Source organism: Eschrichtius robustus, chromosome 7, assembly GCF_028021215.1.
Source record: "Eschrichtius robustus isolate mEscRob2 chromosome 7, mEscRob2.pri, whole genome shotgun sequence".
Classification (NCBI taxonomy): Eukaryota; Metazoa; Chordata; class Mammalia; order Artiodactyla; family Eschrichtiidae; genus Eschrichtius; species Eschrichtius robustus.
This window is the reverse complement of record NC_090830.1, coordinates 31,568,820-31,640,908: the sequence shown is the minus strand read 5'-3', so window position 1 is coordinate 31,640,908 and position 72,089 is coordinate 31,568,820.

Sequence of the window (72,089 nt, the reverse complement as noted above, 5' to 3'; positions counted from 1 at the left end):
CTGTGTAACATTTTACATGGGAAGAGGATCTGTACTTGAATAGACATATATAATCTACAAATGAACCAGATTGTGTACATCTAGGACAAACAATATTCTAAGCTTTACTCCAATTTAAAAAAAATTTTTATACCAAGAAGAAATAATGAGACATAAACTTAGGGGCGTTTCTCCATGCACATTCCAACGTAATTTACAACCTAGGAACACGACTTCCAGAAAGGCTCTGCTGCCCTAGTACCCAGATTTGGGAATGGAGAAATGCTGCCTGCTTGAGGCCACTTCCCACAAATCAGCTTTAAACCCATTGCTAAAGGTCACTAAATATTCACCAAACTTGCAGTTCGGTAAATGACACCTGCTCTCTAAAAAAATTCTGGGGTGGAAAATTGACCAAAAAATTCAAAAGAGGGCAACCTTCCAAGAAGACCATATCAAGAGTTATATTGTACTCCCAATTGTTTCCTTTTTTTAACAGAAAAGAAAACGGCGGAGAAAAATGATGAGTTTTACGAATTTTCAGAGACATGCAAACCCAAATTACAAAAACCTATCAGCTCACAGCAGACAGAAGGGCCATTAGCATAAATGCTGCAAACAATAAATGCTAAAACGATTGTGGAGAAATGTGTACCCTCGATTCTAAAGGGGACGTGGTAAGTGCCACTAATGAAAACACAAAGAAGGTGCATTGAAAAGGGAAATACGGTGCTACCAGTCAGTCAATCACACCCACTGCTGGGCCTATCACCAGAGAAAATGAGAATCAAAAAGTCACAGGCTGGCAATCCTGCACTAAAACAATATTTACCATAGCCAACACTTGGAAGCAATGAAAATGTCCATCAACCGAGGAATGCACTAAGTAGAAGTGGTCCACGCACACAGTCGAAAATTACTCCAATAAAAAATAAAAATTACATTTAAAAATCCAACAAAAATAAGGAGACATCAGCTTGTGTGGGTTTGTCCAGGCACACTCCACTCTAATTTATAACCGAGAAACCCCACCGGCCGTAAGGGCTTTTCCCTAGTTACCAGGGTGGGGAAAATAGAAAGGCTGCTGCCCTCTGGCAGTTACCTGCAAAAGCAGCTTTAAAGCCTGAGCTAATGGTCATTTCATAGGAACAAATACTGCAGAACTGTAAATGAAAACTGCCCTCAAAATGTCTTGAGGGAGGTAATGGCCAAAACATTTCAAAATGTGACACATACTTTAAGAGAACACTTTGAAGAACTAAGGGGTAATCACAGCTTGAAAAATAAAAAGGACATGCCTTAAAGCTCAGTTTCAACGGATTTTGAGGCACATGCGAATTCAACCACAAAGAGGTATCAGCTCACAATTGCAAGAGTAACCATCAGCAAGAAAACTACAAACAATAAGTGCTGAAGGTGTTGTGGAGAAGTGTATACCCTCAACTTCAAGTGGGACGTAAGTTGGAAAGGGCCACAGATGAGAGCAGAAAGGAGGTGCCTTAAAAAGGTAAACATTGAGCTACCATATGACCTAACAGGCCCACTCCTCGACCTATAATCTAAGAAGTCAGAATTGGAAAGACACAGGCAGGCAAATCTGCATTGCACAGTATCACAATAGCCAAGATATGGAAGTAACCAAAAAGTCCACCAACAGATGGGTGGACACAGAAGAACTCCTCCATGTACAGATGGAATATTCGCTACTGAAAAAAATGAAACGATGCCATTTGCAGCACCATAGATGAGTCTAGACGTAATCACGCCACCTGTAGTTAGTAAGAAAGCAAAAGACACATATCCTATCATATCACTTTTAGGAGTTACTTAAAAATTGATACCAATGAAGATATTTCCACAGAGAAAGGCAATCACAGATTCATTAAAAAAACTTAGGTTCACCAAATAGAAAGGGATGAGGATTGGATACATTACCATATTGGGGTTAACAGAGATATACAAACCATGTGAAATATATAATCACCAAAGGCGTACGGAAGACCAGGAGAAGACTACTCAACATTCTGTCATAACCTAAATGGGAAAAGGATGCGAGGAAGAATAGATACACATATATGTGTGAAAGAACCACATCTTGCACACCAAGAAGAAACAAACCATTGTAATCAAATTTGCTGGGATAAAAAATAAAAAGTAAATTACAAATATGAACAAGAAGTAATGAGACATAAACTTAAAGGGCTTTTTCCTGGCACATTCCATTTTAATTTACAACCTAGAACACCACTTCCATTAAGGCTCTGTTTCCCTAGTAACCAAATTTGGTAAAGGAGAAATGCTGCCACCTTGTGGCCGTTTCCTGAAAGAGCAGCTTTAAAGTCACAGCTAATGGTCACTTAACATTCACAAGGACTCAGGGCTGTAAGGACACCTGCCCTAAAAAATTGTGCTGAAGTAGGGAATGGACAAAAAATTTCAAAACAGGCAAATGTTTCAAGAAGAGAATATGAAGAGTTACGTTTTACTGACGCTCTTTAAAAAAAAAAGGAAAATGGATAAAAGCTCAACCTCAGGGAGTGTTAGACCCATGCAATCTAATCTACAAAAAGTTTTCAACTTACACCAATCGACTGACCATCAGCAAAAAGTCTACGAACAATAAATGCTGAAGGGGTTTTAGAGAACTGTGAACCCTCTACCTGCTGTTGAGACGTAAAAGGGTAACAGCCAATAATGAGAATAGAAAGGAGCTGTGTTTAAAAGTAAAAATGGAGGTACCATTCAATCCAGCAGGCACACCATTGGACCTCTCACCTGAGAAGACAAGAATCGAGAAGACACAGGCCGAAAAAGCTGCAGTGCAGCCTTATTCACAATAGCCAAGACCGTGAAGCAATCAAAATATCCAACAAGAGGTGAATGGATAAAGAAGAAGTGGTCCACGTACACAATGGAATATTAGCCATGGAAAACAATGAACCATTGCTCTCTGAGGCACCACAAATGAGTCTGGAGATAATCACGAAACATGAGGTAAGTCCAAAAGCAAAAGACCTATATTCTATGATATCACTTATAGGCGTTATCTAATAACTGACACAAATGAACATATTTCCACAGAGAAAGACACTCACAGACTTAGAAAACAAACTATGCTCATCTAAAAGGAAAGGTGGAGTGAATGGATAAATTAAGATTAGTGTTACTATATGTATACAAACACATATTATATACATATCTCAAAAAGACCGACCATATAGCAAGGGAGGTCTGCGGAACATTCTGTAACATTTTACATGGGAAGAGGATCTGTACTTGAATAGACATATATAATCTACAAATGAACCAGATTGTGTACACCTAGGACAAACAATATTCTAAGCTTTACCACAATTAAAAAAATTTTTAAAACCAAGAAGAAATAATGAGACATAAACTTATGGGGGTTTCTCCATGCACATTCCAATGTAATTTACAACCTAGGAACACGACTTCCAGAAAGGCTCTGCTGCCCTAGAAACCAGATTTGGGAATGGAGAAATGCTGCCTGCTTGAGGCCACTTCCCACAACAGCAGCTTTAAACCCATTTCTAAAGGTCAATAAATATTCACCAAACTTGCAGTTCGGGAAATGACACCTGCTCTCTAAAAAAACTCTGGGGTGGAAAATCGACCAAAAAATTCAAAAGAGGGCAACCTTCTAAGAAGACACTTTCAAGAGTTATAATGTACTCCCATTTGTTTCCTTTTTGTAACAGAAAAGAAAACGGCGGAGAAAAATGATGAGTTTTACGAATTTTCAAAGACATGCAAACCCAAATTACAAAAACCTATCAGCTCACAGCAGCCAGTAGGGCCATTAGCATAAATGCTGCAAACAATAAATGCTGAAGCGATTGTGGAGAAATGCGTACCCTCGATTCTAAGGGGGACGTGGTAAGAGCCACTAATGAAAACACAAAGGAGGTGCTTTGAAAAGGGAAACACGGTGCTACCAGTCAATGAATCACACCCACTGCTGGGCCTATCACCTGAGAAAATGAGAATCAAAAAGTCACAGGCTGGCAATCCTGCACTCCAACAATATTTACCATAGCCAACACTTGGAAGAAATGAAAATGTCCATCAACCGAGGAATGCACAAAGTAGAAGTGGTCCACGTACACAGTGGAAAATTACTCCAATAAAAAATAAAAATTACATTTAAAAATCCAACAAAAGTAAGGAGACATCAGCTTGTGTGGGTTTCTCCAGGCACACTCCACTCTAATTTTTAACCGAGAAACACCACAGGCCGCAAGGGCTTTTCCCTAGTTACCAGGGTGGGGAACATAGAAAGGCTGCTGCCCTCTGGCAGTTACCTGCAAAAGCAGCTTTAAAGCCCGTGCTAATGGTCATTTCATAGGAACAAGTACTGCAGAACTGTAAATGAAACTTGCCCTCAAAATGTCTTGAGGGAGGTAATGGCCAAAATATTTCAAATGGTGACACATACTTTAAGAAAACACTTTGAAGAAATAAGCTCTAATCATAGCTGGAAAAATAAAAAGGACATGTCTAAAAGCTCAATTTCAACGCATTATGAGACACATGCAAATTGAACCACAAAGAGGTATCAGCTCACACCACTCAGAATAACCATCAGCAAAAACTGCAAAGAATAAATGCTGAAGGTGCTGGGAAGAAATGCATACCCTCAACTTTATGTGGGACGTAACCTGGAAAGAGCCACTAAAGAGAACAGAATAGAGGTGCCTTTAAAAGGTAAACATTGAGCTACCATAGGATCCAGCAGACCTATTCCTGGACCTATAAACTAAGAAGACAGAATTGGAAGGACACAGGTATGCAAATCTGCATTGCATAGTATTACAATAGCCAAGATACGGAAGTAACCAAAAAGTCCACCGACAGATGGGCGGACAAAGAAGAACTGCTACCTGTACAGATGGAATATGAGCTAGTGAAAAAATGAAACAATGCCATTTGCAGCACCATAGATGAGTCTAGACGTAATCACGCCACCTGTAGTAAGTGAGAAAGCAAAAGACACATATCCTATGATATCACTTTTAGGAGTTACTTAAAAATCGATACCAATGAAGATATTTCCACAGAGAGGGGCAATCGCAGATTCATTAAAAAACTTATGGTTCACCAAATAGAAAGGGATGAGGATTGGATACATTACCATATTGGGGTTAACAGAGATATACAAACCATGTGAAATATATAATCACCAAAGACGTACGGAAGACCAGGAGAAGACTACTCAACATTCTGTCATAACGTACATGAGAAAAGGATGTGAGGAAGAATAGATACCTGTATATGTGTGAAAGAACCACATCTTGCACACCTAGAGCAAACAAACCATTGTAATCAAATTTGCTGGGATAAAAAATATAAACTAAATTACAAATATGAACAAGAAGTAATGAGACATAAACTTAAACGGCTTTTTCCTGGCATATTCCATTCTAATATACAACCTAGAACACCACTTCCATTAAGGCTCTGTTTCCCTCGTAACCAAATTTGGTAAAGGAGAAATGCTGCCACCTTGTGGCCGTTTCCTGCAAGAGCAGCTTTAAACTCACAGCTAGTGGTCACTTAACATTCACAAAGACTCAGGGTTGTAAAGGACACCTGCCCTAAAAAATTGTGCTGAAGTAGGGAATGAACAAAAAAATTCAAAACAGGCAAATGTTTCAAGAAGAGATTATGAAGAGTTAAGTTTTACTCACACTCTTTTTAAAAAAAAGGTAAATGGATAAAAGCTCAACCTCAGGGAGTGTTAGACACCTGCAATCTAATCTACAAAAAGTTTCAACTTACACCAGTCGACTGACCATCAGCAAAAAGTCTACGAACAATAAAAGCTGAAGGGGTTTTACAGAACTGTGTACCCTCTACCTGCTGGTGAGACGTAAAAGGGTAACAGCCAATAATGAGAATAGAAAGGAGCTGTGTTTAAAAGTAAAAATGGTGGTACCATTCAATCCAGCAGGCGCACCATTGGACCTCTCACCTGAGAAGACAAGAATCGAGAAGACACAGGCCGCAAAAGCTGCAGTGCAGCCTTATTCACAATAGCCAAGACAGTGAAGCAATCAAAATATCCAACAAGAGGTGAATGGATAAAGAAGAAGTGGTCCATGTACACAATGGAATATTAGCCATGGAAAACAATGAACCATTGCTCTCTGAGGCACCACAAATGAGTCTGGAGATAATCATGAAACATGAGGTAAGTCGGAAAGCAAAAGACCTATATTCTATGATATCACTTATAGGCGTTATCTAATAACTGACACAAATGAACATATTTCCACAGAGAAAGACACTCACAGACTTAGAAAACAAACTATGCTCATCTAAAAGGAACGGTGGGGGGAATGGATAAATTAAGATTAGTGTTACTATATGTATACAAACACATATTATATACATATCTCAAAACTACCGACCATAAAGCAAGGGAGGTCTGCGGAACCCTGTGTAACATTTTACATGGGAAGAGGATCTGTACTTGAATAGACATATATAATCTACAAATGAACCAGATTGTGTACATCTAGGACAAACAATATTCTAAGCTTTACTCCAATTTAAAAAAAATTTTTATACCAAGAAGAAATAATGAGACATAAACTTAGGGGCGTTTCTCCATGCACATTCCAACGTAATTTACAACCTAGGAACACGACTTCCAGAAAGGCTCTGCTGCCCTAGTACCCAGATTTGGGAATGGAGAAATGCTGCCTGCTTGAGGCCACTTCCCACAAATCAGCTTTAAACCCATTGCTAAAGGTCACTAAATATTCACCAAACTTGCAGTTCGGTAAATGACACCTGCTCTCTAAAAAAATTCTGGGGTGGAAAATTGACCAAAAAATTCAAAAGAGGGCAACCTTCCAAGAAGACCATATCAAGAGTTATATTGTACTCCCAATTGTTTCCTTTTTTTAACAGAAAAGAAAACGGCGGAGAAAAATGATGAGTTTTACGAATTTTCAGAGACATGCAAACCCAAATTACAAAAACCTATCAGCTCACAGCAGACAGAAGGGCCATTAGCATAAATGCTGCAAACAATAAATGCTAAAACGATTGTGGAGAAATGTGTACCCTCGATTCTAAAGGGGACGTGGTAAGTGCCACTAATGAAAACACAAAGAAGGTGCATTGAAAAGGGAAATACGGTGCTACCAGTCAGTCAATCACACCCACTGCTGGGCCTATCACCAGAGAAAATGAGAATCAAAAAGTCACAGGCTGGCAATCCTGCACTAAAACAATATTTACCATAGCCGACACTTGGAAGCAATGAAAATGTCCATCAACCGAGGAATGCACTAAGTAGAAGTGGTCCACGCACACAGTCGAAAATTACTCCAATAAAAAATAAAAATTACATTTAAAAATCCAACAAAAATAAGGAGACATCAGCTTGTGTGGGTTTGTCCAGGCACACTCCACTCTAATTTATAACCGAGAAACCCCACCGGCCGTAAGGGCTTTTCCCTAGTTACCAGGGTGGGGAAAATAGAAAGGCTGCTGCCCTCTGGCAGTTACCTGCAAAAGCAGCTTTAAAGCCTGAGCTAATGGTCATTTCATAGGAACAAATACTGCAGAACTGTAAATGAAAACTGCCCTCAAAATGTCTTGAGGGAGGTAATGGCCAAAACATTTCAAAATGTGACACATACTTTAAGAGAACACTTTGAAGAACTAAGGGGTAATCACAGCTTGAAAAATAAAAAGGACATGCCTTAAAGCTCAGTTTCAACGGATTTTGAGGCACATGCGAATTCAACCACAAAGAGGTATCAGCTCACAATTGCAAGAGTAACCATCAGCAAGAAAACTACAAACAATAAGTGCTGAAGGTGTTGTGGAGAAGTGTATACCCTCAACTTCAAGTGGGACGTAAGTTGGAAAGGGCCACAGATGAGAGCAGAAAGGAGGTGCCTTAAAAAGGTAAACATTGAGCTACCATATGACCTAACAGGCCCACTCCTCGACCTATAATCTAAGAAGTCAGAATTGGAAAGACACAGGCAGGCAAATCTGCATTGCACAGTATCACAATAGCCAAGATATGGAAGTAACCAAAAAGTCCACCAACAGATGGGTGGACACAGAAGAACTCCTCCATGTACAGATGGAATATTCGCTACTGAAAAAAATGAAACGATGCCATTTGCAGCACCATAGATGAGTCTAGACGTAATCACGCCACCTGTAGTTAGTAAGAAAGCAAAAGACACATATCCTATCATATCACTTTTAGGAGTTACTTAAAAATTGATACCAATGAAGATATTTCCACAGAGAAAGGCAATCACAGATTCATTAAAAAAACTTAGGTTCACCAAATAGAAAGGGATGAGGATTGGATACATTACCATATTGGGGTTAACAGAGATATACAAACCATGTGAAATATATAATCACCAAAGGCGTACGGAAGACCAGGAGAAGACTACTCAACATTCTGTCATAACCTAAATGGGAAAAGGATGCGAGGAAGAATAGATACACATATATGTGTGAAAGAACCACATCTTGCACACCAAGAAGAAACAAACCATTGTAATCAAATTTGCTGGGATAAAAAATAAAAAGTAAATTACAAATATGAACAAGAAGTAATGAGACATAAACTTAAAGGGCTTTTTCCTGGCACATTCCATTTTAATTTACAACCTAGAACACCACTTCCATTAAGGCTCTGTTTCCCTAGTAACCAAATTTGGTAAAGGAGAAATGCTGCCACCTTGTGGCCGTTTCCTGAAAGAGCAGCTTTAAAGTCACAGCTAATGGTCACTTAACATTCACAAGGACTCAGGGCTGTAAGGACACCTGCCCTAAAAAATTGTGCTGAAGTAGGGAATGGACAAAAAATTTCAAAACAGGCAAATGTTTCAAGAAGAGAATATGAAGAGTTACGTTTTACTGACGCTCTTTAAAAAAAAAAGGAAAATGGATAAAAGCTCAACCTCAGGGAGTGTTAGACCCATGCAATCTAATCTACAAAAAGTTTTCAACTTACACCAATCGACTGACCATCAGCAAAAAGTCTACGAACAATAAATGCTGAAGGGGTTTTAGAGAACTGTGAACCCTCTACCTGCTGTTGAGACGTAAAAGGGTAACAGCCAATAATGAGAATAGAAAGGAGCTGTGTTTAAAAGTAAAAATGGAGGTACCATTCAATCCAGCAGGCACACCATTGGACCTCTCACCTGAGAAGACAAGAATCGAGAAGACACAGGCCGAAAAAGCTGCAGTGCAGCCTTATTCACAATAGCCAAGACCGTGAAGCAATCAAAATATCCAACAAGAGGTGAATGGATAAAGAAGAAGTGGTCCACGTACACAATGGAATATTAGCCATGGAAAACAATGAACCATTGCTCTCTGAGGCACCACAAATGAGTCTGGAGATAATCACGAAACATGAGGTAAGTCCAAAAGCAAAAGACCTATATTCTATGATATCACTTATAGGCGTTATCTAATAACTGACACAAATGAACATATTTCCACAGAGAAAGACACTCACAGACTTAGAAAACAAACTATGCTCATCTAAAAGGAAAGGTGGAGTGAATGGATAAATTAAGATTAGTGTTACTATATGTATACAAACACATATTATATACATATCTCAAAAAGACCGACCATATAGCAAGGGAGGTCTGCGGAACATTCTGTAACATTTTACATGGGAAGAGGATCTGTACTTGAATAGACATATATAATCTACAAATGAACCAGATTGTGTACACCTAGGACAAACAATATTCTAAGCTTTACCACAATTAAAAAAATTTTTAAAACCAAGAAGAAATAATGAGACATAAACTTATGGGGGTTTCTCCATGCACATTCCAATGTAATTTACAACCTAGGAACACGACTTCCAGAAAGGCTCTGCTGCCCTAGAAACCAGATTTGGGAATGGAGAAATGCTGCCTGCTTGAGGCCACTTCCCACAACAGCAGCTTTAAACCCATTTCTAAAGGTCAATAAATATTCACCAAACTTGCAGTTCGGGAAATGACACCTGCTCTCTAAAAAAACTCTGGGGTGGAAAATCGACCAAAAAATTCAAAAGAGGGCAACCTTCTAAGAAGACACTTTCAAGAGTTATAATGTACTCCCATTTGTTTCCTTTTTGTAACAGAAAAGAAAACGGCGGAGAAAAATGATGAGTTTTACGAATTTTCAAAGACATGCAAACCCAAATTACAAAAACCTATCAGCTCACAGCAGCCAGTAGGGCCATTAGCATAAATGCTGCAAACAATAAATGCTGAAGCGATTGTGGAGAAATGCGTACCCTCGATTCTAAGGGGGACGTGGTAAGAGCCACTAATGAAAACACAAAGGAGGTGCTTTGAAAAGGGAAACACGGTGCTACCAGTCAATGAATCACACCCACTGCTGGGCCTATCACCTGAGAAAATGAGAATCAAAAAGTCACAGGCTGGCAATCCTGCACTCCAACAATATTTACCATAGCCAACACTTGGAAGAAATGAAAATGTCCATCAACCGAGGAATGCACAAAGTAGAAGTGGTCCAAGTACACAGTGGAAAATTACTCCAATAAAAAATAAAAATTACATTTAAAAATCCAACAAAAGTAAGGAGACATCAGCTTGTGTGGGTTTCTCCAGGCACACTCCACTCTAATTTTTAACCGAGAAACACCACAGGCCGCAAGGGCTTTTCCCTAGTTACCAGGGTGGGGAACATAGAAAGGCTGCTGCCCTCTGACAGTTACCTGCAAAAGCAGCTTTAAAGCCCGTGCTAATGGTCATTTCATAGGAACAAGTACTGCAGAACTGTAAATGAAACTTGCCCTCAAAATGTCTTGAGGGAGGTAATGGCCAAAATATTTCAAATGGTTACACATACTTTAAGAAAACACTTTGAAGAAATAAGCTCTAATCATAGCTGGAAAAATAAAAAGGACATGTCTAAAAGCTCAATTTCAACGCATTATGAGACACATGCAAATTGAACCACAAAGAGGTATCAGCTCACACCACTCAGAATAACCATCAGCAAAAACTGCAAAGAATAAATGCTGAAGGTGCTGGGAAGAAATGCATACCCTCAACTTTATGTGGGACGTAACCTGGAAAGAGCCACTAAAGAGAACAGAATAGAGGTGCCTTTAAAAGGTAAACATTGAGCTACCATAGGATCCAGCCGACCTATTCCTGGACCTATAAACTAAAAAGACAGAATTGGAAGGACACAGGTATGCAATTCTGCATTGCATAGTATTACAATAGCCAAGATACGGAAGTAACCAAAAAGTCCACCGACAGATGGGAGGACAAAGAAGAACTGCTACCTGTACAGATGGAATATGAGCTAGTGAAAAAATGAAACAATGCCATTTGCAGCACCATAGATGAGTCTAGACGTAATCACGCCACCTGTATTAAGTGAGAAAGCAAAAGACACATATCCTATCATATCACTTTTAGGAGTTACTTAAAAATCGATACCAATGAAGATATTTCCACAGAGAGAGGCAATCGCAGATTCATTAAAAAACTTATGGTCACCAAATAGAAAGGGATGAGGATTGGATACATTACCATATTGGGGTTAACAGAGATATACAAACCATGTGAAATATATAATCACCAAAGACGTACGGAAGACCAGGAGAAGACTACTCAACATTCTGTCATAACGTACATGAGAAAAGGATGTGAGGAAGAATAGATACCTGTATATGTGTGAAAGAACCACATCTTGCACACCTAGAGCAAACAAACCATTGTAATCAAATTTGCTGGGATAAAAAATAAAACGTAAATTACAAATATGAACAAGAAGTAATGAGACATAAACTTAAACGGCTTTTTCCTGGCATATTCCATTCTAATATACAACCTAGAACACCACTTCCATTAAGGCTCTGTTTCCCTCGTAACCAAATTTGGTAAAGGAGAAATGCTGCCACCTTGTGGCCGTTTCCTGCAAGAGCAGCTTTAAACTCACAGCTAATGGTCACTTAACATTCACAAAGACTCAGGGTTGTAAAGGACACCTGCCCTAAAAAATTGTGCTGAAGTAGGGAATGAACAAAAAAATTCAAAACAGGCAACTGTTTCAAGAAGAGATTATGAAGAGTTAAGTTTTACTCACACTCTTTTTAAAAAAAAGGTAAATGGATAAAAGCTCAACCTCAGGGAGTGTTAGACACCTGCAATCTAATCTACAAAAAGTTTCAACTTACACCAGTCGACTGACCATCAGCAAAAAGTCTACGAACAATAAAATCTGAAGGGGTTTTACAGAACTGTGTACCCTCTACCTGCTGGTGAGACGTAAAAGGGTAACAGCCAATAATGAGAATAGAAAGGAGCTGTGTTTAAAAGTAAAAATGGAGGTACCATTCAATCCAGCAGGCGCACCATTGGACCTCTCACCTGAGAAGACAAGAATCGAGAAGACACAGGCCGCAAAAGCTGCAGTGCAGCCTTATTCACAATAGCCAAGACAGTGAAGCAATCAAAATATCCAACAAGAGGTGAATGGATAAAGAAGAAGTGGTCCATGTACACAACGGAATATTAGCCATGGAAAACAATGAACCATTGCTCTCTGAGGCACCACAAATGAGTCTGGAGATAATCACGAAACATGAGGTAAGTCCAAAAGCAAAAGACCTATATTCTATGATATCACTTATAGGCGTTATCTAATAACTGACACAAATGAACATATTTCCACAGAGAAAGACACTCACAGACTTAGAAAACAAACTATGCTCATCTAAAAGGAACGGTGGGGGGAATGGATAAATTAAGATTAGTGTTACTATATGTATACAAACACATATTATATACATATCTCAAAACTACCGACCATAAAGCAAGGGAGGTCTGCGGAACCCTGTGTAACATTTTACATGGGAAGAGGATCTGTACTTGAATAGACATATATAATCTACAAATGAACCAGATTGTGTACACCTAGGACAAACAATATTCTAAGCTTTACTCCAATTTAAAAAAAATTTTTATACCAAGAAGAAATAATGAGACATAAACTTAGGGGCGTTTCTCCATGCACATTCCAACGTAATTTACAACCTAGGAACACGACTTCCAGAAAGGCTCTGCTGCCCTAGTACCCAGATTTGGGAATGGAGAAATGCTGCCTGCTTGAGGCCACTTCCCACAAATCAGCTTTAAACCCATTGCTAAAGGTCACTAAATATTCACCAAACTTGCAGTTCGGTAAATGACACCTGCTCTCTAAAAAAATTCTGGGGTGGAAAATTGACCAAAAAATTCAAAAGAGGGCAACCTTCCAAGAAGACCATATCAAGAGTTATATTGTACTCCCAATTGTTTCCTTTTTTTAACAGAAAAGAAAACGGCGGAGAAAAATGATGAGTTTTACGAATTTTCAGAGACATGCAAACCCAAATTACAAAAACCTATCAGCTCACAGCAGACAGAAGGGCCATTAGCATAAATGCTGCAAACAATAAATGCTAAAACGATTGTGGAGAAATGTGTACCCTCGATTCTAAAGGGGACGTGGTAAGTGCCACTAATGAAAACACAAAGAAGGTGCATTGAAAAGGGAAATACGGTGCTACCAGTCAGTCAATCACACCCACTGCTGGGCCTATCACCAGAGAAAATGAGAATCAAAAAGTCACAGGCTGGCAATCCTGCACTAAAACAATATTTACCATAGCCAACACTTGGAAGCAATGAAAATGTCCATCAACCGAGGAATGCACTAAGTAGAAGTGGTCCACGCACACAGTCGAAAATTACTCCAATAAAAAATAAAAATTACATTTAAAAATCCAACAAAAATAAGGAGACATCAGCTTGTGTGGGTTTGTCCAGGCACACTCCACTCTAATTTATAACCGAGAAACCCCACCGGCCGTAAGGGCTTTTCCCTAGTTACCAGGGTGGGGAAAATAGAAAGGCTGCTGCCCTCTGGCAGTTACCTGCAAAAGCAGCTTTAAAGCCTGAGCTAATGGTCATTTCATAGGAACAAATACTGCAGAACTGTAAATGAAAACTGCCCTCAAAATGTCTTGAGGGAGGTAATGGCCAAAACATTTCAAAATGTGACACATACTTTAAGAGAACACTTTGAAGAACTAAGGGGTAATCACAGCTTGAAAAATAAAAAGGACATGCCTTAAAGCTCAGTTTCAACGGATTTTGAGGCACATGCGAATTCAACCACAAAGAGGTATCAGCTCACAATTGCAAGAGTAACCATCAGCAAGAAAACTACAAACAATAAGTGCTGAAGGTGTTGTGGAGAAGTGTATACCCTCAACTTCAAGTGGGACGTAAGTTGGAAAGGGCCACAGATGAGAGCAGAAAGGAGGTGCCTTAAAAAGGTAAACATTGAGCTACCATATGACCTAACAGGCCCACTCCTCGACCTATAATCTAAGAAGTCAGAATTGGAAAGACACAGGCAGGCAAATCTGCATTGCACAGTATCACAATAGCCAAGATATGGAAGTAACCAAAAAGTCCACCAACAGATGGGTGGACACAGAAGAACTCCTCCATGTACAGATGGAATATTCGCTACTGAAAAAAATGAAACGATGCCATTTGCAGCACCATAGATGAGTCTAGACGTAATCACGCCACCTGTAGTTAGTAAGAAAGCAAAAGACACATATCCTATCATATCACTTTTAGGAGTTACTTAAAAATTGATACCAATGAAGATATTTCCACAGAGAAAGGCAATCACAGATTCATTAAAAAAACTTAGGTTCACCAAATAGAAAGGGATGAGGATTGGATACATTACCATATTGGGGTTAACAGAGATATACAAACCATGTGAAATATATAATCACCAAAGGCGTACGGAAGACCAGGAGAAGACTACTCAACATTCTGTCATAACCTAAATGGGAAAAGGATGCGAGGAAGAATAGATACACATATATGTGTGAAAGAACCACATCTTGCACACCAAGAAGAAACAAACCATTGTAATCAAATTTGCTGGGATAAAAAATAAAAAGTAAATTACAAATATGAACAAGAAGTAATGAGACATAAACTTAAAGGGCTTTTTCCTGGCACATTCCATTTTAATTTACAACCTAGAACACCACTTCCATTAAGGCTCTGTTTCCCTAGTAACCAAATTTGGTAAAGGAGAAATGCTGCCACCTTGTGGCCGTTTCCTGCAAGAGCAGCTTTAAAGTCACAGCTAATGGTCACTTAACATTCACAAGGACTCAGGGCTGTAAGGACACCTGCCCTAAAAAATTGTGCTGAAGTAGGGAATGGACAAAAAATTTCAAAACAGGCAAATGTTTCAAGAAGAGAATATGAAGAGTTACGTTTTACTGACGCTCTTTAAAAAAAAAAGGAAAATGGATAAAAGCTCAACCACAGGGAGTGTTAGACCCATGCAATCTAATCTACAAAAAGTTTTCAACTTACACCAATCGACTGACCATCAGCAAAAAGTCTACGAACAATAAATGCTGAAGGGGTTTTAGAGAACTGTGAACCCTCTACCTGCTGTTGAGACGTAAAAGGGTAACAGCCAATAATGAGAATAGAAAGGAGCTGTGTTTAAAAGTAAAAATGGAGGTACCATTCAATCCAGCAGGCACACCATTGGACCTCTCACCTGAGAAGACAAGAATCGAGAAGACACAGGCCGCAAAAGCTGCAGTGCAGCCTAATTCACAATAGCCAAGACCGTGAAGCAATCAAAATATCCAACAAGAGGTGAATGGATAAAGAAGAAGTGGTCCACGTACACAATGGAATATTAGCCATGGAAAACAATGAACCATTGCTCTCTGAGGCACCACAAATGAGTCTGGAGATAATCACGAAACATGAGGTAAGTCCAAAAGCAAAAGACCTATATTCTATGATATCACTTATAGGCGTTATCTAATAACTGACACAAATGAACATATTTCCACAGAGAAAGACACTCACAGACTTAGAAAACAAACTATGCTCATCTAAAAGGAAAGGTGGAGTGAATGGATAAATTAAGATTAGTGTTACTATATGTATACAAACACATATTATATACATATCTCAAAAAGACCGACCATATAGCAAGGGAGGTCTGCGGAACATTCTGTAACATTTTACATGGGAAGAGGATCTGTACTTGAATAGACATATATAATCTACAAATGAACCAGATTGTGTACACCTAGGACAAACAATATTCTAAGCTTTACCACAATTAAAAAAAAATTTTAAAACCAAGAAGAAATAATGAGACATAAACTTATGGGGGTTTCTCCATGCACATTCCAATGTAATTTACAACCTAGGAACACGACTTCCAGAAAGGCTCTGCTGCCCTAGAAACCAGATTTGGGAATGGAGAAATGCTGCCTGCTTGAGGCCACTTCCCACAACAGCAGCTTTAAACCCATTTCTAAAGGTCAATAAATATTCACCAAACTTGCAGTTCGGGAAATGACACCTGCTCTCTAAAAAAACTCTGGGGTGGAAAATCGACCAAAAAATTCAAAAGAGGGCAACCTTCTAAGAAGACACTTTCAAGAGTTATAATGTACTCCCATTTGTTTCCTTTTTGTAACAGAAAAGAAAACGGCGGAGAAAAATGATGAGTTTTACGAATTTTCAAAGACATGCAAACCCAAATTACAAAAACCTATCAGCTCACAGCAGCCAGTAGGGCCATTAGCATAAATGCTGCAAACAATAAATGCTGAAGCGATTGTGGAGAAATGCGTACCCTCGATTCTAAGGGGGACGTGGTAAGAGCCACTAATGAAAACACAAAGGAGGTGCTTTGAAAAGGGAAACACGGTGCTACCAGTCAATGTATCACACCCACTGCTGGGCCTATCACCTGAGAAAATGAGAATCAAAAAGTCACAGGCTGGCAATCCTGCACTCCAACAATATTTACCATAGCCAACACTTGGAAGAAATGAAAATGTCCATCAACCGAGGAATGCACAAAGTAGAAGTGGTCCAAGTACACAGTGGAAAATTACTGCAATAAAAAATAAAAATTACATTTAAAAATCCAACAAAAGTAAGGAGACATCAGCTTGTGTGGGTTTCTCCAGGCACACTCCACTCTAATTTTTAACCGAGAAACACCACAGGCCGCAAGGGCTTTTCCCTAGTTACCAGGGTGGGGAACATAGAAAGGCTGCTGCCCTCTGACAGTTACCTGCAAAAGCAGCTTTAAAGCCCGTGCTAATGGTCATTTCATAGGAACAAGTACTGCAGAACTGTAAATGAAACTTGCCCTCAAAATGTCTTGAGGGAGGTAATGGCCAAAATATTTCAAATGGTGACACATACTTTAAGAAAACACTTTGAAGAAATAAGCTCTAATCATAGCTGGAAAAATAAAAAGGACATGTCTAAAAGCTCAATTTCAACGCATTATGAGACACATGCAAATTGAACCACAAAGAGGTATCAGCTCACACCACTCAGAATAACCATCAGCAAAAACTGCAAAGAATAAATGCTGAAGGTGCTGGGAAGAAATGCATACCCTCAACTTTATGTGGGACGTAACCTGGAAAGAGCCACTAAAGAGAACAGAATAGAGGTGCCTTTAAAAGGTAAACATTGAGCTACCATAGGATCCAGCAGACCTATTCCTGGACCTATAAACTAAAAAGACAGAATTGGAAGGACACAGGTATGCAAATCTGCATTGCATAGTATTACAATAGCCAAGATACGGAAGTAACCAAAAAGTCCACCGACAGATGGGAGGACAAAGAAGAACTGCTACCTGTACAGATGGAATATGAGCTAGTGAAAAAACGAAACAATGCCATTTGCAGCACCATAGATGAGTCTAGACGTAATCACGCCACCTGTAGTAAGTGAGAAAGCAAAAGACACATATCCTATCATATCACTTTTAGGAGTTACTTAAAAATCGATACCAATGAAGATATTTCCACAGAGAGAGGCAATCGCAGATTCATTAAAAAACTTATGGTCACCAAATAGAAAGGGATGAGGATTGGATACATTACCATATTGGGGTTAACAGAGATATACAAACCATGTGAAATATATAATCACCAAAGACGTACGGAAGACCAGGAGAAGACTACTCAACATTCTGTCATAACGTACATGAGAAAAGGATGTGAGGAAGAATAGATACCTGTATATGTGTGAAAGAACCACATCTTGCACACCTAGAGCAAACAAACCATTGTAATCAAATTTGCTGGGATAAAAAATAAAACGTAAATTACAAATATGAACAAGAAGTAATGAGACATAAACTTAAACGGCTTTTTCCTGGCATATTCCATTCTAATATACAACCTAGAACACCACTTCCATTAAGGCTCTGTTTCCCTCGTAACCAAATTTGGTAAAGGAGAAATGCTGCCACCTTGTGGCCGTTTCCTGCAAGAGCAGCTTTAAACTCACAGCTAATGGTCACTTAACATTCACAAAGACTCAGGGTTGTAAAGGACACCTGCCCTAAAAAATTGTGCTGAAGTAGGGAATGAACAAAAAAATTCAAAACAGGCAACTGTTTCAAGAAGAGATTATGAAGAGTTAAGTTTTACTCACACTCTTTTTAAAAAAAAGGTAAATGGATAAAAGCTCAACCTCAGGGAGTGTTAGACACCTGCAATCTAATCTACAAAAAGTTTCAACTTACACCAGTCGACTGACCATCAGCAAAAAGTCTACGAACAATAAAATCTGAAGGGGTTTTACAGAACTGTGTACCCTCTACCTGCTGGTGAGACGTAAAAGGGTAACAGCCAATAATGAGAATAGAAAGGAGCTGTGTTTAAAAGTAAAAATGGAGGTACCATTCAATCCAGCAGGCGCACCATTGGACCTCTCACCTGAGAAGACAAGAATCGAGAAGACACAGGCCGCAAAAGCTGCAGTGCAGCCTTATTCACAATAGCCAAGACAGTGAAGCAATCAAAATATCCAACAAGAGGTGAATGGATAAAGAAGAAGTGGTCCATGTACACAACGGAATATTAGCCATGGAAAACAATGAACCATTGCTCTCTGAGGCACCACAAATGAGTCTGGAGATAATCACGAAACATGAGGTAAGTCCAAAAGCAAAAGACCTATATTCTATGATATCACTTATAGGCGTTATCTAATAACTGACACAAATGAACATATTTCCACAGAGAAAGACACTCACAGACTTAGAAAACAAACTATGCTCATCTAAAAGGAACGGTGGGGGGAATGGATAAATTAAGATTAGTGTTACTATATGTATACAAACACATATTATATACATATCTCAAAACTACCGACCATAAAGCAAGGGAGGTCTGCGGAACCCTGTGTAACATTTTACATGGGAAGAGGATCTGTACTTGAATAGACATATATAATCTACAAATGAACCAGATTGTGTACACCTAGGACAAACAATATTCTAAGCTTTACTCCAATTTAAAAAAAATTTTTATACCAAGAAGAAATAATGAGACATAAACTTAGGGGCGTTTCTCCATGCACATTCCAACGTAATTTACAACCTAGGAACACGACTTCCAGAAAGGCTCTGCTGCCCTAGTACCCAGATTTGGGAATGGAGAAATGCTGCCTGCTTGAGGCCACTTCCCACAAATCAGCTTTAAACCCATTGCTAAAGGTCACTAAATATTCACCAAACTTGCAGTTCGGTAAATGACACCTGCTCTCTAAAAAAATTCTGGGGTGGAAAATTGACCAAAAAATTCAAAAGAGGGCAACCTTCCAAGAAGACCATATCAAGAGTTATATTGTACTCCCAATTGTTTCCTTTTTTTAACAGAAAAGAAAACGGCGGAGAAAAATGATGAGTTTTACGAATTTTCAGAGACATGCAAACCCAAATTACAAAAACCTATCAGCTCACAGCAGACAGAAGGGCCATTAGCATAAATGCTGCAAACAATAAATGCTAAAACGATTGTGGAGAAATGTGTACCCTCGATTCTAAAGGGGACGTGGTAAGTGCCACTAATGAAAACACAAAGAAGGTGCATTGAAAAGGGAAATACGGTGCTACCAGTCAGTCAATCACACCCACTGCTGGGCCTATCACCAGAGAAAATGAGAATCAAAAAGTCACAGGCTGGCAATCCTGCACTAAAACAATATTTACCATAGCCAACACTTGGAAGCAATGAAAATGTCCATCAACCGAGGAATGCACTAAGTAGAAGTGGTCCACGCACACAGTCGAAAATTACTCCAATAAAAAATAAAAATTACATTTAAAAATCCAACAAAAATAAGGAGACATCAGCTTGTGTGGGTTTGTCCAGGCACACTCCACTCTAATTTATAACCGAGAAACCCCACCGGCCGTAAGGGCTTTTCCCTAGTTACCAGGGTGGGGAAAATAGAAAGGCTGCTGCCCTCTGGCAGTTACCTGCAAAAGCAGCTTTAAAGCCTGAGCTAATGGTCATTTCATAGGAACAAATACTGCAGAACTGTAAATGAAAACTGCCCTCAAAATGTCTTGAGGGAGGTAATGGCCAAAACATTTCAAAATGTGACACATACTTTAAGAGAACACTTTGAAGAACTAAGGGGTAATCACAGCTTGAAAAATAAAAAGGACATGCCTTAAAGCTCAGTTTCAACGGATTTTGAGGCACATGCGAATTCAACCACAAAGAGGTATCAGCTCACAATTGCAAGAGTAACCATCAGCAAGAAAACTACAAACAATAAGTGCTGAAGGTGTTGTGGAGAAGTGTATACCCTCAACTTCAAGTGGGACGTAAGTTGGAAAGGGCCACAGATGAGAGCAGAAAGGAGGTGCCTTAAAAAGGTAAACATTGAGCTACCATATGACCTAACAGGCCCACTCCTCGACCTATAATCTAAGAAGTCAGAATTGGAAAGACACAGGCAGGCAAATCTGCATTGCACAGTATCACAATAGCCAAGATATGGAAGTAACCAAAAAGTCCACCAACAGATGGGTGGACACAGAAGAACTCCTCCATGTACAGATGGAATATTCGCTACTGAAAAAAATGAAACGATGCCATTTGCAGCACCATAGATGAGTCTAGACGTAATCACGCCACCTGTAGTTAGTAAGAAAGCAAAAGACACATATCCTATCATATCACTTTTAGGAGTTACTTAAAAATTGATACCAATGAAGATATTTCCACAGAGAAAGGCAATCACAGATTCATTAAAAAAACTTAGGTTCACCAAATAGAAAGGGATGAGGATTGGATACATTACCATATTGGGGTTAACAGAGATATACAAACCATGTGAAATATATAATCACCAAAGGCGTACGGAAGACCAGGAGAAGACTACTCAACATTCTGTCATAACCTAAATGGGAAAAGGATGCGAGGAAGAATAGATACACATATATGTGTGAAAGAACCACATCTTGCACACCAAGAAGAAACAAACCATTGTAATCAAATTTGCTGGGATAAAAAATAAAAAGTAAATTACAAATATGAACAAGAAGTAATGAGACATAAACTTAAAGGGCTTTTTCCTGGCACATTCCATTTTAATTTACAACCTAGAACACCACTTCCATTAAGGCTCTGTTTCCCTAGTAACCAAATTTGGTAAAGGAGAAATGCTGCCACCTTGTGGCCGTTTCCTGAAAGAGCAGCTTTAAAGTCACAGCTAATGGTCACTTAACATTCACAAGGACTCAGGGCTGTAAGGACACCTGCCCTAAAAAATTGTGCTGAAGTAGGGAATGGACAAAAAATTTCAAAACAGGCAAATGTTTCAAGAAGAGAATATGAAGAGTTACGTTTTACTGACGCTCTTTAAAAAAAAAAGGAAAATGGATAAAAGCTCAACCTCAGGGAGTGTTAGACCCATGCAATCTAATCTACAAAAAGTTTTCAACTTACACCAATCGACTGACCATCAGCAAAAAGTCTACGAACAATAAATGCTGAAGGGGTTTTAGAGAACTGTGAACCCTCTACCTGCTGTTGAGACGTAAAAGGGTAACAGCCAATAATGAGAATAGAAAGGAGCTGTGTTTAAAAGTAAAAATGGAGGTACCATTCAATCCAGCAGGCACACCATTGGACCTCTCACCTGAGAAGACAAGAATCGAGAAGACACAGGCCGCAAAAGCTGCAGTGCAGCCTTATTCACAATAGCCAAGACCGTGAAGCAATCAAAATATCCAACAAGAGGTGAATGGATAAAGAAGAAGTGGTCCACGTACACAATGGAATATTAGCCATGGAAAACAATGAACCATTGCTCTCTGAGGCACCACAAATGAGTCTGGAGATAATCACGAAACATGAGGTAAGTCCAAAAGCAAAAGACCTATATTCTATGATATCACTTATAGGCGTTATCTAATAACTGACACAAATGAACATATTTCCACAGAGAAAGACACTCACAGACTTAGAAAACAAACTATGCTCATCTAAAAGGAAAGGTGGAGTGAATGGATAAATTAAGATTAGTGTTACTATATGTATACAAACACATATTATATACATATCTCAAAAAGACCGACCATATAGCAAGGGAGGTCTGCGGAACATTCTGTAACATTTTACATGGGAAGAGGATCTGTACTTGAATAGACATATATAATCTACAAATGAACCAGATTGTGTACACCTAGGACAAACAATATTCTAAGCTTTACCACAATTAAAAAAATTTTTAAAACCAAGAAGAAATAATGAGACATAAACTTATGGGGGTTTCTCCATGCACATTCCAATGTAATTTACAACCTAGGAACACGACTTCCAGAAAGGCTCTGCTGCCCTAGAAACCAGATTTGGGAATGGAGAAATGCTGCCTGCTTGAGGCCACTTCCCACAACAGCAGCTTTAAACCCATTTCTAAAGGTCAATAAATATTCACCAAACTTGCAGTTCGGGAAATGACACCTGCTCTCTAAAAAAACTCTGGGGTGGAAAATCGACCAAAAAATTCAAAAGAGGGCAACCTTCTAAGAAGACACTTTCAAGAGTTATAATGTACTCCCATTTGTTTCCTTTTTGTAACAGAAAAGAAAACGGCGGAGAAAAATGATGAGTTTTACGAATTTTCAAAGACATGCAAACCCAAATTACAAAAACCTATCAGCTCACAGCAGCCAGTAGGGCCATTAGCATAAATGCTGCAAACAATAAATGCTGAAGCGATTGTGGAGAAATGCGTACCCTCGATTCTAAGGGGGACGTGGTAAGAGCCACTAATGAAAACACAAAGGAGGTGCTTTGAAAAGGGAAACACGGTGCTACCAGTCAATGAATCACACCCACTGCTGGGCCTATCACCTGAGAAAATGAGAATCAAAAAGTCACAGGCTGGCAATCCTGCACTCCAACAATATTTACCATAGCCAACACTTGGAAGAAATGAAAATGTCCATCAACCGAGGAATGCACAAAGTAGAAGTGGTCCAAGTACACAGTGGAAAATTACTCCAATAAAAAATAAAAATTACATTTAAAAATCCAACAAAAGTAAGGAGACATCAGCTTGTGTGGGTTTCTCCAGGCACACTCCACTCTAATTTTTAACCGAGAAACACCACAGGCCGCAAGGGCTTTTCCCTAGTTACCAGGGTGGGGAACATAGAAAGGCTGCTGCCCTCTGACAGTTACCTGCAAAAGCAGCTTTAAAGCCCGTGCTAATGGTCATTTCATAGGAACAAGTACTGCAGAACTGTAAATGAAACTTGCCCTCAAAATGTCTTGAGGGAGGTAATGGCCAAAATATTTCAAATGGTTACACATACTTTAAGAAAACACTTTGAAGAAATAAGCTCTAATCATAGCTGGAAAAATAAAAAGGACATGTCTAAAAGCTCAATTTCAACGCATTATGAGACACATGCAAATTGAACCACAAAGAGGTATCAGCTCACACCACTCAGAATAACCATCAGCAAAAACTGCAAAGAATAAATGCTGAAGGTGCTGGGAAGAAATGCATACCCTCAACTTTATGTGGGACGTAACCTGGAAAGAGCCACTAAAGAGAACAGAATAGAGGTGCCTTTAAAAGGTAAACATTGAGCTACCATAGGATCCAGCCGACCTATTCCTGGACCTATAAACTAAAAAGACAGAATTGGAAGGACACAGGTATGCAATTCTGCATTGCATAGTATTACAATAGCCAAGATACGGAAGTAACCAAAAAGTCCACCGACAGATGGGAGGACAAAGAAGAACTGCTACCTGTACAGATGGAATATGAGCTAGTGAAAAAATGAAACAATGCCATTTGCAGCACCATAGATGAGTCTAGACGTAATCACGCCACCTGTATTAAGTGAGAAAGCAAAAGACACATATCCTATCATATCACTTTTAGGAGTTACTTAAAAATCGATACCAATGAAGATATTTCCACAGAGAGAGGCAATCGCAGATTCATTAAAAAACTTATGGTCACCAAATAGAAAGGGATGAGGATTGGATACATTACCATATTGGGGTTAACAGAGATATACAAACCATGTGAAATATATAATCACCAAAGACGTACGGAAGACCAGGAGAAGACTACTCAACATTCTGTCATAACGTACATGAGAAAAGGATGTGAGGAAGAATAGATACCTGTATATGTGTGAAAGAACCACATCTTGCACACCTAGAGCAAACAAACCATTGTAATCAAATTTGCTGGGATAAAAAATAAAACGTAAATTACAAATATGAACAAGAAGTAATGAGACATAAACTTAAACGGCTTTTTCCTGGCATATTCCATTCTAATATACAACCTAGAACACCACTTCCATTAAGGCTCTGTTTCCCTCGTAACCAAATTTGGTAAAGGAGAAATGCTGCCACCTTGTGGCCGTTTCCTGCAAGAGCAGCTTTAAACTCACAGCTAATGGTCACTTAACATTCACAAAGACTCAGGGTTGTAAAGGACACCTGCCCTAAAAAATTGTGCTGAAGTAGGGAATGAACAAAAAAATTCAAAACAGGCAACTGTTTCAAGAAGAGATTATGAAGAGTTAAGTTTTACTCACACTCTTTTTAAAAAAAAGGTAAATGGATAAAAGCTCAACCTCAGGGAGTGTTAGACACCTGCAATCTAATCTACAAAAAGTTTCAACTTACACCAGTCGACTGACCATCAGCAAAAAGTCTACGAACAATAAAATCTGAAGGGGTTTTACAGAACTGTGTACCCTCTACCTGCTGGTGAGACGTAAAAGGGTAACAGCCAATAATGAGAATAGAAAGGAGCTGTGTTTAAAAGTAAAAATGGAGGTACCATTCAATCCAGCAGGCGCACCATTGGACCTCTCACCTGAGAAGACAAGAATCGAGAAGACACAGGCCGCAAAAGCTGCAGTGCAGCCTTATTCACAATAGCCAAGACAGTGAAGCAATCAAAATATCCAACAAGAGGTGAATGGATAAAGAAGAAGTGGTCCATGTACACAACGGAATATTAGCCATGGAAAACAATGAACCATTGCTCTCTGAGGCACCACAAATGAGTCTGGAGATAATCACGAAACATGAGGTAAGTCCAAAAGCAAAAGACCTATATTCTATGATATCACTTATAGGCGTTATCTAATAACTGACACAAATGAACATATTTCCACAGAGAAAGACACTCACAGACTTAGAAAACAAACTATGCTCATCTAAAAGGAACGGTGGGGGGAATGGATAAATTAAGATTAGTGTTACTATATGTATACAAACACATATTATATACATATCTCAAAACTACCGACCATAAAGCAAGGGAGGTCTGCGGAACCCTGTGTAACATTTTACATGGGAAGAGGATCTGTACTTGAATAGACATATATAATCTACAAATGAACCAGATTGTGTACACCTAGGACAAACAATATTCTAAGCTTTACTCCAATTTAAAAAAAATTTTTATACCAAAAAGAAATAATGAGACATAAACTTAGGGGCGTTTCTCCATGCACATTCCAACGTAATTTACAACCTAGGAACACGACTTCCAGAAAGGCTCTGCTGCCCTAGTACCCAGATTTGGGAATGGAGAAATGCTGCCTGCTTGAGGCCACTTCCCACAAATCAGCTTTAAACCCATTGCTAAAGGTCACTAAATATTCACCAAACTTGCAGTTCGGTAAATGACACCTGCTCTCTAAAAAAATTCTGGGGTGGAAAATTGACCAAAAAATTCAAAAGAGGGCAACCTTCCAAGAAGACCATATCAAGAGTTATATTGTACTCCCAATTGTTTCCTTTTTTTAACAGAAAAGAAAACGGCGGAGAAAAATGATGAGTTTTACGAATTTTCAGAGACATGCAAACCCAAATTACAAAAACCTATCAGCTCACAGCAGACAGAAGGGCCATTAGCATAAATGCTGCAAACAATAAATGCTAAAACGATTGTGGAGAAATGTGTACCCTCGATTCTAAAGGGGACGTGGTAAGTGCCACTAATGAAAACACAAAGAAGGTGCATTGAAAAGGGAAATACGGTGCTACCAGTCAGTCAATCACACCCACTGCTGGGCCTATCACCAGAGAAAATGAGAATCAAAAAGTCACAGGCTGGCAATCCTGAACTAAAACAATATTTACCATAGCCGACACTTGGAAGCAATGAAAATGTCCATCAACCGAGGAATGCACTAAGTAGAAGTGGTCCACGCACACAGTCGAAAATTACTCCAATAAAAAATAAAAATTACATTTAAAAATCCAACAAAAATAAGGAGACATCAGCTTGTGTGGGTTTGTCCAGGCACACTCCACTCTAATTTATAACCGAGAAACCCCACCGGCCGTAAGGGCTTTTCCCTAGTTACCAGGGTGGGGAAAATAGAAAGGCTGCTGCCCTCTGGCAGTTACCTGCAAAAGCAGCTTTAAAGCCTGAGCTAATGGTCATTTCATAGGAACAAATACTGCAGAACTGTAAATGAAAACTGCCCTCAAAATGTCTTGAGGGAGGTAATGGCCAAAACATTTCAAAATGTGACACATACTTTAAGAGAACACTTTGAAGAACTAAGGGGTAATCACAGCTTGAAAAATAAAAAGGACATGCCTTAAAGCTCAGTTTCAACGGATTTTGAGGCACATGCGAATTCAACCACAAAGAGGTATCAGCTCACAATTGCAAGAGTAACCATCAGCAAGAAAACTACAAACAATAAGTGCTGAAGGTGTTGTGGAGAAGTGTATACCCTCAACTTCAAGTGGGACGTAAGTTGGAAAGGGCCACAGATGAGAGCAGAAAGGAGGTGCCTTAAAAAGGTAAACATTGAGCTACCATATGACCTAACAGGCCCACTCCTCGACCTATAATCTAAGAAGTCAGAATTGGAAAGACACAGGCAGGCAAATCTGCATTGCACAGTATCACAATAGCCAAGATATGGAAGTAACCAAAAAGTCCACCAACAGATGGGTGGACACAGAAGAACTCCTCCATGTACAGATGGAATATTCGCTACTGAAAAAAATGAAACGATGCCATTTGCAGCACCATAGATGAGTCTAGACGTAATCACGCCACCTGTAGTTAGTAAGAAAGCAAAAGACACATATCCTATCATATCACTTTTAGGAGTTACTTAAAAATTGATACCAATGAAGATATTTCCACAGAGAAAGGCAATCACAGATTCATTAAAAAAACTTAGGTTCACCAAATAGAAAGGGATGAGGATTGGATACATTACCATATTGGGGTTAACAGAGATATACAAACCATGTGAAATATATAATCACCAAAGGCGTACGGAAGACCAGGAGAAGACTACTCAACATTCTGTCATAACCTAAATGGGAAAAGGATGCGAGGAAGAATAGATACACATATATGTGTGAAAGAACCACATCTTGCACACCAAGAAGAAACAAACCATTGTAATCAAATTTGCTGGGATAAAAAATAAAAAGTAAATTACAAATATGAACAAGAAGTAATGAGACATAAACTTAAAGGGCTTTTTCCTGGCACATTCCATTTTAATTTACAACCTAGAACACCACTTCCATTAAGGCTCTGTTTCCCTAGTAACCAAATTTGGTAAAGGAGAAATGCTGCCACCTTGTGGCCGTTTCCTGAAAGAGCAGCTTTAAAGTCACAGCTAATGGTCACTTAACATTCACAAGGACTCAGGGCTGTAAGGACACCTGCCCTAAAAAATTGTGCTGAAGTAGGGAATGGACAAAAAATTTCAAAACAGGCAAATGTTTCAAGAAGAGAATATGAAGAGTTACGTTTTACTGACGCTCTTTAAAAAAAAAAGGAAAATGGATAAAAGCTCAACCTCAGGGAGTGTTAGACCCATGCAATCTAATCTACAAAAAGTTTTCAACTTACACCAATCGACTGACCATCAGCAAAAAGTCTACGAACAATAAATGCTGAAGGGGTTTTAGAGAACTGTGAACCCTCTACCTGCTGTTGAGACGTAAAAGGGTAACAGCCAATAATGAGAATAGAAAGGAGCTGTGTTTAAAAGTAAAAATGGAGGTACCATTCAATCCAGCAGGCACACCATTGGACCTCTCACCTGAGAAGACAAGAATCGAGAAGACACAGGCCGCAAAAGCTGCAGTGCAGCCTTATTCACAATAGCCAAGACCGTGAAGCAATCAAAATATCCAACAAGAGGTGAATGGATAAAGAAGAAGTGGTCCACGTACACAATGGAATATTAGCCATGGAAAACAATGAACCATTGCTCTCTGAGGCACCACAAATGAGTCTGGAGATAATCACGAAACATGAGGTAAGTCCAAAAGCAAAAGACCTATATTCTATGATATCACTTATAGGCGTTATCTAATAACTGACACAAATGAACATATTTCCACAGAGAAAGACACTCACAGACTTAGAAAACAAACTATGCTCATCTAAAAGGAAAGGTGGAGTGAATGGATAAATTAAGATTAGTGTTACTATATGTATACAAACACATATTATATACATATCTCAAAAAGACCGACCATATAGCAAGGGAGGTCTGCGGAACATTCTGTAACATTTTACATGGGAAGAGGATCTGTACTTGAATAGACATATATAATCTACAAATGAACCAGATTGTGTACACCTAGGACAAACAATATTCTAAGCTTTACCACAATTAAAAAAATTTTTAAAACCAAGAAGAAATAATGAGACATAAACTTATGGGGGTTTCTCCATGCACATTCCAATGTAATTTACAACCTAGGAACACGACTTCCAGAAAGGCTCTGCTGCCCTAGAAACCAGATTTGGGAATGGAGAAATGCTGCCTGCTTGAGGCCACTTCCCACAACAGCAGCTTTAAACCCATTTCTAAAGGTCAATAAATATTCACCAAACTTGCAGTTCGGGAAATGACACCTGCTCTCTAAAAAAACTCTGGGGTGGAAAATCGACCAAAAAATTCAAAAGAGGGCAACCTTCTAAGAAGACACTTTCAAGAGTTATAATGTACTCCCATTTGTTTCCTTTTTGTAACAGAAAAGAAAACGGCGGAGAAAAATGATGAGTTTTACGAATTTTCAAAGACATGCAAACCCAAATTACAAAAACCTATCAGCTCACAGCAGCCAGTAGGGTCATTAGCATAAATGCTGCAAACAATAAATGCTGAAGCGATTGTGGAGAAATGCGTACCCTCGATTCTAAGGGGGACGTGGTAAGAGCCACTAATGAAAACACAAAGGAGGTGCTTTGAAAAGGGAAACACGGTGCTACCAGTCAATGTATCACACCCACTGCTGGGCCTATCACCTGAGAAAATGAGAATCAAAAAGTCACAGGCTGGCAATCCTGCACTCCAACAATATTTACCATAGCCAACACTTGGAAGAAATGAAAATGTCCATCAACCGAGGAATGCACAAAGTAGAAGTGGTCCAAGTACACAGTGGAAAATTACTGCAATAAAAAATAAAAATTACATTTAAAAATCCAACAAAAGTAAGGAGACATCAGCTTGTTTGGGTTTCTCCAGGCACACTCCACTCTAATTTTTAACCGAGAAACACCACAGGCCGCAAGGGCTTTTCCCTAGTTACCAGGGTGGGGAACATAGAAAGGCTGCTGCCCTCTGACAGTTACCTGCAAAAGCAGCTTTAAAGCCCGTGCTAATGGTCATTTCATAGGAACAAGTACTGCAGAACTGTAAATGAAACTTGCCCTCAAAATGTCTTGAGGGAGGTAATGGCCAAAATATTTCAAATGGTTACACATACTTTAAGAAAACACTTTGAAGAAATAAGCTCTAATCATAGCTGGAAAAATAAAAAGGACATGTCTAAAAGCTCAATTTCAACGCATTATGAGACACATGCAAATTGAACCACAAAGAGGTATCAGCTCACACCACTCAGAATAACCATCAGCAAAAACTGCAAAGAATAAATGCTGAAGGTGCTGGGAAGAAATGCATACCCTCAACTTTATGTGGGACGTAACCTGGAAAGAGCCACTAAAGAGAACAGAATAGAGGTGCCTTTAAAAGGTAAACATTGAGCTACCATAGGATCCAGCCGACCTATTCCTGGACCTATAAACTAAAAAGACAGAATTGGAAGGACACAGGTATGCAATTCTGCATTGCATAGTATTACAATAGCCAAGATACGGAAGTAACCAAAAAGTCCACCGACAGATGGGAGGACAAAGAAGAACTGCTACCTGTACAGATGGAATATGAGCTAGTGAAAAAATGAAACAATGCCATTTGCAGCACCATAGATGAGTCTAGACGTAATCACGCCACCTGTAGTAAGTGAGAAAGCAAAAGACACATATCCTATCATATCACTTTTAGGAGTTACTTAAAAATCGATACCAATGAAGATATTTCCACAGAGAGAGGCAATCGCAGATTCATTAAAAAACTTATGGTCACCAAATAGAAAGGGATGAGGATTGGATACATTACCATATTGGGGTTAACAGAGATATACAAACCATGTGAAATATATAATCACCAAAGACGTACGGAAGACCAGGAGAAGACTACTCAACATTCTGTCATAACGTACATGAGAAAAGGATGTGAGGAAGAATAGATACCTGTATATGTGTGAAAGAACCACATCTTGCACACCTAGAGCAAACAAACCATTGTAATCAAATTTGCTGGGATAAAAAATAAAACGTAAATTACAAATATGAACAAGAAGTAATGAGACATAAACTTAAACGGCTTTTTCCTGGCATATTCCATTCTAATATACAACCTAGAACACCACTTCCATTAAGGCTCTGTTTCCCTCGTAACCAAATTTGGTAAAGGAGAAATGCTGCCACCTTGTGGCCGTTTCCTGCAAGAGCAGCTTTAAACTCACAGCTAATGGTCACTTAACATTCACAAAGACTCAGGGTTGTAAAGGACACCTGCCCTAAAAAATTGTGCTGAAGTAGGGAATGAACAAAAAAATTCAAAACAGGCAACTGTTTCAAGAAGAGATTATGAAGAGTTAAGTTTTACTCACACTCTTTTTAAAAAAAAGGTAAATGGATAAAAGCTCAACCTCAGGGAGTGTTAGACACCTGCAATCTAATCTACAAAAAGTTTCAACTTACACCAGTCGACTGACCATCAGCAAAAAGTCTACGAACAATAAAATCTGAAGGGGTTTTACAGAACTGTGTACCCTCTACCTGCTGGTGAGACGTAAAAGGGTAACAGCCAATAATGAGAATAGAAAGGAGCTGTGTTTAAAAGTAAAAATGGAGGTACCATTCAATCCAGCAGGCGCACCATTGGACCTCTCACCTGAGAAGACAAGAATCGAGAAGACACAGGCCGCAAAAGCTGCAGTGCAGCCTTATTCACAATAGCCAAGACAGTGAAGCAATCAAAATATCCAACAAGAGGTGAATGGATAAAGAAGAAGTGGTCCATGTACACAACGGAATATTAGCCATGGAAAACAATGAACCATTGCTCTCTGAGGCACCACAAATGAGTCTGGAGATAATCACGAAACATGAGGTAAGTCCAAAAGCAAAAGACCTATATTCTATGATATCACTTATAGGCGTTATCTAATAACTGACACAAATGAACATATTTCCACAGAGAAAGACACTCACAGACTTAGAAAACAAACTATGCTCATCTAAAAGGAACGGTGGGGGGAATGGATAAATTAAGATTAGTGTTACTATATGTATACAAACACATATTATATACATATCTCAAAACTACCGACCATAAAGCAAGGGAGGTCTGCGGAACCCTGTGTAACATTTTACATGGGAAGAGGATCTGTACTTGAATAGACATATATAATCTACAAATGAACCAGATTGTGTACACCTAGGACAAACAATATTCTAAGCTTTACTCCAATTTAAAAAAAATTTTTATACCAAAAAGAAATAATGAGACATAAACTTAGGGGCGTTTCTCCATGCACATTCCAACGTAATTTACAACCTAGGAACACGACTTCCAGAAAGGCTCTGCTGCCCTAGTACCCAGATTTGGGAATGGAGAAATGCTGCCTGCTTGAGGCCACTTCCCACAAATCAGCTTTAAACCCATTGCTAAAGGTCACTAAATATTCACCAAACTTGCAGTTCGGTAAATGACACCTGCTCTCTAAAAAAATTCTGGGGTGGAAAATTGACCAAAAAATTCAAAAGAGGGCAACCTTCCAAGAAGACCATATCAAGAGTTATATTGTACTCCCAATTGTTTCCTTTTTTTAACAGAAAAGAAAACGGCGGAGAAAAATGATGAGTTTTACGAATTTTCAGAGACATGCAAACCCAAATTACAAAAACCTATCAGCTCACAGCAGACAGAAGGGCCATTAGCATAAATGCTGCAAACAATAAATGCTAAAACGATTGTGGAGAAATGTGTACCCTCGATTCTAAAGGGGACGTGGTAAGTGCCACTAATGAAAACACAAAGAAGGTGCATTGAAAAGGGAAATACGGTGCTACCAGTCAGTCAATCACACCCACTGCTGGGCCTATCACCAGAGAAAATGAGAATCAAAAAGTCACAGGCTGGCAATCCTGCACTAAAACAATATTTACCATAGCCAACACTTGGAAGCAATGAAAATGTCCATCAACCGAGGAATGCACTAAGTAGAAGTGGTCCACGCACACAGTCGAAAATTACTCCAATAAAAAATAAAAATTACATTTAAAAATCCAACAAAAATAAGGAGACATCAGCTTGTGTGGGTTTGTCCAGGCACACTCCACTCTAATTTATAACCGAGAAACCCCACCGGCCGTAAGGGCTTTTCCCTAGTTACCAGGGTGGGGAAAATAGAAAGGCTGCTGCCCTCTGGCAGTTACCTGCAAAAGCAGCTTTAAAGCCTGAGCTAATGGTCATTTCATAGGAACAAATACTGCAGAACTGTAAATGAAAACTGCCCTCAAAATGTCTTGAGGGAGGTAATGGCCAAAACATTTCAAAATGTGACACATACTTTAAGAGAACACTTTGAAGAACTAAGGGGTAATCACAGCTTGAAAAATAAAAAGGACATGCCTTAAAGCTCAGTTTCAACGGATTTTGAGGCACATGCGAATTCAACCACAAAGAGGTATCAGCTCACAATTGCAAGAGTAACCATCAGCAAGAAAACTACAAACAATAAGTGCTGAAGGTGTTGTGGAGAAGTGTATACCCTCAACTTCAAGTGGGACGTAAGTTGGAAAGGGCCACAGATGAGAGCAGAAAGGAGGTGCCTTAAAAAGGTAAACATTGAGCTACCATATGACCTAACAGGCCCACTCCTCGACCTATAATCTAAGAAGTCAGAATTGGAAAGACACAGGCAGGCAAATCTGCATTGCACAGTATCACAATAGCCAAGATATGGAAGTAACCAAAAAGTCCACCAACAGATGGGTGGACACAGAAGAACTCCTCCATGTACAGATGGAATATTCGCTACTGAAAAAAATGAAACGATGCCATTTGCAGCACCATAGATGAGTCTAGACGTAATCACGCCACCTGTAGTTAGTAAGAAAGCAAAAGACACATATCCTATCATATCACTTTTAGGAGTTACTTAAAAATTGATACCAATGAAGATATTTCCACAGAGAAAGGCAATCACAGATTCATTAAAAAAACTTAGGTTCACCAAATAGAAAGGGATGAGGATTGGATACATTACCATATTGGGGTTAACAGAGATATACAAACCATGTGAAATATATAATCACCAAAGGCGTACGGAAGACCAGGAGAAGACTACTCAACATTCTGTCATAACCTAAATGGGAAAAGGATGCGAGGAAGAATAGATACACATATATGTGTGAAAGAACCACATCTTGCACACCAAGAAGAAACAAACCATTGTAATCAAATTTGCTGGGATAAAAAATAAAAAGTAAATTACAAATATGAACAAGAAGTAATGAGACATAAACTTAAAGGGCTTTTTCCTGGCACATTCCATTTTAATTTACAACCTAGAACACCACTTCCATTAAGGCTCTGTTTCCCTAGTAACCAAATTTGGTAAAGGAGAAATGCTGCCACCTTGTGGCCGTTTCCTGAAAGAGCAGCTTTAAAGTCACAGCTAATGGTCACTTAACATTCACAAGGACTCAGGGCTGTAAGGACACCTGCCCTAAAAAATTGTGCTGAAGTAGGGAATGGACAAAAAATTTCAAAACAGGCAAATGTTTCAAGAAGAGAATATGAAGAGTTACGTTTTACTGACGCTCTTTAAAAAAAAAAGGAAAATGGATAAAAGCTCAACCTCAGGGAGTGTTAGACCCATGCAATCTAATCTACAAAAAGTTTTCAACTTACACCAATCGACTGACCATCAGCAAAAAGTCTACGAACAATAAATGCTGAAGGGGTTTTAGAGAACTGTGAACCCTCTACCTGCTGTTGAGACGTAAAAGGGTAACAGCCAATAATGAGAATAGAAAGGAGCTGTGTTTAAAAGTAAAAATGGAGGTACCATTCAATCCAGCAGGCACACCATTGGACCTCTCACCTGAGAAGACAAGAATCGAGAAGACACAGGCCGCAAAAGCTGCAGTGCAGCCTTATTCACAATAGCCAAGACCGTGAAGCAATCAAAATATCCAACAAGAGGTGAATGGATAAAGAAGAAGTGGTCCACGTACACAATGGAATATTAGCCATGGAAAACAATGAACCATTGCTCTCTGAGGCACCACAAATGAGTCTGGAGATAATCACGAAACATGAGGTAAGTCCAAAAGCAAAAGACCTATATTCTATGATATCACTTATAGGCGTTATCTAATAACTGACACAAATGAACATATTTCCACAGAGAAAGACACTCACAGACTTAGAAAACAAACTATGCTCATCTAAAAGGAAAGGTGGAGTGAATGGATAAATTAAGATTAGTGTTACTATATGTATACAAACACATATTATATACATATCTCAAAAAGACCGACCATATAGCAAGGGAGGTCTGCGGAACATTCTGTAACATTTTACATGGGAAGAGGATCTGTACTTGAATAGACATATATAATCTACAAATGAACCAGATTGTGTACACCTAGGACAAACAATATTCTAAGCTTTACCACAATTAAAAAAATTTTTAAAACCAAGAAGAAATAATGAGACATAAACTTATGGGGGTTTCTCCATGCACATTCCAATGTAATTTACAACCTAGGAACACGACTTCCAGAAAGGCTCTGCTGCCCTAGAAACCAGATTTGGGAATGGAGAAATGCTGCCTGCTTGAGGCCACTTCCCACAACAGCAGCTTTAAACCCATTTCTAAAGGTCAATAAATATTCACCAAACTTGCAGTTCGGGAAATGACACCTGCTCTCTAAAAAAACTCTGGGGTGGAAAATCGACCAAAAAATTCAAAAGAGGGCAACCTTCTAAGAAGACACTTTCAAGAGTTATAATGTACTCCCATTTGTTTCCTTTTTGTAACAGAAAAGAAAACGGCGGAGAAAAATGATGAGTTTTACGAATTTTCAAAGACATGCAAACCCAAATTACAAAAACCTATCAGCTCACAGCAGCCAGTAGGGTCATTAGCATAAATGCTGCAAACAATAAATGCTGAAGCGATTGTGGAGAAATGCGTACCCTCGATTCTAAGGGGGACGTGGTAAGAGCCACTAATGAAAACACAAAGGAGGTGCTTTGAAAAGGGAAACACGGTGCTACCAGTCAATGAATCACACCCACTGCTGGGCCTATCACCTGAGAAAATGAGAATCAAAAAGTCACAGGCTGGCAATCCTGCACTCCAACAATATTTACCATAGCCAACACTTGGAAGAAATGAAAATGTCCATCAACCGAGGAATGCACAAAGTAGAAGTGGTCCAAGTACACAGTGGAAAATTACTCCAATAAAAAATAAAAATTACATTTAAAAATCCAACAAAAGTAAGGGGACATCAGCTTGTGTGGGTTTCTCCAGGCACACTCCACTCTAATTTTTAACCGAGAAACACCACAGGCCGCAAGGGCTTTTCCCTAGTTACCAGGGTGGGGAACATAGAAAGGCTGCTGCCCTCTGACAGTTACCTGCAAAAGCAGCTTTAAAGCCCGTGCTAATGGTCATTTCATAGGAACAAGTACTGCAGAACTGTAAATGAAACTTGCCCTCAAAATGTCTTGAGGGAGGTAATGGCCAAAATATTTCAAATGGTTACACATACTTTAAGAAAACACTTTGAAGAAATAAGCTCTAATCATAGCTGGAAAAATAAAAAGGACATGTCTAAAAGCTCAATTTCAACGCATTATGAGACACATGCAAATTGAACCACAAAGAGGTATCAGCTCACACCACTCAGAATAACCATCAGCAAAAACTGCAAAGAATAAATGCTGAAGGTGCTGGGAAGAAATGCATACCCTCAACTTTATGTGGGACGTAACCTGGAAAGAGCCACTAAAGAGAACAGAATAGAGGTGCCTTTAAAAGGTAAACATTGAGCTACCATAGGATCCAGCCGACCTATTCCTGGACCTATAAACTAAAAAGACAGAATTGGAAGGACACAGGTATGCAATTCTGCATTGCATAGTATTACAATAGCCAAGATACGGAAGTAACCAAAAAGTCCACCGACAGATGGGAGGACAAAGAAGAACTGCTACCTGTACAGATGGAATATGAGCTAGTGAAAAAATGAAACAATGCCATTTGCAGCACCATAGATGAGTCTAGACGTAATCACGCCACCTGTAGTAAGTGAGAAAGCAAAAGACACATATCCTATCATATCACTTTTAGGAGTTACTTAAAAATCGATACCAATGAAGATATTTCCACAGAGAGAGGCAATCGCAGATTCATTAAAAAACTTATGGTCACCAAATAGAAAGGGATGAGGATTGGATACATTACCATATTGGGGTTAACAGAGATATACAAACCATGTGAAATATATAATCACCAAAGACGTACGGAAGACCAGGAGAAGACTACTCAACATTCTGTCATAACGTACATGAGAAAAGGATGTGAGGAAGAATAGATACCTGTATATGTGTGAAAGAACCACATCTTGCACACCTAGAGCAAACAAACCATTGTAATCAAATTTGCTGGGATAAAAAATAAAACGTAAATTACAAATATGAACAAGAAGTAATGAGACATAAACTTAAACGGCTTTTTCCTGGCATATTCCATTCTAATATACAACCTAGAACACCACTTCCATTAAGGCTCTGTTTCCCTCGTAACCAAATTTGGTAAAGGAGAAATGCTGCCACCTTGTGGCCGTTTCCTGCAAGAGCAGCTTTAAACTCACAGCTAATGGTCACTTAACATTCACAAAGACTCAGGGTTGTAAAGGACACCTGCCCTAAAAAATTGTGCTGAAGTAGGGAATGAACAAAAAAATTCAAAACAGGCAACTGTTTCAAGAAGAGATTATGAAGAGTTAAGTTTTACTCACACTCTTTTTAAAAAAAAGGTAAATGGATAAAAGCTCAACCTCAGGGAGTGTTAGACACCTGCAATCTAATCTACAAAAAGTTTCAACTTACACCAGTCGACTGACCATCAGCAAAAAGTCTACGAACAATAAAATCTGAAGGGGTTTTACAGAACTGTGTACCCTCTACCTGCTGGTGAGACGTAAAAGGGTAACAGCCAATAATGAGAATAGAAAGGAGCTGTGTTTAAAAGTAAAAATGGAGGTACCATTCAATCCAGCAGGCGCACCATTGGACCTCTCACCTGAGAAGACAAGAATCGAGAAGACACAGGCCGCAAAAGCTGCAGTGCAGCCTTATTCACAATAGCCAAGACAGTGAAGCAATCAAAATATCCAACAAGAGGTGAATGGATAAAGAAGAAGTGGTCCATGTACACAACGGAATATTAGCCATGGAAAACAATGAACCATTGCTCTCTGAGGCACCACAAATGAGTCTGGAGATAATCACGAAACATGAGGTAAGTCCAAAAGCAAAAGACCTATATTCTATGATATCACTTATAGGCGTTATCTAATAACTGACACAAATGAACATATTTCCACAGAGAAAGACACTCACAGACTTAGAAAACAAACTATGCTCATCTAAAAGGAACGGTGGGGGGAATGGATAAATTAAGATTAGTGTTACTATATGTATACAAACACATATTATATACATATCTCAAAACTACCGACCATAAAGCAAGGGAGGTCTGCGGAACCCTGTGTAACATTTTACATGGGAAGAGGATCTGTACTTGAATAGACATATATAATCTACAAATGAACCAGATTGTGTACATCTAGGACAAACAATATTCTAAGCTTTACTCCAATTTAAAAAAAATTTTTATACCAAGAAGAAATAATGAGACATAAACTTAGGGGCGTTTCTCCATGCACATTCCAACGTAATTTACAACCTAGGAACACGACTTCCAGAAAGGCTCTGCTGCCCTAGTACCCAGATTTGGGAATGGAGAAATGCTGCCTGCTTGAGGCCACTTCCCACAAATCAGCTTTAAACCCATTGCTAAAGGTCACTAAATATTCACCAAACTTGCAGTTCGGTAAATGACACCTGCTCTCTAAAAAAATTCTGGGGTGGAAAATTGACCAAAAAATTCAAAAGAGGGCAACCTTCCAAGAAGACCATATCAAGAGTTATATTGTACTCCCAATTGTTTCCTTTTTTTAACAGAAAAGAAAACGGCGGAGAAAAATGATGAGTTTTACGAATTTTCAGAGACATGCAAACCCAAATTACAAAAACCTATCAGCTCACAGCAGACAGAAGGGCCATTAGCATAAATGCTGCAAACAATAAATGCTAAAACGATTGTGGAGAAATGTGTACCCTCGATTCTAAAGGGGACGTGGTAAGTGCCACTAATGAAAACACAAAGAAGGTGCATTGAAAAGGGAAATACGGTGCTACCAGTCAGTCAATCACACCCACTGCTGGGCCTATCACCAGAGAAAATGAGAATCAAAAAGTCACAGGCTGGCAATCCTGCACTAAAACAATATTTACCATAGCCAACACTTGGAAGCAATGAAAATGTCCATCAACCGAGGAATGCACTAAGTAGAAGTGGTCCACGCACACAGTCGAAAATTACTCCAATAAAAAATAAAAATTACATTTAAAAATCCAACAAAAATAAGGAGACATCAGCTTGTGTGGGTTTGTCCAGGCACACTCCACTCTAATTTATAACCGAGAAACCCCACCGGCCGTAAGGGCTTTTCCCTAGTTACCAGGGTGGGGAAAATAGAAAGGCTGCTGCCCTCTGGCAGTTACCTGCAAAAGCAGCTTTAAAGCCTGAGCTAATGGTCATTTCATAGGAACAAATACTGCAGAACTGTAAATGAAAACTGCCCTCAAAATGTCTTGAGGGAGGTAATGGCCAAAACATTTCAAAATGTGACACATACTTTAAGAGAACACTTTGAAGAACTAAGGGGTAATCACAGCTTGAAAAATAAAAAGGACATGCCTTAAAGCTCAGTTTCAACGGATTTTGAGGCACATGCGAATTCAACCACAAAGAGGTATCAGCTCACAATTGCAAGAGTAACCATCAGCAAGAAAACTACAAACAATAAGTGCTGAAGGTGTTGTGGAGAAGTGTATACCCTCAACTTCAAGTGGGACGTAAGTTGGAAAGGGCCACAGATGAGAGCAGAAAGGAGGTGCCTTAAAAAGGTAAACATTGAGCTACCATATGACCTAACAGGCCCACTCCTCGACCTATAATCTAAGAAGTCAGAATTGGAAAGACACAGGCAGGCAAATCTGCATTGCACAGTATCACAATAGCCAAGATATGGAAGTAACCAAAAAGTCCACCAACAGATGGGTGGACACAGAAGAACTCCTCCATGTACAGATGGAATATTCGCTACTGAAAAAAATGAAACGATGCCATTTGCAGCACCATAGATGAGTCTAGACGTAATCACGCCACCTGTAGTTAGTAAGAAAGCAAAAGACACATATCCTATCATATCACTTTTAGGAGTTACTTAAAAATTGATACCAATGAAGATATTTCCACAGAGAAAGGCAATCACAGATTCATTAAAAAAACTTAGGTTCACCAAATAGAAAGGGATGAGGATTGGATACATTACCATATTGGGGTTAACAGAGATATACAAACCATGTGAAATATATAATCACCAAAGGCGTACGGAAGACCAGGAGAAGACTACTCAACATTCTGTCATAACCTAAATGGGAAAAGGATGCGAGGAAGAATAGATACACATATATGTGTGAAAGAACCACATCTTGCACACCAAGAAGAAACAAACCATTGTAATCAAATTTGCTGGGATAAAAAATAAAAAGTAAATTACAAATATGAACAAGAAGTAATGAGACATAAACTTAAAGGGCTTTTTCCTGGCACATTCCATTTTAATTTACAACCTAGAACACCACTTCCATTAAGGCTCTGTTTCCCTAGTAACCAAATTTGGTAAAGGAGAAATGCTGCCACCTTGTGGCCGTTTCCTGAAAGAGCAGCTTTAAAGTCACAGCTAATGGTCACTTAACATTCACAAGGACTCAGGGCTGTAAGGACACCTGCCCTAAAAAATTGTGCTGAAGTAGGGAATGGACAAAAAATTTCAAAACAGGCAAATGTTTCAAGAAGAGAATATGAAGAGTTACGTTTTACTGACGCTCTTTAAAAAAAAAAGGAAAATGGATAAAAGCTCAACCTCAGGGAGTGTTAGACCCATGCAATCTAATCTACAAAAAGTTTTCAACTTACACCAATCGACTGACCATCAGCAAAAAGTCTACGAACAATAAATGCTGAAGGGGTTTTAGAGAACTGTGAACCCTCTACCTGCTGTTGAGACGTAAAAGGGTAACAGCCAATAATGAGAATAGAAAGGAGCTGTGTTTAAAAGTAAAAATGGAGGTACCATTCAATCCAGCAGGCACACCATTGGACCTCTCACCTGAGAAGACAAGAATCGAGAAGACACAGGCCGCAAAAGCTGCAGTGCAGCCTTATTCACAATAGCCAAGACCGTGAAGCAATCAAAATATCCAACAAGAGGTGAATGGATAAAGAAGAAGTGGTCCACGTACACAATGGAATATTAGCCATGGAAAACAATGAACCATTGCTCTCTGAGGCACCACAAATGAGTCTGGAGATAATCACGAAACATGAGGTAAGTCCAAAAGCAAAAGACCTATATTCTATGATATCACTTATAGGCGTTATCTAATAACTGACACAAATGAACATATTTCCACAGAGAAAGACACTCACAGACTTAGAAAACAAACTATGCTCATCTAAAAGGAAAGGTGGAGTGAATGGATAAATTAAGATTAGTGTTACTATATGTATACAAACACATATTATATACATATCTCAAAAAGACCGACCATATAGCAAGGGAGGTCTGCGGAACATTCTGTAACATTTTACATGGGAAGAGGATCTGTACTTGAATAGACATATATAATCTACAAATGAACCAGATTGTGTACACCTAGGACAAACAATATTCTAAGCTTTACCACAATTAAAAAAATTTTTAAAACCAAGAAGAAATAATGAGACATAAACTTATGGGGGTTTCTCCATGCACATTCCAATGTAATTTACAACCTAGGAACACGACTTCCAGAAAGGCTCTGCTGCCCTAGAAACCAGATTTGGGAATGGAGAAATGCTGCCTGCTTGAGGCCACTTCCCACAACAGCAGCTTTAAACCCATTTCTAAAGGTCAATAAATATTCACCAAACTTGCAGTTCGGGAAATGACACCTGCTCTCTAAAAAAACTCTGGGGTGGAAAATCGACCAAAAAATTCAAAAGAGGGCAACCTTCTAAGAAGACACTTTCAAGAGTTATAATGTACTCCCATTTGTTTCCTTTTTGTAACAGAAAAGAAAACGGCGGAGAAAAATGATGAGTTTTACGAATTTTCAAAGACATGCAAACCCAAATTACAAAAACCTATCAGCTCACAGCAGCCAGTAGGGCCATTAGCATAAATGCTGCAAACAATAAATGCTGAAGCGATTGTGGAGAAATGCGTACCCTCGATTCTAAGGGGGACGTGGTAAGAGCCACTAATGAAAACACAAAGGAGGTGCTTTGAAAAGGGAAACACGGTGCTACCAGTCAATGAATCACACCCACTGCTGGGCCTATCACCTGAGAAAATGAGAATCAAAAAGTCACAGGCTGGCAATCCTGCACTCCAACAATATTTACCATAGCCAACACTTGGAAGAAATGAAAATGTCCATCAACCGAGGAATGCACAAAGTAGAAGTGGTCCAAGTACACAGTGGAAAATTACTCCAATAAAAAATAAAAATTACATTTAAAAATCCAACAAAAGTAAGGGGACATCAGCTTGTGTGGGTTTCTCCAGGCACACTCCACTCTAATTTTTAACCGAGAAACACCACAGGCCGCAAGGGCTTTTCCCTAGTTACCAGGGTGGGGAACATAGAAAGGCTGCTGCCCTCTGACAGTTACCTGCAAAAGCAGCTTTAAAGCCCGTGCTAATGGTCATTTCATAGGAACAAGTACTGCAGAACTGTAAATGAAACTTGCCCTCAAAATGTCTTGAGGGAGGTAATGGCCAAAATATTTCAAATGGTGACACATACTTTAAGAAAACACTTTGAAGAAATAAGCTCTAATCATAGCTGGAAAAATAAAAAGGACATGTCTAAAAGCTCAATTTCAACGCATTATGAGACACATGCAAATTGAACCACAAAGAGGTATCAGCTCACACCACTCAGAATAACCATCAGCAAAAACTGCAAAGAATAAATGCTGAAGGTGCTGGGAAGAAATGCATACCCTCAACTTTATGTGGGACGTAACCTGGAAAGAGCCACTAAAGAGAACAGAATAGAGGTGCCTTTAAAAGGTAAACATTGAGCTACCATAGGATCCAGCCGACCTATTCCTGGACCTATAAACTAAAAAGACAGAATTGGAAGGACACAGGTATGCAATTCTGCATTGCATAGTATTACAATAGCCAAGATACGGAAGTAACCAAAAAGTCCACCGACAGATGGGAGGACAAAGAAGAACTGCTACCTGTACAGATGGAATATGAGCTAGTGAAAAAATGAAACAATGCCATTTGCAGCACCATAGATGAGTCTAGACGTAATCACGCCACCTGTAGTAAGTGAGAAAGCAAAAGACACATATCCTATCATATCACTTTTAGGAGTTACTTAAAAATCGATACCAATGAAGATATTTCCACAGAGAGAGGCAATCGCAGATTCATTAAAAAACTTATGGTCACCAAATAGAAAGGGATGAGGATTGGATACATTACCATATTGGGGTTAACAGAGATATACAAACCATGTGAAATATATAATCACCAAAGACGTACGGAAGACCAGGAGAAGACTACTCAACATTCTGTCATAACGTACATGAGAAAAGGATGTGAGGAAGAATAGATACCTGTATATGTGTGAAAGAACCACATCTTGCACACCTAGAGCAAACAAACCATTGTAATCAAATTTGCTGGGATAAAAAATAAAACGTAAATTACAAATATGAACAAGAAGTAATGAGACATAAACTTAAACGGCTTTTTCCTGGCATATTCCATTCTAATATACAACCTAGAACACCACTTCCATTAAGGCTCTGTTTCCCTCGTAACCAAATTTGGTAAAGGAGAAATGCTGCCACCTTGTGGCCGTTTCCTGCAAGAGCAGCTTTAAACTCACAGCTAATGGTCACTTAACATTCACAAAGACTCAGGGTTGTAAAGGACACCTGCCCTAAAAAATTGTGCTGAAGTAGGGAATGAACAAAAAAATTCAAAACAGGCAACTGTTTCAAGAAGAGATTATGAAGAGTTAAGTTTTACTCACACTCTTTTTAAAAAAAAGGTAAATGGATAAAAGCTCAACCTCAGGGAGTGTTAGACACCTGCAATCTAATCTACAAAAAGTTTCAACTTACACCAGTCGACTGACCATCAGCAAAAAGTCTACGAACAATAAAATCTGAAGGGGTTTTACAGAACTGTGTACCCTCTACCTGCTGGTGAGACGTAAAAGGGTAACAGCCAATAATGAGAATAGAAAGGAGCTGTGTTTAAAAGTAAAAATGGAGGTACCATTCAATCCAGCAGGCGCACCATTGGACCTCTCACCTGAGAAGACAAGAATCGAGAAGACACAGGCCGCAAAAGCTTCAGTGCAGCCTTATTCACAATAGCCAAGACAGTGAAGCAATCAAAATATCCAACAAGAGGTGAATGGATAAAGAAGAAGTGGTCCATGTACACAACGGAATATTAGCCATGGAAAACAATGAACCATTGCTCTCTGAGGCACCACAAATGAGTCTGGAGATAATCACGAAACATGAGGTAAGTCCAAAAGCAAAAGACCTATATTCTATGATATCACTTATAGGCGTTATCTAATAACTGACACAAATGAACATATTTCCACAGAGAAAGACACTCACAGACTTAGAAAACAAACTATGCTCATCTAAAAGGAACGGTGGGGGGAATGGATAAATTAAGATTAGTGTTACTATATGTATACAAACACATATTATATACATATCTCAAAACTACCGACCATAAAGCAAGGGAGGTCTGCGGAACCCTGTGTAACATTTTACATGGGAAGAGGATCTGTACTTGAATAGACATATATAATCTACAAATGAACCAGATTGTGTACACCTAGGACAAACAATATTCTAAGCTTTACTCCAATTTAAAAAAAATTTTTATACCAAGAAGAAATAATGAGACATAAACTTAGGGGCGTTTCTCCATGCACATTCCAACGTAATTTACAACCTAGGAACACGACTTCCAGAAAGGCTCTGCTGCCCTAGTACCCAGATTTGGGAATGGAGAAATGCTGCCTGCTTGAGGCCACTTCCCACAAATCAGCTTTAAACCCATTGCTAAAGGTCACTAAATATTCACCAAACTTGCAGTTCGGTAAATGACACCTGCTCTCTAAAAAAATTCTGGGGTGGAAAATTGACCAAAAAATTCAAAAGAGGGCAACCTTCCAAGAAGACCATATCAAGAGTTATATTGTACTCCCAATTGTTTCCTTTTTTTAACAGAAAAGAAAACGGCGGAGAAAAATGATGAGTTTTACGAATTTTCAGAGACATGCAAACCCAAATTACAAAAACCTATCAGCTCACAGCAGACAGAAGGGCCATTAGCATAAATGCTGCAAACAATAAATGCTAAAACGATTGTGGAGAAATGTGTACCCTCGATTCTAAAGGGGACGTGGTAAGTGCCACTAATGAAAACACAAAGAAGGTGCATTGAAAAGGGAAATACGGTGCTACCAGTCAGTCAATCACACCCACTGCTGGGCCTATCACCAGAGAAAATGAGAATCAAAAAGTCACAGGCTGGCAATCCTGCACTAAAACAATATTTACCATAGCCAACACTTGGAAGCAATGAAAATGTCCATCAACCGAGGAATGCACTAAGTAGAAGTGGTCCACGCACACAGTCGAAAATTACTCCAATAAAAAATAAAAATTACATTTAAAAATCCAACAAAAATAAGGAGACATCAGCTTGTGTGGGTTTGTCCAGGCACACTCCACTCTAATTTATAACCGAGAAACCCCACCGGCCGTAAGGGCTTTTCCCTAGTTACCAGGGTGGGGAAAATAGAAAGGCTGCTGCCCTCTGGCAGTTACCTGCAAAAGCAGCTTTAAAGCCTGAGCTAATGGTCATTTCATAGGAACAAATACTGCAGAACTGTAAATGAAAACTGCCCTCAAAATGTCTTGAGGGAGGTAATGGCCAAAACATTTCAAAATGTGACACATACTTTAAGAGAACACTTTGAAGAACTAAGGGGTAATCACAGCTTGAAAAATAAAAAGGACATGCCTTAAAGCTCAGTTTCAACGGATTTTGAGGCACATGCGAATTCAACCACAAAGAGGTATCAGCTCACAATTGCAAGAGTAACCATCAGCAAGAAAACTACAAACAATAAGTGCTGAAGGTGTTGTGGAGAAGTGTATACCCTCAACTTCAAGTGGGACGTAAGTTGGAAAGGGCCACAGATGAGAGCAGAAAGGAGGTGCCTTAAAAAGGTAAACATTGAGCTACCATATGACCTAACAGGCCCACTCCTCGACCTATAATCTAAGAAGTCAGAATTGGAAAGACACAGGCAGGCAAATCTGCATTGCACAGTATCACAATAGCCAAGATATGGAAGTAACCAAAAAGTCCACCAACAGATGGGTGGACACAGAAGAACTCCTCCATGTACAGATGGAATATTCGCTACTGAAAAAAATGAAACGATGCCATTTGCAGCACCATAGATGAGTCTAGACGTAATCACGCCACCTGTAGTTAGTAAGAAAGCAAAAGACACATATCCTATCATATCACTTTTAGGAGTTACTTAAAAATTGATACCAATGAAGATATTTCCACAGAGAAAGGCAATCACAGATTCATTAAAAAAACTTAGGTTCACCAAATAGAAAGGGATGAGGATTGGATACATTACCATATTGGGGTTAACAGAGATATACAAACCATGTGAAATATATAATCACCAAAGGCGTACGGAAGACCAGGAGAAGACTACTCAACATTCTGTCATAACCTAAATGGGAAAAGGATGCGAGGAAGAATAGATACACATATATGTGTGAAAGAACCACATCTTGCACACCAAGAAGAAACAAACCATTGTAATCAAATTTGCTGGGATAAAAAATAAAAAGTAAATTACAAATATGAACAAGAAGTAATGAGACATAAACTTAAAGGGCTTTTTCCTGGCACATTCCATTTTAATTTACAACCTAGAACACCACTTCCATTAAGGCTCTGTTTCCCTAGTAACCAAATTTGGTAAAGGAGAAATGCTGCCACCTTGTGGCCGTTTCCTGAAAGAGCAGCTTTAAAGTCACAGCTAATGGTCACTTAACATTCACAAGGACTCAGGGCTGTAAGGACACCTGCCCTAAAAAATTGTGCTGAAGTAGGGAATGGACAAAAAATTTCAAAACAGGCAAATGTTTCAAGAAGAGAATATGAAGAGTTACGTTTTACTGACGCTCTTTAAAAAAAAAAGGAAAATGGATAAAAGCTCAACCTCAGGGAGTGTTAGACCCATGCAATCTAATCTACAAAAAGTTTTCAACTTACACCAATCGACTGACCATCAGCAAAAAGTCTACGAACAATAAATGCTGAAGGGGTTTTAGAGAACTGTGAACCCTCTACCTGCTGTTGAGACGTAAAAGGGTAACAGCCAATAATGAGAATAGAAAGGAGCTGTGTTTAAAAGTAAAAATGGAGGTACCATTCAATCCAGCAGGCACACCATTGGACCTCTCACCTGAGAAGACAAGAATCGAGAAGACACAGGCCGCAAAAGCTGCAGTGCAGCCTTATTCACAATAGCCAAGACCGTGAAGCAATCAAAATATCCAACAAGAGGTGAATGGATAAAGAAGAAGTGGTCCACGTACACAATGGAATATTAGCCATGGAAAACAATGAACCATTGCTCTCTGAGGCACCACAAATGAGTCTGGAGATAATCACGAAACATGAGGTAAGTCCAAAAGCAAAAGACCTATATTCTATGATATCACTTATAGGCGTTATCTAATAACTGACACAAATGAACATATTTCCACAGAGAAAGACACTCACAGACTTAGAAAACAAACTATGCTCATCTAAAAGGAAAGGTGGAGTGAATGGATAAATTAAGATTAGTGTTACTATATGTATACAAACACATATTATATACATATCTCAAAAAGACCGACCATATAGCAAGGGAGGTCTGCGGAACATTCTGTAACATTTTACATGGGAAGAGGATCTGTACTTGAATAGACATATATAATCTACAAATGAACCAGATTGTGTACACCTAGGACAAACAATATTCTAAGCTTTACCACAATTAAAAAAATTTTTAAAACCAAGAAGAAATAATGAGACATAAACTTATGGGGGTTTCTCCATGCACATTCCAATGTAATTTACAACCTAGGAACACGACTTCCAGAAAGGCTCTGCTGCCCTAGAAACCAGATTTGGGAATGGAGAAATGCTGCCTGCTTGAGGCCACTTCCCACAACAGCAGCTTTAAACCCATTTCTAAAGGTCAATAAATATTCACCAAACTTGCAGTTCGGGAAATGACACCTGCTCTCTAAAAAAACTCTGGGGTGGAAAATCGACCAAAAAATTCAAAAGAGGGCAACCTTCTAAGAAGACACTTTCAAGAGTTATAATGTACTCCCATTTGTTTCCTTTTTGTAACAGAAAAGAAAACGGCGGAGAAAAATGATGAGTTTTACGAATTTTCAAAGACATGCAAACCCAAATTACAAAAACCTATCAGCTCACAGCAGCCAGTAGGGCCATTAGCATAAATGCTGCAAACAATAAATGCTGAAGCGATTGTGGAGAAATGCGTACCCTCGATTCTAAGGGGGACGTGGTAAGAGCCACTAATGAAAACACAAAGGAGGTGCTTTGAAAAGGGAAACACGGTGCTACCAGTCAATGAATCACACCCACTGCTGGGCCTATCACCTGAGAAAATGAGAATCAAAAAGTCACAGGCTGGCAATCCTGCACTCCAACAATATTTACCATAGCCAACACTTGGAAGAAATGAAAATGTCCATCAACCGAGGAATGCACAAAGTAGAAGTGGTCCAAGTACACAGTGGAAAATTACTCCAATAAAAAATAAAAATTACATTTAAAAATCCAACAAAAGTAAGGGGACATCAGCTTGTGTGGGTTTCTCCAGGCACACTCCACTCTAATTTTTAACCGAGAAACACCACAGGCCGCAAGGGCTTTTCCCTAGTTACCAGGGTGGGGAACATAGAAAGGCTGCTGCCCTCTGACAGTTACCTGCAAAAGCAGCTTTAAAGCCCGTGCTAATGGTCATTTCATAGGAACAAGTACTGCAGAACTGTAAATGAAACTTGCCCTCAAAATGTCTTGAGGGAGGTAATGGCCAAAATATTTCAAATGGTGACACATACTTTAAGAAAACACTTTGAAGAAATAAGCTCTAATCATAGCTGGAAAAATAAAAAGGACATGTCTAAAAGCTCAATTTCAACGCATTATGAGACACATGCAAATTGAACCACAAAGAGGTATCAGCTCACACCACTCAGAATAACCATCAGCAAAAACTGCAAAGAATAAATGCTGAAGGTGCTGGGAAGAAATGCATACCCTCAACTTTATGTGGGACGTAACCTGGAAAGAGCCACTAAAGAGAACAGAATAGAGGTGCCTTTAAAAGGTAAACATTGAGCTACCATAGGATCCAGCAGACCTATTCCTGGACCTATAAACTAAAAAGACAGAATTGGAAGGACACAGGTATGCAATTCTGCATTGCATAGTATTACAATAGCCAAGATACGGAAGTAACCAAAAAGTCCACCGACAGATGGGAGGACAAAGAAGAACTGCTACCTGTACAGATGGAATATGAGCTAGTGAAAAAATGAAACAATGCCATTTGCAGCACCATAGATGAGTCTAGACGTAATCACGCCACCTGTAGTAAGTGAGAAAGCAAAAGACACATATCCTATCATATCACTTTTAGGAGTTACTTAAAAATCGATACCAATGAAGATATTTCCACAGAGAGAGGCAATCGCAGATTCATTAAAAAACTTATGGTCACCAAATAGAAAGGGATGAGGATTGGATACATTACCATATTGGGGTTAACAGAGATATACAAACCATGTGAAATATATAATCACCAAAGACGTACGGAAGACCAGGAGAAGACTACTCAACATTCTGTCATAACGTACATGAGAAAAGGATGTGAGGAAGAATAGATACCTGTATATGTGTGAAAGAACCACATCTTGCACACCTAGAGCAAACAAACCATTGTAATCAAATTTGCTGGGATAAAAAATAAAACGTAAATTACAAATATGAACAAGAAGTAATGAGACATAAACTTAAACGGCTTTTTCCTGGCATATTCCATTCTAATATACAACCTAGAACACCACTTCCATTAAGGCTCTGTTTCCCTCGTAACCAAATTTGGTAAAGGAGAAATGCTGCCACCTTGTGGCCGTTTCCTGCAAGAGCAGCTTTAAACTCACAGCTAATGGTCACTTAACATTCACAAAGACTCAGGGTTGTAAAGGACACCTGCCCTAAAAAATTGTGCTGAAGTAGGGAATGAACAAAAAAATTCAAAACAGGCAACTGTTTCAAGAAGAGATTATGAAGAGTTAAGTTTTACTCACACTCTTTTTAAAAAAAAGGTAAATGGATAAAAGCTCAACCTCAGGGAGTGTTAGACACCTGCAATCTAATCTACAAAAAGTTTCAACTTACACCAGTCGACTGACCATCAGCAAAAAGTCTACGAACAATAAAATCTGAAGGGGTTTTACAGAACTGTGTACCCTCTACCTGCTGGTGAGACGTAAAAGGGTAACAGCCAATAATGAGAATAGAAAGGAGCTGTGTTTAAAAGTAAAAATGGAGGTACCATTCAATCCAGCAGGCGCACCATTGGACCTCTCACCTGAGAAGACAAGAATCGAGAAGACACAGGCCGCAAAAGCTTCAGTGCAGCCTTATTCACAATAGCCAAGACAGTGAAGCAATCAAAATATCCAACAAGAGGTGAATGGATAAAGAAGAAGTGGTCCATGTACACAACGGAATATTAGCCATGGAAAACAATGAACCATTGCTCTCTGAGGCACCACAAATGAGTCTGGAGATAATCACGAAACATGAGGTAAGTCCAAAAGCAAAAGACCTATATTCTATGATATCACTTATAGGCGTTATCTAATAACTGACACAAATGAACATATTTCCACAGAGAAAGACACTCACAGACTTAGAAAACAAACTATGCTCATCTAAAAGGAACGGTGGGGGGAATGGATAAATTAAGATTAGTGTTACTATATGTATACAAACACATATTATATACATATCTCAAAACTACCGACCATAAAGCAAGGGAGGTCTGCGGAACCCTGTGTAACATTTTACATGGGAAGAGGATCTGTACTTGAATAGACATATATAATCTACAAATGAACCAGATTGTGTACACCTAGGACAAACAATATTCTAAGCTTTACTCCAATTTAAAAAAAATTTTTATACCAAGAAGAAATAATGAGACATAAACTTAGGGGCGTTTCTCCATGCACATTCCAACGTAATTTACAACCTAGGAACACGACTTCCAGAAAGGCTCTGCTGCCCTAGTACCCAGATTTGGGAATGGAGAAATGCTGCCTGCTTGAGGCCACTTCCCACAAATCAGCTTTAAACCCATTGCTAAAGGTCACTAAATATTCACCAAACTTGCAGTTCGGTAAATGACACCTGCTCTCTAAAAAAATTCTGGGGTGGAAAATTGACCAAAAAATTCAAAAGAGGGCAACCTTCCAAGAAGACCATATCAAGAGTTATATTGTACTCCCAATTGTTTCCTTTTTTTAACAGAAAAGAAAACGGCGGAGAAAAATGATGAGTTTTACGAATTTTCAGAGACATGCAAACCCAAATTACAAAAACCTATCAGCTCACAGCAGACAGAAGGGCCATTAGCATAAATGCTGCAAACAATAAATGCTAAAACGATTGTGGAGAAATGTGTACCCTCGATTCTAAAGGGGACGTGGTAAGTGCCACTAATGAAAACACAAAGAAGGTGCATTGAAAAGGGAAATACGGTGCTACCAGTCAGTCAATCACACCCACTGCTGGGCCTATCACCAGAGAAAATGAGAATCAAAAAGTCACAGGCTGGCAATCCTGCACTAAAACAATATTTACCATAGCCAACACTTGGAAGCAATGAAAATGTCCATCAACCGAGGAATGCACTAAGTAGAAGTGGTCCACGCACACAGTCGAAAATTACTCCAATAAAAAATAAAAATTACATTTAAAAATCCAACAAAAATAAGGAGACATCAGCTTGTGTGGGTTTGTCCAGGCACACTCCACTCTAATTTATAACCGAGAAACCCCACCGGCCGTAAGGGCTTTTCCCTAGTTACCAGGGTGGGGAAAATAGAAAGGCTGCTGCCCTCTGGCAGTTACCTGCAAAAGCAGCTTTAAAGCCTGAGCTAATGGTCATTTCATAGGAACAAATACTGCAGAACTGTAAATGAAAACTGCCCTCAAAATGTCTTGAGGGAGGTAATGGCCAAAACATTTCAAAATGTGACACATACTTTAAGAGAACACTTTGAAGAACTAAGGGGTAATCACAGCTTGAAAAATAAAAAGGACATGCCTTAAAGCTCAGTTTCAACGGATTTTGAGGCACATGCGAATTCAACCACAAAGAGGTATCAGCTCACAATTGCAAGAGTAACCATCAGCAAGAAAACTACAAACAATAAGTGCTGAAGGTGTTGTGGAGAAGTGTATACCCTCAACTTCAAGTGGGACGTAAGTTGGAAAGGGCCACAGATGAGAGCAGAAAGGAGGTGCATTAAAAAGGTAAACATTGAGCTACCATATGACCTAACAGGCCCACTCCTCGACCTATAATCTAAGAAGTCAGAATTGGAAAGACACAGGCAGGCAAATCTGCATTGCACAGTATCACAATAGCCAAGATATGGAAGTAACCAAAAAGTCCACCAACAGATGGGTGGACACAGAAGAACTCCTCCATGTACAGATGGAATATTCGCTACTGAAAAAAATGAAACGATGCCATTTGCAGCACCATAGATGAGTCTAGACGTAATCACGCCACCTGTAGTTAGTAAGAAAGCAAAAGACACATATCCTATCATATCACTTTTAGGAGTTACTTAAAAATTGATACCAATGAAGATATTTCCACAGAGAAAGGCAATCACAGATTCATTAAAAAAACTTAGGTTCACCAAATAGAAAGGGATGAGGATTGGATACATTACCATATTGGGGTTAACAGAGATATACAAACCATGTGAAATATATAATCACCAAAGGCGTACGGAAGACCAGGAGAAGACTACTCAACATTCTGTCATAACCTAAATGGGAAAAGGATGCGAGGAAGAATAGATACACATATATGTGTGAAAGAACCACATCTTGCACACCAAGAAGAAACAAACCATTGTAATCAAATTTGCTGGGATAAAAAATAAAAAGTAAATTACAAATATGAACAAGAAGTAATGAGACATAAACTTAAAGGGCTTTTTCCTGGCACATTCCATTTTAATTTACAACCTAGAACACCACTTCCATTAAGGCTCTGTTTCCCTAGTAACCAAATTTGGTAAAGGAGAAATGCTGCCACCTTGTGGCCGTTTCCTGAAAGAGCAGCTTTAAAGTCACAGCTAATGGTCACTTAACATTCACAAGGACTCAGGGCTGTAAGGACACCTGCCCTAAAAAATTGTGCTGAAGTAGGGAATGGACAAAAAATTTCAAAACAGGCAAATGTTTCAAGAAGAGAATATGAAGAGTTACGTTTTACTGACGCTCTTTAAAAAAAAAAGGAAAATGGATAAAAGCTCAACCTCAGGGAGTGTTAGACCCATGCAATCTAATCTACAAAAAGTTTTCAACTTACACCAATCGACTGACCATCAGCAAAAAGTCTACGAACAATAAATGCTGAAGGGGTTTTAGAGAACTGTGAACCCTCTACCTGCTGTTGAGACGTAAAAGGGTAACAGCCAATAATGAGAATAGAAAGGAGCTGTGTTTAAAAGTAAAAATGGAGGTACCATTCAATCCAGCAGGCACACCATTGGACCTCTCACCTGAGAAGACAAGAATCGAGAAGACACAGGCCGCAAAAGCTGCAGTGCAGCCTTATTCACAATAGCCAAGACCGTGAAGCAATCAAAATATCCAACAAGAGGTGAATGGATAAAGAAGAAGTGGTCCACGTACACAATGGAATATTAGCCATGGAAAACAATGAACCATTGCTCTCTGAGGCACCACAAATGAGTCTGGAGATAATCACGAAACATGAGGTAAGTCCAAAAGCAAAAGACCTATATTCTATGATATCACTTATAGGCGTTATCTAATAACTGACACAAATGAACATATTTCCACAGAGAAAGACACTCACAGACTTAGAAAACAAACTATGCTCATCTAAAAGGAAAGGTGGAGTGAATGGATAAATTAAGATTAGTGTTACTATATGTATACAAACACATATTATATACATATCTCAAAAAGACCGACCATATAGCAAGGGAGGTCTGCGGAACATTCTGTAACATTTTACATGGGAAGAGGATCTGTACTTGAATAGACATATATAATCTACAAATGAACCAGATTGTGTACACCTAGGACAAACAATATTCTAAGCTTTACCACAATTAAAAAAATTTTTAAAACCAAGAAGAAATAATGAGACATAAACTTATGGGGGTTTCTCCATGCACATTCCAATGTAATTTACAACCTAGGAACACGACTTCCAGAAAGGCTCTGCTGCCCTAGAAACCAGATTTGGGAATGGAGAAATGCTGCCTGCTTGAGGCCACTTCCCACAACAGCAGCTTTAAACCCATTTCTAAAGGTCAATAAATATTCACCAAACTTGCAGTTCGGGAAATGACACCTGCTCTCTAAAAAAACTCTGGGGTGGAAAATCGACCAAAAAATTCAAAAGAGGGCAACCTTCTAAGAAGACACTTTCAAGAGTTATAATGTACTCCCATTTGTTTCCTTTTTGTAACAGAAAAGAAAACGGCGGAGAAAAATGATGAGTTTTACGAATTTTCAAAGACATGCAAACCCAAATTACAAAAACCTATCAGCTCACAGCAGCCAGTAGGGCCATTAGCATAAATGCTGCAAACAATAAATGCTGAAGCGATTGTGGAGAAATGCGTACCCTCGATTCTAAGGGGGACGTGGTAAGAGCCACTAATGAAAACACAAAGGAGGTGCTTTGAAAAGGGAAACACGGTGCTACCAGTCAATGTATCACACCCACTGCTGGGCCTATCACCTGAGAAAATGAGAATCAAAAAGTCACAGGCTGGCAATCCTGCACTCCAACAATATTTACCATAGCCAACACTTGGAAGAAATGAAAATGTCCATCAACCGAGGAATGCACAAAGTAGAAGTGGTCCAAGTACACAGTGGAAAATTACTGCAATAAAAAATAAAAATTACATTTAAAAATCCAACAAAAGTAAGGAGACATCAGCTTGTGTGGGTTTCTCCAGGCACACTCCACTCTAATTTTTAACCGAGAAACACCACAGGCCGCAAGGGCTTTTCCCTAGTTACCAGGGTGGGGAACATAGAAAGGCTGCTGCCCTCTGACAGTTACCTGCAAAAGCAGCTTTAAAGCCCGTGCTAATGGTCATTTCATAGGAACAAGTACTGCAGAACTGTAAATGAAACTTGCCCTCAAAATGTCTTGAGGGAGGTAATGGCCAAAATATTTCAAATGGTGACACATACTTTAAGAAAACACTTTGAAGAAATAAGCTCTAATCATAGCTGGAAAAATAAAAAGGACATGTCTAAAAGCTCAATTTCAACGCATTATGAGACACATGCAAATTGAACCACAAAGAGGTATCAGCTCACACCACTCAGAATAACCATCAGCAAAAACTGCAAAGAATAAATGCTGAAGGTGCTGGGAAGAAATGCATACCCTCAACTTTATGTGGGACGTAACCTGGAAAGAGCCACTAAAGAGAACAGAATAGAGGTGCCTTTAAAAGGTAAACATTGAGCTACCATAGGATCCAGCAGACCTATTCCTGGACCTATAAACTAAAAAGACAGAATTGGAAGGACACAGGTATGCAAATCTGCATTGCATAGTATTACAATAGCCAAGATACGGAAATAACCAAAAAGTCCACCGACAGATGGGAGGACAAAGAAGAACTGCTACCTGTACAGATGGAATATGAGCTAGTGAAAAAACGAAACAATGCCATTTGCAGCACCATAGATGAGTCTAGACGTAATCACGCCACCTGTAGTAAGTGAGAAAGCAAAAGACACATATCCTATCATATCACTTTTAGGAGTTACTTAAAAATCGATACCAATGAAGATATTTCCACAGAGAGAGGCAATCGCAGATTCATTAAAAAACTTATGGTCACCAAATAGAAAGGGATGAGGATTGGATACATTACCATATTGGGGTTAACAGAGATATACAAACCATGTGAAATATATAATCACCAAAGACGTACGGAAGACCAGGAGAAGACTACTCAACATTCTGTCATAACGTACATGAGAAAAGGATGTGAGGAAGAATAGATACCTGTATATGTGTGAAAGAACCACATCTTGCACACCTAGAGCAAACAAACCATTGTAATCAAATTTGCTGGGATAAAAAATAAAACGTAAATTACAAATATGAACAAGAAGTAATGAGACATAAACTTAAACGGCTTTTTCCTGGCATATTCCATTCTAATATACAACCTAGAACACCACTTCCATTAAGGCTCTGTTTCCCTCGTAACCAAATTTGGTAAAGGAGAAATGCTGCCACCTTGTGGCCGTTTCCTGCAAGAGCAGCTTTAAACTCACAGCTAATGGTCACTTAACATTCACAAAGACTCAGGGTTGTAAAGGACACCTGCCCTAAAAAATTGTGCTGAAGTAGGGAATGAACAAAAAAATTCAAAACAGGCAACTGTTTCAAGAAGAGATTATGAAGAGTTAAGTTTTACTCACACTCTTTTTAAAAAAAAGGTAAATGGATAAAAGCTCAACCTCAGGGAGTGTTAGACACCTGCAATCTAATCTACAAAAAGTTTCAACTTACACCAGTCGACTGACCATCAGCAAAAAGTCTACGAACAATAAAATCTGAAGGGGTTTTACAGAACTGTGTACCCTCTACCTGCTGGTGAGACGTAAAAGGGTAACAGCCAATAATGAGAATAGAAAGGAGCTGTGTTTAAAAGTAAAAATGGAGGTACCATTCAATCCAGCAGGCGCACCATTGGACCTCTCACCTGAGAAGACAAGAATCGAGAAGACACAGGCCGCAAAAGCTGCAGTGCAGCCTTATTCACAATAGCCAAGACAGTGAAGCAATCAAAATATCCAACAAGAGGTGAATGGATAAAGAAGAAGTGGTCCATGTACACAACGGAATATTAGCCATGGAAAACAATGAACCATTGCTCTCTGAGGCACCACAAATGAGTCTGGAGATAATCACGAAACATGAGGTAAGTCCAAAAGCAAAAGTCCTATATTCTATGATATCACTTATAGGCGTTATCTAATAACTGACACAAATGAACATATTTCCACAGAGAAAGACACTCACAGACTTAGAAAACAAACTATGCTCATCTAAAAGGAACGGTGGGGGGAATGGATAAATTAAGATTAGTGTTACTATATGTATACAAACACATATTATATACATATCTCAAAACTACCGACCATAAAGCAAGGGAGGTCTGCGGAACCCTGTGTAACATTTTACATGGGAAGAGGATCTGTACTTGAATAGACATATATAATCTACAAATGAACCAGATTGTGTACACCTAGGACAAACAATATTCTAAGCTTTACTCCAATTTAAAAAAAATTTTTATACCAAGAAGAAATAATGAGACATAAACTTAGGGGCGTTTCTCCATGCACATTCCAACGTAATTTATAACCTAGGAACACGACTTCCAGAAAGGCTCTGCTGCCCTAGTACCCAGATTTGGGAATGGAGAAATGCTGCCTGCTTGAGGCCACTTCCCACAAATCAGCTTTAAACCCATTGCTAAAGGTCACTAAATATTCACCAAACTTGCAGTTCGGTAAATGACACCTGCTCTCTAAAAAAATTCTGGGGTGGAAAATTGACCAAAAAATTCAAAAGAGGGCAACCTTCCAAGAAGACCATATCAAGAGTTATATTGTACTCCCAATTGTTTCCTTTTTTTAACAGAAAAGAAAACGGCGGAGAAAAATGATGAGTTTTACGAATTTTCAGAGACATGCAAACCCAAATTACAAAAACCTATCAGCTCACAGCAGACAGAAGGGCCATTAGCATAAATGCTGCAAACAATAAATGCTAAAACGATTGTGGAGAAATGTGTACCCTCGATTCTAAAGGGGACGTGGTAAGTGCCACTAATGAAAACACAAAGAAGGTGCATTGAAAAGGGAAATACGGTGCTACCAGTCAGTCAATCACACCCACTGCTGGGCCTATCACCAGAGAAAATGAGAATCAAAAAGTCACAGGCTGGCAATCCTGCACTAAAACAATATTTACCATAGCCAACACTTGGAAGCAATGAAAATGTCCATCAACCGAGGAATGCACTAAGTAGAAGTGGTCCACGCACACAGTCGAAAATTACTCCAATAAAAAATAAAAATTACATTTAAAAATCCAACAAAAATAAGGAGACATCAGCTTGTGTGGGTTTGTCCAGGCACACTCCACTCTAATTTATAACCGAGAAACCCCACCGGCCGTAAGGGCTTTTCCCTAGTTACCAGGGTGGGGAAAATAGAAAGGCTGCTGCCCTCTGGCAGTTACCTGCAAAAGCAGCTTTAAAGCCTGAGCTAATGGTCATTTCATAGGAACAAATACTGCAGAACTGTAAATGAAAACTGCCCTCAAAATGTCTTGAGGGAGGTAATGGCCAAAACATTTCAAAATGTGACACATACTTTAAGAGAACACTTTGAAGAACTAAGGGGTAATCACAGCTTGAAAAATAAAAAGGACATGCCTTAAAGCTCAGTTTCAACGGATTTTGAGGCACATGCGAATTCAACCACAAAGAGGTATCAGCTCACAATTGCAAGAGTAACCATCAGCAAGAAAACTACAAACAATAAGTGCTGAAGGTGTTGTGGAGAAGTGTATACCCTCAACTTCAAGTGGGACGTAAGTTGGAAAGGGCCACAGATGAGAGCAGAAAGGAGGTGCCTTAAAAAGGTAAACATTGAGCTACCATATGACCTAACAGGCCCACTCCTCGACCTATAATCTAAGAAGTCAGAATTGGAAAGACACAGGCAGGCAAATCTGCATTGCACAGTATCACAATAGCCAAGATATGGAAGTAACCAAAAAGTCCACCAACAGATGGGTGGACACAGAAGAACTCCTCCATGTACAGATGGAATATTCGCTACTGAAAAAAATGAAACGATGCCATTTGCAGCACCATAGATGAGTCTAGACGTAATCACGCCACCTGTAGTTAGTAAGAAAGCAAAAGACACATATCCTATCATATCACTTTTAGGAGTTACTTAAAAATTGATACCAATGAAGATATTTCCACAGAGAAAGGCAATCACAGATTCATTAAAAAAACTTAGGTTCACCAAATAGAAAGGGATGAGGATTGGATACATTACCATATTGGGGTTAACAGAGATATACAAACCATGTGAAATATATAATCACCAAAGGCGTACGGAAGACCAGGAGAAGACTACTCAACATTCTGTCATAACCTAAATGGGAAAAGGATGCGAGGAAGAATAGATACACATATATGTGTGAAAGAACCACATCTTGCACACCAAGAAGAAACAAACCATTGTAATCAAATTTGCTGGGATAAAAAATAAAAAGTAAATTACAAATATGAACAAGAAGTAATGAGACATAAACTTAAAGGGCTTTTTCCTGGCACATTCCATTTTAATTTACAACCTAGAACACCACTTCCATTAAGGCTCTGTTTCCCTAGTAACCAAATTTGGTAAAGGAGAAATGCTGCCACCTTGTGGCCGTTTCCTGCAAGAGCAGCTTTAAAGTCACAGCTAATGGTCACTTAACATTCACAAGGACTCAGGGCTGTAAGGACACCTGCCCTAAAAAATTGTGCTGAAGTAGGGAATGGACAAAAAATTTCAAAACAGGCAAATGTTTCAAGAAGAGAATATGAAGAGTTACGTTTTACTGACGCTCTTTAAAAAAAAAAGGAAAATGGATAAAAGCTCAACCTCAGGGAGTGTTAGACCCATGCAATCTAATCTACAAAAAGTTTTCAACTTACACCAATCGACTGACCATCAGCAAAAAGTCTACGAACAATAAATGCTGAAGGGGTTTTAGAGAACTGTGAACCCTCTACCTGCTGTTGAGACGTAAAAGGGTAACAGCCAATAATGAGAATAGAAAGGAGCTGTGTTTAAAAGTAAAAATGGAGGTACCATTCAATCCAGCAGGCACACCATTGGACCTCTCACCTGAGAAGACAAGAATCGAGAAGACACAGGCCGCAAAAGCTGCAGTGCAGCCTTATTCACAATAGCCAAGACCGTGAAGCAATCAAAATATCCAACAAGAGGTGAATGGATAAAGAAGAAGTGGTCCACGTACACAATGGAATATTAGCCATGGAAAACAATGAACCATTGCTCTCTGAGGCACCACAAATGAGTCTGGAGATAATCACGAAACATGAGGTAAGTCCAAAAGCAAAAGACCTATATTCTATGATATCACTTATAGGCGTTATCTAATAACTGACACAAATGAACATATTTCCACAGAGAAAGACACTCACAGACTTAGAAAACAAACTATGCTCATCTAAAAGGAAAGGTGGAGTGAATGGATAAATTAAGATTAGTGTTACTATATGTATACAAACACATATTATATACATATCTCAAAAAGACCGACCATATAGCAAGGGAGGTCTGCGGAACATTCTGTAACATTTTACATGGGAAGAGGATCTGTACTTGAATAGACATATATAATCTACAAATGAACCAGATTGTGTACACCTAGGACAAACAATATTCTAAGCTTTACCACAATTAAAAAAATTTTTAAAACCAAGAAGAAATAATGAGACATAAACTTATGGGGGTTTCTCCATGCACATTCCAATGTAATTTACAACCTAGGAACACGACTTCCAGAAAGGCTCTGCTGCCCTAGAAACCAGATTTGGGAATGGAGAAATGCTGCCTGCTTGAGGCCACTTCCCACAACAGCAGCTTTAAACCCATTTCTAAAGGTCAATAAATATTCACCAAACTTGCAGTTCGGGAAATGACACCTGCTCTCTAAAAAAACTCTGGGGTGGAAAATCGACCAAAAAATTCAAAAGAGGGCAACCTTCTAAGAAGACACTTTCAAGAGTTATAATGTACTCCCATTTGTTTCCTTTTTGTAACAGAAAAGAAAACGGCGGAGAAAAATGATGAGTTTTACGAATTTTCAAAGACATGCAAACCCAAATTACAAAAACCTATCAGCTCACAGCAGCCAGTAGGGCCATTAGCATAAATGCTGCAAACAATAAATGCTGAAGCGATTGTGGAGAAATGCGTACCCTCGATTCTAAGGGGGACGTGGTAAGAGCCACTAATGAAAACACAAAGGAGGTGCTTTGAAAAGGGAAACACGGTGCTACCAGTCAATGTATCACACCCACTGCTGGGCCTATCACCTGAGAAAATGAGAATCAAAAAGTCACAGGCTGGCAATCCTGCACTCCAACAATATTTACCATAGCCAACACTTGGAAGAAATGAAAATGTCCATCAACCGAGGAATGCACAAAGTAGAAGTGGTCCAAGTACACAGTGGAAAATTACTGCAATAAAAAATAAAAATTACATTTAAAAATCCAACAAAAGTAAGGAGACATCAGCTTGTGTGGGTTTCTCCAGGCACACTCCACTCTAATTTTTAACCGAGAAACACCACAGGCCGCAAGGGCTTTTCCCTAGTTACCAGGGTGGGGAACATAGAAAGGCTGCTGCCCTCTGACAGTTACCTGCAAAAGCAGCTTTAAAGCCCGTGCTAATGGTCATTTCATAGGAACAAGTACTGCAGAACTGTAAATGAAACTTGCCCTCAAAATGTCTTGAGGGAGGTAATGGCCAAAATATTTCAAATGGTGACACATACTTTAAGAAAACACTTTGAAGAAATAAGCTCTAATCATAGCTGGAAAAATAAAAAGGACATGTCTAAAAGCTCAATTTCAACGCATTATGAGACACATGCAAATTGAACCACAAAGAGGTATCAGCTCACACCACTCAGAATAACCATCAGCAAAAACTGCAAAGAATAAATGCTGAAGGTGCTGGGAAGAAATGCATACCCTCAACTTTATGTGGGACGTAACCTGGAAAGAGCCACTAAAGAGAACAGAATAGAGGTGCCTTTAAAAGGTAAACATTGAGCTACCATAGGATCCAGCAGACCTATTCCTGGACCTATAAACTAAAAAGACAGAATTGGAAGGACACAGGTATGCAAATCTGCATTGCATAGTATTACAATAGCCAAGATACGGAAATAACCAAAAAGTCCACCGACAGATGGGAGGACAAAGAAGAACTGCTACCTGTACAGATGGAATATGAGCTAGTGAAAAAACGAAACAATGCCATTTGCAGCACCATAGATGAGTCTAGACGTAATCACGCCACCTGTAGTAAGTGAGAAAGCAAAAGACACATATCCTATCATATCACTTTTAGGAGTTACTTAAAAATCGATACCAATGAAGATATTTCCACAGAGAGAGGCAATCGCAGATTCATTAAAAAACTTATGGTCACCAAATAGAAAGGGATGAGGATTGGATACATTACCATATTGGGGTTAACAGAGATATACAAACCATGTGAAATATATAATCACCAAAGACGTACGGAAGACCAGGAGAAGACTACTCAACATTCTGTCATAACGTACATGAGAAAAGGATGTGAGGAAGAATAGATACCTGTATATGTGTGAAAGAACCACATCTTGCACACCTAGAGCAAACAAACCATTGTAATCAAATTTGCTGGGATAAAAAATAAAACGTAAATTACAAATATGAACAAGAAGTAATGAGACATAAACTTAAACGGCTTTTTCCTGGCATATTCCATTCTAATATACAACCTAGAACACCACTTCCATTAAGGCTCTGTTTCCCTCGTAACCAAATTTGGTAAAGGAGAAATGCTGCCACCTTGTGGCCGTTTCCTGCAAGAGCAGCTTTAAACTCACAGCTAATGGTCACTTAACATTCACAAAGACTCAGGGTTGTAAAGGACACCTGCCCTAAAAAATTGTGCTGAAGTAGGGAATGAACAAAAAAATTCAAAACAGGCAACTGTTTCAAGAAGAGATTATGAAGAGTTAAGTTTTACTCACACTCTTTTTAAAAAAAAGGTAAATGGATAAAAGCTCAACCTCAGGGAGTGTTAGACACCTGCAATCTAATCTACAAAAAGTTTCAACTTACACCAGTCGACTGACCATCAGCAAAAAGTCTACGAACAATAAAATCTGAAGGGGTTTTACAGAACTGTGTACCCTCTACCTGCTGGTGAGACGTAAAAGGGTAACAGCCAATAATGAGAATAGAAAGGAGCTGTGTTTAAAAGTAAAAATGGAGGTACCATTCAATCCAGCAGGCGCACCATTGGACCTCTCACCTGAGAAGACAAGAATCGAGAAGACACAGGCCGCAAAAGCTGCAGTGCAGCCTTATTCACAATAGCCAAGACAGTGAAGCAATCAAAATATCCAACAAGAGGTGAATGGATAAAGAAGAAGTGGTCCATGTACACAACGGAATATTAGCCATGGAAAACAATGAACCATTGCTCTCTGAGGCACCACAAATGAGTCTGGAGATAATCACGAAACATGAGGTAAGTCCAAAAGCAAAAGACCTATATTCTATGATATCACTTATAGGCGTTATCTAATAACTGACACAAATGAACATATTTCCACAGAGAAAGACACTCACAGACTTAGAAAACAAACTATGCTCATCTAAAAGGAACGGTGGGGGGAATGGATAAATTAAGATTAGTGTTACTATATGTATACAAACACATATTATATACATATCTCAAAACTACCGACCATAAAGCAAGGGAGGTCTGCGGAACCCTGTGTAACATTTTACATGGGAAGAGGATCTGTACTTGAATAGACATATATAATCTACAAATGAACCAGATTGTGTACACCTAGGACAAACAATATTCTAAGCTTTACTCCAATTTAAAAAAAATTTTTATACCAAGAAGAAATAATGAGACATAAACTTAGGGGCGTTTCTCCATGCACATTCCAACGTAATTTACAACCTAGGAACACGACTTCCAGAAAGGCTCTGCTGCCCTAGTACCCAGATTTGGGAATGGAGAAATGCTGCCTGCTTGAGGCCACTTCCCACAAATCAGCTTTAAACCCATTGCTAAAGGTCACTAAATATTCACCAAACTTGCAGTTCGGTAAATGACACCTGCTCTCTAAAAAAATTCTGGGGTGGAAAATTGACCAAAAAATTCAAAAGAGGGCAACCTTCCAAGAAGACCATATCAAGAGTTATATTGTACTCCCAATTGTTTCCTTTTTTTAACAGAAAAGAAAACGGCGGAGAAAAATGATGAGTTTTACGAATTTTCAGAGACATGCAAACCCAAATTACAAAAACCTATCAGCTCACAGCAGACAGAAGGGCCATTAGCATAAATGCTGCAAACAATAAATGCTAAAACGATTGTGGAGAAATGTGTACCCTCGATTCTAAAGGGGACGTGGTAAGTGCCACTAATGAAAACACAAAGAAGGTGCATTGAAAAGGGAAATACGGTGCTACCAGTCAGTCAATCACACCCACTGCTGGGCCTATCACCAGAGAAAATGAGAATCAAAAAGTCACAGGCTGGCAATCCTGCACTAAAACAATATTTACCATAGCCAACACTTGGAAGCAATGAAAATGTCCATCAACCGAGGAATGCACTAAGTAGAAGTGGTCCACGCACACAGTCGAAAATTACTCCAATAAAAAATAAAAATTACATTTAAAAATCCAACAAAAATAAGGAGACATCAGCTTGTGTGGGTTTGTCCAGGCACACTCCACTCTAATTTATAACCGAGAAACCCCACCGGCCGTAAGGGCTTTTCCCTAGTTACCAGGGTGGGGAAAATAGAAAGGCTGCTGCCCTCTGGCAGTTACCTGCAAAAGCAGCTTTAAAGCCTGAGCTAATGGTCATTTCATAGGAACAAATACTGCAGAACTGTAAATGAAAACTGCCCTCAAAATGTCTTGAGGGAGGTAATGGCCAAAACATTTCAAAATGTGACACATACTTTAAGAGAACACTTTGAAGAACTAAGGGGTAATCACAGCTTGAAAAATAAAAAGGACATGCCTTAAAGCTCAGTTTCAACGGATTTTGAGGCACATGCGAATTCAACCACAAAGAGGTATCAGCTCACAATTGCAAGAGTAACCATCAGCAAGAAAACTACAAACAATAAGTGCTGAAGGTGTTGTGGAGAAGTGTATACCCTCAACTTCAAGTGGGACGTAAGTTGGAAAGGGCCACAGATGAGAGCAGAAAGGAGGTGCCTTAAAAAGGTAAACATTGAGCTACCATATGACCTAACAGGCCCACTCCTCGACCTATAATCTAAGAAGTCAGAATTGGAAAGACACAGGCAGGCAAATCTGCATTGCACAGTATCACAATAGCCAAGATATGGAAGTAACCAAAAAGTCCACCAACAGATGGGTGGACACAGAAGAACTCCTCCATGTACAGATGGAATATTCGCTACTGAAAAAAATGAAACGATGCCATTTGCAGCACCATAGATGAGTCTAGACGTAATCACGCCACCTGTAGTTAGTAAGAAAGCAAAAGACACATATCCTATCATATCACTTTTAGGAGTTACTTAAAAATTGATACCAATGAAGATATTTCCACAGAGAAAGGCAATCACAGATTCATTAAAAAAACTTAGGTTCACCAAATAGAAAGGGATGAGGATTGGATACATTACCATATTGGGGTTAACAGAGATATACAAACCATGTGAAATATATAATCACCAAAGGCGTACGGAAGACCAGGAGAAGACTACTCAACATTCTGTCATAACCTAAATGGGAAAAGGATGCGAGGAAGAATAGATACACATATATGTGTGAAAGAACCACATCTTGCACACCAAGAAGAAACAAACCATTGTAATCAAATTTGCTGGGATAAAAAATAAAAAGTAAATTACAAATATGAACAAGAAGTAATGAGACATAAACTTAAAGGGCTTTTTCCTGGCACATTCCATTTTAATATACAACCTAGAACACCACTTCCATTAAGGCTCTGTTTCCCTAGTAACCAAATTTGGTAAAGGAGAAATGCTGCCACCTTGTGGCCGTTTCCTGCAAGAGCAGCTTTAAAGTCACAGCTAATGGTCACTTAACATTCACAAGGACTCAGGGCTGTAAGGACACCTGCCCTAAAAAATTGTGCTGAAGTAGGGAATGGACAAAAAATTTCAAAACAGGCAAATGTTTCAAGAAGAGAATATGAAGAGTTACGTTTTACTGACGCTCTTTAAAAAAAAAAGGAAAATGGATAAAAGCTCAACCTCAGGGAGTGTTAGACCCATGCAATCTAATCTACAAAAAGTTTTCAACTTACACCAATCGACTGACCATCAGCAAAAAGTCTACGAACAATAAATGCTGAAGGGGTTTTAGAGAACTGTGAACCCTCTACCTGCTGTTGAGACGTAAAAGGGTAACAGCCAATAATGAGAATAGAAAGGAGCTGTGTTTAAAAGTAAAAATGGAGGTACCATTCAATCCAGCAGGCACACCATTGGACCTCTCACCTGAGAAGACAAGAATCGAGAAGACACAGGCCGCAAAAGCTGCAGTGCAGCCTTATTCACAATAGCCAAGACCGTGAAGCAATCAAAATATCCAACAAGAGGTGAATGGATAAAGAAGAAGTGGTCCACGTACACAATGGAATATTAGCCATGGAAAACAATGAACCATTGCTCTCTGAGGCACCACAAATGAGTCTGGAGATAATCACGAAACATGAGGTAAGTCCAAAAGCAAAAGACCTATATTCTATGATATCACTTATAGGCGTTATCTAATAACTGACACAAATGAACATATTTCCACAGAGAAAGACACTCACAGACTTAGAAAACAAACTATGCTCATCTAAAAGGAAAGGTGGAGTGAATGGATAAATTAAGATTAGTGTTACTATATGTATACAAACACATATTATATACATATCTCAAAAAGACCGACCATATAGCAAGGGAGGTCTGCGGAACATTCTGTAACATTTTACATGGGAAGAGGATCTGTACTTGAATAGACATATATAATCTACAAATGAACCAGATTGTGTACACCTAGGACAAACAATATTCTAAGCTTTACCACAATTAAAAAAATTTTTAAAACCAAGAAGAAATAATGAGACATAAACTTATGGGGGTTTCTCCATGCACATTCCAATGTAATTTACAACCTAGGAACACGACTTCCAGAAAGGCTCTGCTGCCCTAGAAACCAGATTTGGGAATGGAGAAATGCTGCCTGCTTGAGGCCACTTCCCACAACAGCAGCTTTAAACCCATTTCTAAAGGTCAATAAATATTCACCAAACTTGCAGTTCGGGAAATGACACCTGCTCTCTAAAAAAACTCTGGGGTGGAAAATCGACCAAAAAATTCAAAAGAGGGCAACCTTCTAAGAAGACACTTTCAAGAGTTATAATGTACTCCCATTTGTTTCCTTTTTGTAACAGAAAAGAAAACGGCGGAGAAAAATGATGAGTTTTACGAATTTTCAAAGACATGCAAACCCAAATTACAAAAACCTATCAGCTCACAGCAGCCAGTAGGGCCATTAGCATAAATGCTGCAAACAATAAATGCTGAAGCGATTGTGGAGAAATGCGTACCCTCGATTCTAAGGGGGACGTGGTAAGAGCCACTAATGAAAACACAAAGGAGGTGCTTTGAAAAGGGAAACACGGTGCTACCAGTCAATGTATCACACCCACTGCTGGGCCTATCACCTGAGAAAATGAGAATCAAAAAGTCACAGGCTGGCAATCCTGCACTCCAACAATATTTACCATAGCCAACACTTGGAAGAAATGAAAATGTCCATCAACCGAGGAATGCACAAAGTAGAAGTGGTCCAAGTACACAGTGGAAAATTACTGCAATAAAAAATAAAAATTACATTTAAAAATCCAACAAAAGTAAGGAGACATCAGCTTGTGTGGGTTTCTCCAGGCACACTCCACTCTAATTTTTAACCGAGAAACACCACAGGCCGCAAGGGCTTTTCCCTAGTTACCAGGGTGGGGAACATAGAAAGGCTGCTGCCCTCTGACAGTTACCTGCAAAAGCAGCTTTAAAGCCCGTGCTAATGGTCATTTCATAGGAACAAGTACTGCAGAACTGTAAATGAAACTTGCCCTCAAAATGTCTTGAGGGAGGTAATGGCCAAAATATTTCAAATGGTGACACATACTTTAAGAAAACACTTTGAAGAAATAAGCTCTAATCATAGCTGGAAAAATAAAAAGGACATGTCTAAAAGCTCAATTTCAACGCATTATGAGACACATGCAAATTGAACCACAAAGAGGTATCAGCTCACACCACTCAGAATAACCATCAGCAAAAACTGCAAAGAATAAATGCTGAAGGTGCTGGGAAGAAATGCATACCCTCAACTTTATGTGGGACGTAACCTGGAAAGAGCCACTAAAGAGAACAGAATAGAGGTGCCTTTAAAAGGTAAACATTGAGCTACCATAGGATCCAGCAGACCTATTCCTGGACCTATAAACTAAAAAGACAGAATTGGAAGGACACAGGTATGCAAATCTGCATTGCATAGTATTACAATAGCCAAGATACGGAAATAACCAAAAAGTCCACCGACAGATGGGAGGACAAAGAAGAACTGCTACCTGTACAGATGGAATATGAGCTAGTGAAAAAACGAAACAATGCCATTTGCAGCACCATAGATGAGTCTAGACATAATCACGCCACCTGTAGTAAGTGAGAAAGCAAAAGACACATATCCTATCATATCACTTTTAGGAGTTACTTAAAAATCGATACCAATGAAGATATTTCCACAGAGAGAGGCAATCGCAGATTCATTAAAAAACTTATGGTCACCAAATAGAAAGGGATGAGGATTGGATACATTACCATATTGGGGTTAACAGAGATATACAAACCATGTGAAATATATAATCACCAAAGACGTACGGAAGACCAGGAGAAGACTACTCAACATTCTGTCATAACGTACATGAGAAAAGGATGTGAGGAAGAATAGATACCTGTATATGTGTGAAAGAACCACATCTTGCACACCTAGAGCAAACAAACCATTGTAATCAAATTTGCTGGGATAAAAAATAAAACGTAAATTACAAATATGAACAAGAAGTAATGAGACATAAACTTAAACGGCTTTTTCCTGGCATATTCCATTCTAATATACAACCTAGAACACCACTTCCATTAAGGCTCTGTTTCCCTCGTAACCAAATTTGGTAAAGGAGAAATGCTGCCACCTTGTGGCCGTTTCCTGCAAGAGCAGCTTTAAACTCACAGCTAATGGTCACTTAACATTCACAAAGACTCAGGGTTGTAAAGGACACCTGCCCTAAAAAATTGTGCTGAAGTAGGGAATGAACAAAAAAATTCAAAACAGGCAACTGTTTCAAGAAGAGATTATGAAGAGTTAAGTTTTACTCACACTCTTTTTAAAAAAAAGGTAAATGGATAAAAGCTCAACCTCAGGGAGTGTTAGACACCTGCAAACTAATCTACAAAAAGTTTCAACTTACACCAGTCGACTGACCATCAGCAAAAAGTCTACGAACAATAAAATCTGAAGGGGTTTTACAGAACTGTGTACCCTCTACCTGCTGGTGAGACGTAAAAGGGTAACAGCCAATAATGAGAATAGAAAGGAGCTGTGTTTAAAAGTAAAAATGGAGGTACCATTCAATCCAGCAGGCGCACCATTGGACCTCTCACCTGAGAAGACAAGAATCGAGAAGACACAGGCCGCAAAAGCTGCAGTGCAGCCTTATTCACAATAGCCAAGACAGTGAAGCAATCAAAATATCCAACAAGAGGTGAATGGATAAAGAAGAAGTGGTCCATGTACACAACGGAATATTAGCCATGGAAAACAATGAACCATTGCTCTCTGAGGCACCACAAATGAGTCTGGAGATAATCACGAAACATGAGGTAAGTCCAAAAGCAAAAGACCTATATTCTATGATATCACTTATAGGCGTTATCTAATAACTGACACAAATGAACATATTTCCACAGAGAAAGACACTCACAGACTTAGAAAACAAACTATGCTCATCTAAAAGGAACGGTGGGGGGAATGGATAAATTAAGATTAGTGTTACTATATGTATACAAACACATATTATATACATATCTCAAAACTACCGACCATAAAGCAAGGGAGGTCTGCGGAACCCTGTGTAACATTTTACATGGGAAGAGGATCTGTACTTGAATAGACATATATAATCTACAAATGAACCAGATTGTGTACACCTAGGACAAACAATATTCTAAGCTTTACTCCAATTTAAAAAAAATTTTTATACCAAGAAGAAATAATGAGACATAAACTTAGGGGCGTTTCTCCATGCACATTCCAACGTAATTTACAACCTAGGAACACGACTTCCAGAAAGGCTCTGCTGCCCTAGTACCCAGATTTGGGAATGGAGAAATGCTGCCTGCTTGAGGCCACTTCCCACAAATCAGCTTTAAACCCATTGCTAAAGGTCACTAAATATTCACCAAACTTGCAGTTCGGTAAATGACACCTGCTCTCTAAAAAAATTCTGGGGTGGAAAATTGACCAAAAAATTCAAAAGAGGGCAACCTTCCAAGAAGACCATATCAAGAGTTATATTGTACTCCCAATTGTTTCCTTTTTTTAACAGAAAAGAAAACGGCGGAGAAAAATGATGAGTTTTACGAATTTTCAGAGACATGCAAACCCAAATTACAAAAACCTATCAGCTCACAGCAGACAGAAGGGCCATTAGCATAAATGCTGCAAACAATAAATGCTAAAACGATTGTGGAGAAATGTGTACCCTCGATTCTAAAGGGGACGTGGTAAGTGCCACTAATGAAAACACAAAGAAGGTGCATTGAAAAGGGAAATACGGTGCTACCAGTCAGTCAATCACACCCACTGCTGGGCCTATCACCAGAGAAAATGAGAATCAAAAAGTCACAGGCTGGCAATCCTGCACTAAAACAATATTTACCATAGCCAACACTTGGAAGCAATGAAAATGTCCATCAACCGAGGAATGCACTAAGTAGAAGTGGTCCACGCACACAGTCGAAAATTACTCCAATAAAAAATAAAAATTACATTTAAAAATCCAACAAAAATAAGGAGACATCAGCTTGTGTGGGTTTGTCCAGGCACACTCCACTCTAATTTATAACCGAGAAACCCCACCGGCCGTAAGGGCTTTTCCCTAGTTACCAGGGTGGGGAAAATAGAAAGGCTGCTGCCCTCTGGCAGTTACCTGCAAAAGCAGCTTTAAAGCCTGAGCTAATGGTCATTTCATAGGAACAAATACTGCAGAACTGTAAATGAAAACTGCCCTCAAAATGTCTTGAGGGAGGTAATGGCCAAAACATTTCAAAATGTGACACATACTTTAAGAGAACACTTTGAAGAACTAAGGGGTAATCACAGCTTGAAAAATAAAAAGGACATGCCTTAAAGCTCAGTT